The sequence below is a fragment of the Zingiber officinale genome, chromosome 4A (assembly GCF_018446385.1).
Source record: "Zingiber officinale cultivar Zhangliang chromosome 4A, Zo_v1.1, whole genome shotgun sequence".
NCBI classification, from domain to species: Eukaryota; Viridiplantae; Streptophyta; class Magnoliopsida; order Zingiberales; family Zingiberaceae; genus Zingiber; species Zingiber officinale.
In genome coordinates this window covers 23,397,202-23,469,290 of record NC_055992.1, presented here as the reverse complement: position 1 = coordinate 23,469,290, position 72,089 = coordinate 23,397,202, and the positions used below count along the sequence as shown (strand labels likewise).

The 72,089-nt window shown below is 38.4% G+C and overlaps 1 protein-coding gene across 1 annotated transcript; it reads right to left on the bottom strand.

The window, feature by feature from the left end:
• Positions 1–47,525: 47,525 nt before the first annotated feature.
• LOC121973209 (transcription factor bHLH68-like) lies at positions 47,526–49,785 on the bottom strand. The gene is made up of 8 exons (XM_042524774.1): positions 49,453–49,785; positions 48,969–49,289; positions 48,730–48,898; positions 48,441–48,560; positions 48,277–48,348; positions 48,131–48,196; positions 47,998–48,036; positions 47,526–47,875 (listed from the first exon to the last, which is right to left on the bottom strand). Exons 1-8 carry the CDS (start codon positions 49,719–49,721, stop codon positions 47,708–47,710), a joined length of 1,224 nt encoding a protein of 407 aa, XP_042380708.1. The 5' UTR covers positions 49,722–49,785; the 3' UTR covers positions 47,526–47,707.
• Between the last annotated feature and the right edge of the window lie 22,304 nt (positions 49,786–72,089).

The window sequence follows — 72,089 nt, the reverse complement described above, 5'->3', positions numbered from 1 at the left end:
AAAAGTAGCTAAAGGGGGGGGGGGGGTGAATAGATCGTCGCGTGCTAGGTGCTCGTCGTTGCTTGTTTCTTCAAAGATGTGCAGCGGAAATACAAGAAACAAACCACACAACGATGACAAGGTTGGTTTACTTGGTATCCACCTCACAAGAGGTGACTAGTCCAAGGATCCACACCTACTCACACACCCTCCACTAATAAAACCCTCCTTTTCGGTAACTACCGAAGGCGGAGAAGCCCTACAAGTTCACACTACAAGAAGAAGAGGAAAGGATACAAAATACAAGCACAAAACTTACAATGAGTACAAGAAAACCCTAACCCTAGCTTTCTTTCTCTTGCAATAGATCCGCCTCTTGACTTGGAAGAACCTCCAAGAACTTCAAGAACTGGCGTGGAGAGCTCTGTGGAGTCGCTGGTGAAGATCTGAGCTTTGTCGTGGAAGCGATGCCGAAGGAAATGAACGCATGCGGCTTAAATCGACGCTAACGGTCGAATCCTGATCGATTGGAATGCTCCCAATCGATCGGGGAGGCTTTGGATCGATCCACGGATCGATCTAGCGCTTATCGCGCGAAGCAGCAGCGTCCCAATTGATCCACTGATCGATTGGGACCTATGGATCGATCCACTGATCGATCCAGAGGCTTTCTGTGGGCTGGGAAACTGCCTGGATCGATCCACTGATCGATCCACTGATCGATCCACTGATTGATCCAGCTCTTGGTTTTTACCCAAAACCAAGTCCCAAGCCTCCCAAACCAACATTCGGTCAACCTTAACCTGCTGGTACGTCATGCCTAGCATCTAGTCACTTCCTTGACCTGCTAGGACTCCCTCACCAAGTGTCCGGTCAATCCCTTTGACCCACTTGGACTTTTCTCCTCTTGCTAAGTATCCTGTCAATTCCTTTGACCTACTTGGACTTTCCTTCATCATGTCAAGTATCCGGTCACTCTCTTGACCTACTTGGACTTTCACCTGATGTCTGATCAACCTTGACCCATCTGGATTTTTCCCCGTGCCTGGCTTCACTTACCAGGACTTCCATTTTACCTAGCTTCACTCACTAGGACTTCTCTTCTGTCTGACTTCACTCACCAGGTCTTTCACCTAGCTTCACTCACTAGGATTTTCCTCTGCCTGGCTTCACTCACCAGGACTTTCACCTAGCTTCACTCACTAGGATTTTCTCACTGCCTAACTTCACTCGCTAGGTCTTTCACCTGGCTTCACTCACCCGGACTTTCAACCTGCCTAGCTTCACTCACTAGGTCTTTCACCTGACTTCACTCACCAGGATTTCCCTTCTGCCTGGCTTCACTCACCAGGACTTCTCTTCTGCCTGGCTTCACTCACCAGGACTTTCACCTAGCTTCACTCACTAGGATTTCTCTGCTATCTGGCTTCACTCACCAGGACTTTCATTTCGCCTAACTTCCCAGTTAAGTATCCGGTCAATCCTTGACCTACTTGACTCTTGTTCAATCAACCTTGTATTGTCAAACATTGAAACCCAAACCAAGACTCAAGCTTGGTCAACCAGGTCAACCTTGACCTGAGAGATGTTGCACCAACATTAAGTACCAAATAAATAAGATTCCTATGAAATCGTGTTACGGCTAACCCCTGTGACTAGGGTGCCTCGGTAGATCACAAGAACGCAACTTTAATTGATGTCGTTAAGGATAGAAATAAGGAGCTTAATTTGGTCTCTTACTTCCTTGTGGAGAAGTTGTCTCTCATTTTAAGGAAGTACCCTAGATGTCCGTGAATGAGTTACCCCTGTCACCAGGGCCCCTTGGGTATGATCTAGGATACTCTCTCTACGAGGTTAGCAATTCCTACACAATCAATTAATACACAACAAGCATGCATAATAGTTGAAACAAAGCAAGCTAGATCATCCAATAAATAGAGGCATAAATATGAGTCTTACATCAAAACCAATCCACAACTACTCCCTAATCCTAGAACAAGGAGTCTACTCCATAGACGCCAGAGAAAAACCCGAAGACATGATATAATTAAACATACAATTCTCAAACATGAAGAGAAGAAGAGAAAAAATGCTTATCTAACGACGATGAGTGATCTTCGGATCCAATCCTTTGCTTCTGGAATTGATGTGGTGATGAAGGATCACTGGACGGAGGTCCTGGATGACGTGGAACGACACCAAGGTGATTCCCTATCTGACGGCTCACTCTTGGGACATGGCCGTGTAGGGTTGCACAGTCATTCCTTACTTAGATTCGGTTATGGGGGGGGGGGGGGGCACGACCGTGTAGGGTTGCACGACCATGCTCTGATCTGCCTTTGGTTGGCTGCACGACCTTGTAAGAGTTGCACGGCCGTGCACAGCTCCTCTTTTGTTTGGCCACACGGCCGTGCGAGGTTGCACGACTGTGTTCTCTAGCTCGTTCCAGTGCGTCGACAATCGTTATTTTTGCTCTGAAAGTTGCCCCTATCAACACAAAATCAAAAAAAGAGAAGATATCCGAACAAAAGAGTATATATGATGAGTACATGATAAAAGAGGTGATCATGCAAAGAATATATACGTATAAAGCAAGTGAATGTGTGTTAAAACATGCATAAACGATCATAATATTTACGCACATCACCCTCACCGCCAGCTTCGTCAGAAGTCCTCTTCCTTCATCGCCAAGCCGCCTCCACTCCTCCCTTGCCGCCAGCTTTGTCGGAACTCCTCTTCCTCCACCACTAAGTAGCGCCCTTTCTTCTCCTCCATCATTGTTGGCTAGACCACCTTCATAGCCAATCTGGCCTCCGAGCCTCACTGTCCCGTGCCCTTATTGTGATCTACCTCCACAACGGATCAAGCTTCCAAGTTCTTGCTATCGTCCCCCCTTATTGTGCTCCACCTCCACAGTTGATCTGGCCTCCGAACCCTCACTACCACATGCCCCCTACTGTGCTTTGCCTTCACAATCAATATGATCTCTGAGCCCTTGCTACCACATGCCCCCTAGCATGCTTCGCCTCCCGGAGCCTTCAGACCCCAATAATCTCACCGTCATCCTCTTTGATGCATATTCCAACTCCGGTATCTGGGGATCAATTCCTCCACCTCCTGTAGTCGCTTGATTGGATCCAACTCTCCACTTGGCACTGTCGACCGAACACCCAGTTCATCTTCAATGAGCCCTGTCATTCGGACACTCCGACTAACTTGCACTCTGACCCAACACCTCTTCCAAGCTTAAATATCCAGCTGCTCAATAACACATGGACTTGTATAACACATGGAACAACATGGTTAATGTAGCAAGATCCCATGAGATCTTCCATAGTACAATATTATGAGTGATGTGACCCTTTGATGCAATGATAGGTCATTCTCCTTATTGGGATATGACATCCTATCATAAGCACATTATCCCCACTAACAACCATGGATGTGACATCCCACTCCTTCATGATATAAAAAGTCTCATCCCATGAGCCAAGGTACATGTACACTTTCATATATAACTACATACATACACCTACTATTCATCTTCTATTTCTCCCCCACCTGAGAATGACTTGAGCATCAGAGTGGATGAGTCGAGGTACCCTTGGTTATCCATCTAATGTTCTATTTTCCTCATCATTTCTTATAATATCCTTGCGGGTATTGTTGACCAGATACTTTCTTCCACCTTCTACTCCCTTTTCTTGGCTTTTCCTAGAAGTCCAGCAATTCAGTAAACCCAGGACCTATCTCACCGGACCAGCTAGTATCTTCGATGCCCCCCACCATTCTCCAAGTCACAAAGACTTCGTCAACATCAGGGACAACTCACCGATATTTTGTTCTTCAACACTCTCAGGCATGATCAAATTTGACATCGTCTATGGAAATACAAAAGTGTTGAATGAGGTGTTGAGATGGATGACATCGGAAAACTCCCTACCATCAGCATGACCGTGAAGGACTTCGACAAACATGCCATCACCATAGTGCAGGAACAGGAAAACATAATTTCGTGGGCATCATTTTCATTCGAACACTATGCTAGAAGCCCACAGGCCTTCGACCCTACAAGATCCTTACTCTCTAGATCCTTGGTTAGCAAAGGAGGTCCAAGTTGCATCAAATTTCATGCGTCAAATTTTATATACACAACCTGCCAATCAATGCAATTTTTATGGATTGACTCAGTGTTTTCCATCATTGATTGAGCCTAATTTCTTATTATATTCTCTCCCCGACTCCACGGATGCTTGGGAGTTGAGAGATCAAGCTCATATTATTCTTTCCCAAGCTCTGTGAACGCTTGGGAGTTAAGAAATCGAGCTCATCATTTTCTCTCCCTGACTCTACGAATGCTTGGAAGTCACGGACTCAAGCCCATTATTCTCTCCCCAATTCCACAAGGATTCGGGAGTCCAAGGATCAAGATATTCTCTCCTTTAGTGGGATCAAGTTTTATTCTATTCTCTCCCTGACTCTGCGGACACTTTGGTAGTCAACGGATCATGCTCATCATATACTTTCCCTGACTTCGTGGATGCTTGGGAGACATAGGATCAACATAATTATTCTTTCCTCGACTACGCGAGCATTCGGGACTTCAGGGATCGATTTATTCTCTCCCTTAGTTGGATCGAGTTTTATTCTATTATCTCCTTGACTCCGTGGATGCTTGGGAGTCTTGAAATTGAGTTCATTATTCTCTTCCCAACTCCATTGACATTCAAGAGTCGAGGAATCGAGCTATTTTTCATCGGGTTTTCTCCCTTACTTCGCGAGCATTCAGGACTCAAGGAATCGAGTTATTATCTTCCTCAGCGGGATTGAATTTTATTTTATTCTATCCCCAACTCTGGGGATGCTTTGGAGTCATGGGTTCGAGCCCATTATTCTCTCCCTGACTCTGCGGGCATTCGAGAGTCAAGGGATTGAGCTATTCTCTGAGAAGGATCAGGTTATTATTGTTGGAGATCGTATGGCCGGCTAGAAGGGGGGTTGGATAGACAGCGCTCCCAAATCACTTTCCCATGAATTCGTTAACACAGTGGAATACAAACAATACAAATACGAATACGAAAGTTAATCTAAATACAAAGCTAAATATAATAAGGAAGAATGCAAACCGCTAACATGTTTCCTTTAACGTGGTTCGAAGATTAGGGTTCCTACTTCATGGCTGTCCATAAGGTGGACGATCCCTATCCGTTAGTGGATTAGTCCTTGGAAACTTCAGCTAGCACAATCCTCCTTGTCGGTGGAGAAACTTTGTCACAACTCGACCAAGAACACACAGATTGCTACGTAGGCTTGGAGACTCTAATTAGACTTTAACCAAGTCTAATTTCGTCAACCAAGGCCTACCACCCCAAGCTCCATTACATAGAGCTTGGAAAAATAGCCAAGTTGAAACTATCGTTACCAGTCGACTGATGTCAACACCAGTCAACTGGTCCTTTGTGGAATTCGATCGTTACAACTCCAACGGATCTATGTCAGTCAATTAGTGCTAGGACCAGTCGACTACTCCACTTCGATTGAGAGAACAGAAGTGTTTTGTTCTCTCCAGCATGACTGCTAGTCGACTGGTACATACACTAGTCGATTGGTACAACCCTAAACCTAGGAGTCCCCTTCTCGAGTACATTTTGTTGGTTGCTACTCGGAAAGCCTATAGGTTCCACTGTACAAAAATTTTGTACAAAGGTCTGAACCTTTTCCTAGCTACCATGTGTTCTTTTAAATTAAATTTTGGATCTCCTGCGGAACTTAACACATTTGATCCAAAACTTAATCTATTTGTTCTTTTAGGTTTTGACTTGGATCTCCTGCGGAACTTAACACGTTCGACCCAAGTCTCCTTAAGTTATTAATTCCATTAAATATCAATTTCCATAAAAGGTTCCCAGTACTGACGTGGCGAGGCACATGGCCTTCTTGGATATGGGAGCAACCACCACCGACTAGACAAAACCTTTAATAGAAAGCTAATATTTAATTTCCTAAAATAACTTTAGGTTAACCAAAGAGAACAATCAAATCACAAGGAAAAGAAAGAAACAAAAGAACACAACTTCGAAAAACCATATTCGAAATACTAGAACGTAAGCCTCTTGTATTTGGTATTATTTCCATAAATAACTAGCATGATGCGGAAATAGAAATTACTAGTTATACCTTGTAGAAAAACCTCTTGATCTTCTACCGTATTCCTCTTCTAACCTCAGACGTTGTGTGGGCAACGATCTTCCAAGATGAGAAACCACCAACCACCTTCTTCTCCTCCAAGCAAGATTCGGCCACAAAGGGAAACTTCACCAAGGAAGAAAAACAAAATACTAACCAAGCTCCAAGAGATGCTAGCTTTCTCTCCTTCTTCTTCTTCTTCTCCGAGTAGTATCCGGCCACCACAAGAACTCCAAGGGAGAGGGAGAGGTTCGGCCACCACAAGAGGGAGAGGGTAATGGCCGGCCACAACACCAAGCAAAGAGGAGAGAAAACAATAGAGGTTGTGTCTTGTGAAGGCACCCTCACCCCTTCTTTTATATTCCTTGGCCTAGGCAAATTAGGAAATAAATTGTCCTTAATTTCCTTGACATGATTTAATTGAGAGAAATAAAATAAAATTTCCCAATTAATTTGTGATGGCCGGCCACATCATTGGAAGGCAAATAGGACAAGTTTCAATCAACAATTAAAACTTCCTAATTTGTTTCGGAAATTTTAAAAATAAAATTTCTCTTTAAAATCTCTTCATGGTTAATAAAAGGAAATATCTATAATTTTAATTTTATTAACATGTGAATAATTTTAAAGAGAAAATAAAACATCTCTCAATCTACAAATAAGGAAAGAGATCTAATCTCTTTCTTTAATTTTGTAGATCTTTTATAAGAGATATTTTAATTTTAATTCTCTTTAAAATATATCTTCCACATAATAATAAAATTAAAATTAAATTTCTTTTTAATTTTATTTGGCCCCTACTAGCTTGGGTTCAAGCTAGGGCCGAAAATCATACCTAGGCGGCCCTAGCTTGATTCCCAAGCTAGCTTGGCCGCGGTGGGTGTAGAAGGTGGGTATAGGTGGGTATAGTACTCTATAAATAAGAGGCTACGATAGGGACCGAGAGGAGGAATTGGTTTTGGTCTCCCGATAAAATTAAGCATCCCGTGTTCGCCCCGAACACACAACTTAATTTTATCAATGATAATTCATTCCACTAGAGAACTATCATTGAACTACCGCACCAATCCCAAATTACATTTTTGGGCTCCTTCTTATTATGAGTGTGTTAGTCTCCCTGTGTTTAAGATATCGAATGTCCACTAATTAAGTGAGTTACTGACAACTCATTTAATTAATATCTAAGTCCAAGAGTAGTACCACTCAACCTTATTATCATGTCGGACTACTGCGGGGTTTAACATGACAATCTTTATGAGCTCCTCTTGAGGACATTATCAACCTAGTATCACTAGGACACAGTTTCCTTCTATAATCAACAACACACACTATGAGTGATACCATTTCCCAATTTATCGGGATTATTGATTCATCGAACTAAATCTCACCCATTGATAAATTAAAGAAATAAATATCAAACATATATGCTTGTTATTATATTAGGATTAAGAGCACACACTTCCATAATAACTGAGGTCTTTGTTCCTTTATAAAGTCAGTATAAAAGGAACGACCTCAAATGGTCCTACTCAATACACTCTGAGTGTACTAGTGTAATTATATAGTCAAGATAAACTAATACCTAATTACACTACGACTTTTTAATGGTTTGTTCCTTTCCATTCTGGTCGTGAGCTACTGTTTATAATTTATAAGGTACTGATAACATCATCTTCTGTATGTGACACCACATACTATGTTATCTACAATATAAATTAAATGAACAACTACAAACAAATGTAGATAATTAGACCAAATGTGATTCTTTATTCATAATGAATGTTTACAAAGCTTAGGCTTTCAGTATACACTCCAACAATCTCCCACTTATACTAATGACTAAGCTGCCATATCTTCTACCATACATCCGATTCCCATTCCTCCACATGCCGATCAAAAGCTTTCGGAAGGGCCTTAGTGAAAGGATCGCCAGGTTATGCGATCTTGGCGATGACAACTTCTCCTCGCTTCACGATATCTCGTATCGGTGGTACTTGCGCTCTATATGTTTACTCGCCTTATGGGCTCGTGGTTCCTTGAGTTTGCACCAATGTTATCACAATAAATTGTGATGATTTTGGGCAAACCGAATCACATCTAAGTCCATTAGAAAGTTCTGAGCCATCGCTTCTTAGGCCTCGAGGCTGCTACATACTCGACTTCCATGGTTGAGTCCGAAACGTTTCTGCTAACACTCCTCCATGAAATGGCTCCACCTCCTAAAGTAAACACATGGCATGTAGACTTACTGTTATCCCTATCTGATTGGAAATCGAGTGTAACCCAAGGGAGCAAATCATCCGCTTGGTAAACTAGCATATAATCCTAGTCCTTCTCGGTACTTTAATATATGCTTACTGCGGTCCAATGTCCTTGTCGAGGGTTACTCGATATCTGCTGCCCACGACAAAACAGATATCGGGTCTCGTACATAGCATTGCATACATTAGGCTTCCTACACCGAAGCATAAGGACTGCTTTCATGTCCTCTATCTCTTTTGATGTCTTTGGAGACATCTCTTTAGATAGAGCTACTCCATGTCTAAAGGTAAGAAACCTTTCTTGGAGTCTTGCATGCTAAAACGAGCAAGGATTGTATCTATATATGAAGCTTGGGATAGACACAACATTCTTTTCTTGCGATCCCTTATAACTTTGATCCCAAGAATGTGTGCACATTCTCCTAAGTCCTTCATATCAAATTGTTTGGACAACCATACCCTTACGTCGATAATACCTTGACATTGTTGCCAATTAACAAAATATCATTTACATATAGTACAAGAAATACCACCACGTTTCCGTTACACTTCTTATATACACAAGACTCATCCGGACTTTGAATAAATCCATATGCTGGATTACTTCATTAAACCGGATGTTCCAAGACTTGAAGCTTGCTTCGGTCCATAAATGGACCGATTGAGCTTGCATACTAGATGCTCTTTGCCTTTTCAATAAATCCTTCCGGTTGCTTCATATGGATGTTCTCTTCAAGACTTCCATTAAGGAAAGTTGTCTTGACATCCATTTGCCAAATCTCATAATCCATATGAGCAATGGATAAGAGTATCCGGATAGACTTAAGCATGGCTACCGGTGAAAAGGTTTCCTCATAATCGATTCCCTCTTTACGAGTGTACCCTTTCGCAACAAGCCTAGCTTTGAAGGTTTCTACCTTCCGTCTCCCTCTTTTCCTTTGTAGATCCACTTGCATCCAACGGCTTTTACACCATCGGTGGTTCTACAAGCTCCGGACCTTATTAGAGTACATGGACTCTATTTGAATTCATTGCCTTTTGCCAAGATCTTGCATCTATATCTTGAAGTGCTTCGTCATATGGGGGATCGGGTTCATGTTTACCAGGGATCAAGTCCAAGACTCTCCCAAAACATGAATCTTCAGGTTGCCTCACAACCCTCCCACTCGACGAGGCATTGTCCGTGGTTGTGTATCATGTGTGACACGTGTTGCGGTCTCTTGTGGTACTTCATCTTGTCTTTGCTGAAGTAGACATGTCCTCTCTAAGTTCTTCTAAAATAATTTTACTCGGCTTGTGATCCATTATATAGTCCTCTTCTAAAAGCGGGCATTGGTGCTAACAATGACCTTACGGTCTTTAGGACTATAAAATAAACCACCTTCGTTCCTTTGGGATATCCTACAAACACGCAACTTCTGTACGAGATTCTAACTTTTCAGTTTCTGTTGTAGTGTGGACTACCCCATATCCGAATATGTCTTAGGCTGGTTTTCGCCATTCCACAATTCTATGGGAGTAGAAGAAACCGATTTAGAAGGTACTAAGTTCGGAATGGCGCTTCTGTTTCCAGAGCATATCTATTCTCAATAACTCATCATTGATCTAACCATCTCCATAAGAGTCCTATTCCTTCGCTCCCATTCTGTTGGGGTGTTCGGTGCAGATAATTGGGATTGAATCCGCCTCGATAAGTAATTCCTAAACTCTCCTAAGAGGTATTCGCCACCACGATCGGATCGTAGTGTCTTGATACTTTTACCTAGTCGTTTCTCCCATCACCTTGTATTCTTTGAACTTATCAAAGCACTTTCGGCGCATTAGGTAAATGTATCCATATCTTGAATAATCGTCTGAAAGAGACAAAATATTCAAAACCTCCTCTTGCAGATAGACATAGGACCACATAAATCAGTGAACCAACTCTAACACTTCTTTGGCTCTATACCCTTGGCCTTGAGCGGCCTCTTGGTCATTTTACCTTCTAAGCAAGATTCACAAGTTGGAAAATTTTCCAACTCTAATGAACAAAGTCCATCGGCTATAAGCCTCTGAATCCTACTTAAGTTAATATGACCAAGCCTTAGATGCCAAAGATATGCTTGATTCATTTCTGAAGGTTCTTTTCTCTTATTAGAATTAGAAGATGAATTATAAATTTCCATGTTTTGCTTTGTGGAAGAATTTGGATTTAAAATATACAAATTGCCAACTAATGCACCAGAACAGATAATCACTTTATTTCTTTTAATAACTACATCGTTACTGAAAGAAACTGAATATCCATCTAAAAACAGTTTAGAAACTGAAATTAAATTCTTTCTAAAACTGGGTACATAAAGACAATTTCTTAAAACCAAATTTCTATTTCTACTAAAAGATAAGTAGACGTCTCCCACTGCAACAGCTGCCACCTTAGTAGCATTGCCCATGTAGACGGTAATCTCTCCTTCAGATAGTCGTCGGGTTTCCTGGAACCCCTGCAAGGAATTGCAGACATGATCAGTGGCTCCCGTATCTACACACCAGGTGCTGGTAGATAACACCGCTAAACATGTTTCAACAACTAGAGTATGAGATATACCTTTGTTTTGGTTCTTACGAGGACAGTCCGCCTTCCAATGTCCTGCCTGCTTGCAGATGAAGCACTTGCCCTTCGGCTTCTTCATTCCAGCTTTAAATCCCGTACTCTGAGATTTATTCACTTTCTTTGCTGAACCATTTTGTTTCTTCTTCTTCTTACCTTTCGGTTTAGAAGTAGAACCATTTTCAACATAGTGAATTTGAGCATTGTGACGAAATAACCCTTATGCTGCAGTAGTTTCCCTAATGAATAAATCCTTTTATTCATATTATAGTTCAAAACTGCTCAAAACTTCTAGGTAGGGTTTGGAGGATCATATCGATCTGGGTTTCCCATCAATTTCTCCTCCAAGGATCCGTATTTCGTTCAGATAAGCCATCATGTTTAGGATATGATCCCTTACGAGTACCCTCTTGCATGGTGGCTGTCATTATCTTTCTCATAGCTTCTTGTCTAGAAGCCCTATCACGATGACCAAAGAGTTCCTTGAGATTGTTCATAATATCATAAGTCGTTGGTAAATCTTTATGTTGATGTTGCAATACATTTGACATTGAAGCCAAAATGTAACACCGCGCCATCTCATACCTTTTACCCATTTCCTATGATATTCAATCTCCTCTTGGGTAGATTCACCATTGGGCAATGCTCGGTCAGTACAAATTTATAGCTTTCAGTGATAAGAACAATATCCGGTTTCTTTTCCAATCTATGTAATTTGGTCCGATAAGTCTATTTTGTTGAAGTATGATGGACGGTGGGTTGAAAGTCATCCTAAGAATCACAAATAACTTTTGGTGAACTCTAAATTTAGAATAATATTGATTCCTCAAACAATACTATTTTAAATTAACCAACACCTCAAAACACCGTGAATTTTGTATGCCACGTTAGTGTGGACGTATACAAATTCAACATTTGTAAAAGGAGGGTTTTAACCCATTAATTTTATTATCTTGTCAACTTAACTTTTTGACAAATAAAATTAATAGTTGGTATTATTTGGTCACACAAATAATAGCAGTGACTCCGTTGGGGAGGATACTATTAGATGTGTCTAAGTGTACACCATTACTTGACACTAAGTCCATTAATAAGATTATGCCCCTTCCGTTGGGGAAGATCACACGCTCTTAATTAACTTCCTATAGTCATCCAAAAATGGAAGTCTGTTCTAGTGATCCGCAAACAAGCTCATCCGTTATGGAGGAAGGCACTCAGAGCCAACGCGCAAGCTTGTTTGCATCACTTACAAACCAGTAATGGAGACCATGGGATTTACTTAAAAATCCCTCTCCCACTTAGTTATTTATAAATGAGGAATTTTAACTATGCTAGCCTACTAAACTTGTAAACTAACATGCACACACAGCACAATATAAAAGCAATAGAAAATCTAATTTTCAACTATTATGGCTTTTATCTTTAATTGTCCTCCGTGTGTTGTCATCCGAAGCTGCTGCCATATTTGGCCACCGCCACCGGGTTCACTGCGCCTCTGGTCCTTAGAAGGTTCCACGCTTTGCAAGATTCGATCCGCGACATAAATAGAATTTACATTTTGATCCTATATTCCATAAAAGGAATGTACATGTATCTAGATCAAAAATAAAATCCTAATAAAACTAAATACACTGCCGTATTTTAATACAATCATGCACACACATATAAATTGCCCTTGACATGTCCAAGGGTCCAATCACACACATAATTAACTAAAAGCCATAATAGTTGGATCCTGCATCCATAGTTAGCACATCCTACTATTAACTGCCTAAATTATGTATGACATGTGCATAATTAAACTAAATACCAAATACACAGGCAAAACCCTAGCTCGATACCAATTGTTGGTTGCTACTCGGAAAGCCTATAGGTTCCACACAAAAATTTTGTACAAAGGTCGAACCTTTCCTAGCTACCATGTGTTCTTTTAAATTAAATTTTGGATCTCTGCGGAACTTAACACATTTGATCCAAAACTTAATCTATTTGTTCTTTTAGGTTTTGACTTGGATCTCCTGCGGAACTTAACACGTTCGACCCAAGTCTCCTTAAGTTATTAATTCCATTAAATATCAATTTCCATAAAAGGTTCCCAGATCTGACGTGGCGAGGCACATGGCCTTCTTGGATATGGGAGCAACCACCACCGACTAGACAAAACCTTTAATAGAAAGCTAATATTTAATTTCCTAAAATAACTTTAGGTTAACCAAAGAGAACAATCAAATCACAAGGAAAAGAAAGAAACAAAAGAACACAACTTCGAAAACCATATTCGAAATACTAGAACGTAAGCCTCTTGTATTTGGTATTATTTCCATAAATAACTAGCATGATGCGGAAATAGAAATTACTAGTTATACCTTGTAGAAAAACCTCTTGATCTTCTATCGTATTCCTCTTCTAACCTCGGACGTTGTGTGGGCAACGATCTTCCAAGATGAGAAACCACCAACCACCTTCTTCTCCTCCAAGCAAGATTCGGCCACAAAAACTTCACCAAGGAAGAAAAACAAAATACTAACCAAGCTCCAAGAGATGCTAGCTTTCTCTCCTTCTTCTTCTTCTTCAGTACCAACAAGAACAGAGGAGAGGTGTCACCACAAGAGGAAGAGAGGGAGAGGTAATGGTCGGCCACAACACCAAGCAAAGAGGGAGAGAAACAATAGAGGTTGTGTCTTGTGAAGGCACCCTCACCCTTCTTTTATATTCCTTGGCCTAGGCAAATTAGGAAATAAATTTTTCCTTAATTTCCTTGACATGATTTAATTGAGAGAAATAAAATAAAATTTCCCAATTAATTTGTGATGGCCAGCCACATCATTGGAAGGCAAATAGGACAAGTTTCAATCAACAATTAAAACTTCCTAATTTGTTTCGGAAATTTTAAAAATAAAATTTCTCTTTAAAATCTCTTCATGGTTAATAAAAGGAAATATCTATAATTTTAATTTTATTAACATGTGAATAATTTTAAAGAGAAAATAAAACATCTCTCAATCTACAAATAAGGAAAGAGATCTAATCTCTTTCTTTAATTTTGTAGATCTTTTATAAGAGATATTTTAATTTTAATTCTCTTTAAAATATATCTTCCATAATAATAAAAATTAAAATTAAATTTCTTTTTAATTTTATTTGGCGACCCTACTAGCTTGGGTTCAAGCTAGGCCGACCACCTCATATAGGCCGGCCCTAGCTTGATTCTAAGCTAGCTTGGCCGGCCCCTTATGGGGGTGTAGAGGTGGGTATAGGTGGGTATAGTACTCTATAAATAAGAGGCTACGATAGGGACCGAGAGGAGGAATTGGTTTTGGTCTCCCGATAAAATTAAGCATCCGTGTTCGCCGAACACACAATTTTATCAATGATAATTCATTCCACTAGAGAACTATCATTGAACTACCGCACCAATCCCAAATTACATTTTGGGCTCCTTCTTATTATGAGTGTGTTAGTCTCCCATGTTTAAGATATCGAATGTCCACTAATTAAGTGAGTTCTGACAACTCATTTAATTAATATCTAAGTCCAAGAGTAGTACCACTCAACCTTATTATCATGTCGGACTAAGTCCACTGCGAGGGTTTAACATGACAATCTTTATGAGCTCCTCTTGAGGACATTATCAACCTAGTATCACTAGGACACGGTTTCCTTCTATAATCAACAACACACACTATGAGTGATACCATTTCCCAATTTATCGGGATTATTGATTCATCGAACTAAATCTCACCCATTGATAAATTAAAAAATAAATATCAAACATATATGCTTGTTATTATATTAGGATTAAGAGCACACACTTCCATAATAACTGAGGTCTTTGTTCCTTTATAAAGTCAGTATAAAAGGAACGACCTCAAATGGTCCTACTCAATACACTCTGAGTGTACTAGTGTAATTATATAGTCAAGATAAACTAATACCTAATTACACTACGACTTTTTAATGGTTTGTTCCTTTCCATTCTGGTCGTGAGCTACTGTTTATAATTTATAAGGTACTGATAACATCATCTTCTGTATGTGACACCACATACTATGTTATCTACAATATAAATTAAATGAACAACTACAAACAAATGTAGATAATTAGACCAAATGTGATTCTTTATTCATAATGAATGTTTACAAAGCTTAGGCTTTCAGTATACACTCCAACACATTTCTCTCAGCACTTAGATCCTCACGACTCACTTGATTCTTCTTTGCAGCCTTAACCCCTTACCTTCAAGCCTACTTCCTTTGTCCCTCGTCCCTCGGATGTATTAAAGCCCGCAGCTCATCCCCAATGACATCCTTTGCGTATGCCTCAAAGTCGCTTCCCTCAACCCTTATCTTTATTGCCTTGTCCACGGTCCCTCGGATGCTCCATCCTTCACCGGACCATCAAGCTGAGTCATATATATCCTACAAACCTGCACACTCATATACACATATCAAATATAAGGGTGAACCTAACTTAAACCTTTTGCCCAAATATCAAAACACATGGTCGCATGGACCACTAGAATTGCTCCAAGAATCTCTCCCTTTTTAATGTTTGACAATATATTTAAGTTAGGAAAAATATAATAGAAAATAACAATGCTAATAACAAATGGACTTACGTTGCCAAGGCTGCACACTTGGACTTACACCGCTAAATGGACTTACGTTGCCAAGGCTACACAGTTAGACTTACACCACCGAATGGACTTACATTGCTAAGACTACACACTTGGACTTACACCGCCGAATGAACTTACGTTGCGAAGGCTACACACTTGCACTTATACTACTGAATGAACTTACATTGCTAAGGCTACGCACTTGGACTTACACTGCCAAATGAACTTATGTTGCCAAGGCTACACACTTGGACTTTCACCGCCGAATGGACTTACATTGCTAAGGCTACACACTTGGACATACACTGCTAAGTCAAAAATGCAAACATGCATTGGAACCTATCATAAGGCCCCCCCTATATCTGAGCTCCCCATTGAGATAGGAATTTTACCACAGGAATATTTAAGAACCTATCGCAAGGCTCCTCCTACATAAAGACATTTAAAGTTTTCCCAACTAAATCTTACTTCTCCCACTTTGCCTAACATTAAAAAGCTTCTAACAATATCCCAATTATCAAAACTTGATCATCGAAACTGACCCTAAACTCATATATTTATCTCTCATGGATCTCATACATATATACGAGTTGACCTGGTCAAAATTAGTGCTAAAAAATTAGTTTCAGGCTAGTATCAGTCGACTACCCTAAGCACTAGTCAACTGCCCCTATTGAATTCAACACACAGAGGCATTCTATATTCAAAATATACTGTTACCAATCGACTGGTAACCGCGCCAGTCGACTAGTGCCCTGATTTTAGCCCAATCAAAATTTGAATCCGATTTCAGAAATGCATTAATAATTCCATAGACATCTAAAAATCTCTAAATTTTGTAGAGAGGTCTATTTTACCCATGTCTATTTAGAAAAAATATATTTAAAAATGTATCTATCACCAATCCCAAGATTGACACAACCCCCAAAACTAGCTAAATAGTTCAATTAAACCTTGACCTAAAGTCCTAGGTTTGACTTTCTCTTAATGTATTTGCTCATACTAACCCACAATACATCCCTAGCATTGGTTTATATGACTTATATACATCTAAAATTAATTATCATGTAATATGACCCCAATGCCATATTTCTAAGTAAGAAATACAAATCATGTATGTCAATTCCCTAGGTTTGAGACTCAAATCTGTCTCCAAACTACTTGGCACATTCCATGATCCACCTAGAATCCCAAGTAATACCCACTAGAGATCTATTAGCCATGGGTCCCAAATTGACTCTTTGAGCTCCCCTAGAGCTCTTAACCTTAGCCACCTCCCTAGGCGACTCATCTATTGTGGCTAAACTATAATGATACTCCTTAGAAGTTTTCCTTATCTTCTTAACTTTGGACACTTCATCCTTGCCATAATTATATACAACTCTAGCATATTTCTTCTTGTTGGCCTTGGATGACTCTCCCATGCAATGATCATTTGCCACCCTAGCATATGATCTCTTCTTGGTCTTGGTGGAGCTAGATTGGTATCCCAAACCCGATCTATCATTGTTGAGTCTTTGGCTACTTAATCCCTTAGATCTAACATTGAATCTCTTAAGAAATTGTTCTAACTTATCAAGCTTTGCCTTCAAAGCTTGATTTTCCATTTCTAGGTTCCTAAACCTAGAGTCAATATGTCCACCATGGACATTCCTAGACCTTCTAGATTTATCATGCATAGGTCTCCTAGGGTTATGGTCTACATTGACCCTATTTCTATCATGATATTTAAAACCAAAATTATTCATGGGGCAAATAATGAAAGTTATTTCTAGCATGTATGAAGGAGTTTAAATTTGAATTAACCTTCAAGTTAAGATATACCTCCTTTACCCTTGAAGCTCCCCTTTGACTCGAGCTCCTCTTCTTATTCTCCCATTTCTTTAATTGAGTAAGCTTCTTAATCTCCAGTTTCTTAGGGTATTTGGTGTGGTAGTGGCCTTCTCCCCACATGTGAAGCATATGATGCGCAATCTGTTAGAGTGTATACTAAAAGTCTAGATTTTTGTAATCATTTATTTTTGAAATAAAAGAATCACATTGGTCAAATGTCTACATTTATATGCTAAGTGTAGTTGTTTAATTAATTTATATTATAGATAACATGGTGTGTGGTATTATACACAGAAGATCATGTTATCAGTTCCTTATAAATTATAAACAGTAGCTCACGACTAAGATGGATAGGAACAAACCATTGGAATAGTCGTAGTGTAATTTGGTATTAGTTTATCTTGACTATAAAATTACACTAGTACACTATGAGTGTATTGAGCAGGACCATTTGAGGTAGTTTCTTTTTATACTGACTAAATAAAAGAACAAGACCTCTGTTATTATGGAAGTGTGTGCTCTTAATCCTAATATAATAACAAGCATATATACTTAATATTTATTTCTTTAATTTATCAAAGAGTGAGATTTAGTTCGATAAATCAAATAGCCCGATAAGTTGGGAAATAATATTATTTATAGTGTGTGTTGTTGATTATAGAAGGAAACTGTGTCCTAGGAATCTAGGTTGATGATGCCCCCAAGAGGAGCTCATAAGGATTGTCATGTAAACCTTGCAGGTGGACTTAGTCCGACATGACGATAAGGTTGAGTGGTACTACTCTTGGAATTAGATATTAATTAAAGTGAGTTGTCAGTAACTCATTTAATTAGTGGACATTCAATATCTTAAACACAGGAAGACTAACACACTCATGATAAGAAGGAGCCCATATAGTAATATAGGATTGGTGCGGTAGTTCAATAATAACTCTTTAGTGGAATGAGTTATTATTGATGAACTCGAGTTGGGTGTTCGGGGCGAACACGGGAAGCTCGAGTTCATCGGGAGATCCAAACTAATTCCTCCTCTCGGTCCCTGTCATAGCCTCTTATTTATAAAGTCTTATACCCATCTATATCCAACTTCTTACCCACCTTAAGGTGTCCGACCAAGCCTAGCTTGGAGCCCAAGCTAGGGTCGGCCAAACCAAGGTTAGATGGGTCAAGTAGGTAGCCGACCCTAGCTTGAACCCAAGCTTAGGTGGTCGGCCACAATTAAAATAAAAAGGATTTTATTTTTAAAAATCTTTTCTTATGTGGAAGCCATGGTTTTAAAAGAGAGTTTAAAATTTAAATCTTTCCTTTTATAGCTTACTACAAAAGATTAAGAGAAATGTTTGATATCTTTCCTTATTTGTAGTTAAAAAGAAGATTTTAATTTTTGATAAAACTTTCCTTTTTTGTAACCATCCTCATGGTTTTAAAAGAGAGTTTTAAAATTTAAATCTTTCCTTTTATAGCTTTCTACAAAAGATTAAGAGAAAGATTTGATATCTTTCCTTATTTGTAGATTGAAAGGAAGATTTTAATTTTGGAGAAAACTTTCCTTATTGTAATCATCCACATATTTTAATAGAGAGATTTTAATTTATAAAAGTTTCTTTTTATAACCAACCATGAAGGGAATTTTTAAAAGAGAAATTTTTATTTTAAAAATTTCCAGAAACAAATTAGGAAGTTTTAATTTTTGTTTAAAACTTTCCTTGTTTGAAGGACAATAAGGTGGCCGGCCATTAAGAGTTTAAAAGGAAATTTTTAATTAAATTTTCCTTCTTAAACATGGGCAAGGAATATAAGGAAATTTTATTTATTAAACTTTCCTTATTTGCCAAGACCAAGGAATATAAAAGAGAGGGTAGAGGTGCCTCACCTCACAACATATTATCTAGTTTTCCTCTCTTCTCTTCCTTGGTGGTGGCCGACTCTTTCTTCCTCTTCCTCTCCTATTCTTCTTCCTTGTGTGGCCGGTGGCATCTTCATCTCAAGGAGCTTGGTTGGTGGCCGGATCTTGTTAGAGGAAGAAGGAGAGATAGGAGACTTTGTTTCTTAGCATCCCTTGGAGCTTGGTTGGTGGCCGAAAGTTCTTCATCTCTTGAATATTGTTGATGGCTGAAACTTACTTGGAGAAGAAGGAAGCTTGGGTGGATTCTCGTCTTGGTAGATCATCGCCCATACGACGTCCGAGATAAGAAGAGGAATACGATAGAAGATCGTGAGGTCTATAAGCTACAAAAGGTATAACTAGTTATTAGTTTCCGCATCATAACTAGTGCATCCTTTTGTTTAGATCTTAAAATACCAAACACAAGAGGCTAGTGATTCTAGGTTTCGGATTTGTGATTCGAATTTAGGTTTCTTTTGTTTTTCGATCTTGTGATTCAATTATTCTTAATAGTTAAACCTAGGGTTGCTATAAGGAGATTAAATATTGAATTTCTTTGAAAGGCTTTGTCAAGGTAGTGGTGGATGATCCCATACCCAAGAAGGCCTAGTGCCTCACCATGTTTGACCTGGGAGTCAATCTCTGAAATAAATATTTAATCAAATTTGTAACATGGGTGGATTTGGATCAATAATGTTAAGTATCGTTTGAGATCCAAATCTAAACCTCTAAGAACAGATAAGTTAAATTTGGAATTAATAATGTTAAATTCTGTTTGTGATTCCAAATTTAATTTCTAAAGAACACAATAGGTTGTTAGGAAAGGTTCAGGACTTGTACAAAATTTTTGTACAGGGGAACCGGTACGATATTTCGTATAGCAACCAACACAATCTTCTCCTTGGGTTTCTTCATTCTTACAAACCTTTATAATATTTAAATTAACTTGAATGGGTTTAGGAGTTACCTTCTTTTTACCCAATGGATAGCTACTCTTGTAGTGCCCCTTCTCATTGCACCCGAAGCAAGTGATGTGATCCTTTGACTTCACTTCGGTGGAGATGCTCACTAGGTTGACTTCCAAGACTTCTTCTTCTTCTTTACTTATCTTGGATTCTTCTTCAACCTTTGAGGATGTCTCCTCATCCACACTTATGGATGACATTTCCTCATCCTCCTTCTCCTCGAAAGTTGAACACACGTCACCTCCCGGTTACTCCTCCTCTACTTGAGCCACTTTATCCTTTTCTTCAAATTTTTCTTCCTCTTGTGTAAGAAAAGAGTTCTCCGCCCATGATGACCAGTCATGGCCGGTCCCAAGCCCGGATAAAGGAGGAGGGTTATGTTAGGTTGCCAGCCAGCATTAAAACTATGATTAATATTCAATGAATAGATCTATTAAACTATTATGCTAATGATAGGTTGTTCCCTGGAAGGAACACGTTGTAGGGTCTGACTATAACATCTCGGCAAGGATTGCTACATCTCCAGAACTCGGGTGTAGTGCTAAATATGCAAGAGTTCATGTTGCAGGGCCTGACTATAATATCTCAGTAAGGACCGCTATATTTCTATGAGAACTTGGGTGTAGTGTTAAATAGGCAAGAGTTCTCATATCATAGGTTAGATACGAATAAATATGATAGGAAAACTAATAATCTAAGATATGGAACATGGAACATAGAAACTCTCACTGATAAATCAATGGAGGTAATAGATATGATGATTAAGAGAAAAATTAGTATTTTGTGTGTACAAGAGACAAAATGGATAGACAACAAGACAAAGATGATAGAGAACTCGGGTTTTAAGTTATGGTACACTGAAAAGAGTAAAGTGAGAAATGAAGTGAGTATTATTGTAAATAGTTTGTTAAAGGATGAAGTTATAGGAGTAGTTAGAAAAGGTGATAGAATTATAGCCCTTAAGATAATAGTAGTGAAAGAAATAATGAACATAATTAGCATATATGCATCACAAGTAGAATTAGATGAAGCTACTAAATCAAGGTTTTGGGAGAACTTAGATGAAATATTATAAAATATTTCATCAAATAAAATGATTTTAATAGGAGGTAATCTGAATGTGCATGTCAGAGTGAAAAATGAGGAATATGAGAGGGTACATTGGAGTTATGCGTTTGGAACAAGAAATGAGGAAGAAAAAACTATATTAGATTTTGTGATAGTATATGACCTTATATTAGCTAATATACTTTTTAAGAAAAGAGAAGAACACTTAATCACATTCAAAAGTAGGAATAATAAATTACAAATTAACTTTCTTATAGTTAGGAAGAAGGATAGAAAGATTTGTAAAGATTACAAAATTATCCCTGGAGAAAACTTAATTACCCAATATAGGTTAGTAGTGTTAGATATACGTCTCAAACATAGTATCAATAAAAAGGATATATATACAATTCCTAGAATTAAGTGGTGGAAGTGAAAGAATGGGAAGCAAAATATATTTAAGGAGAATGTAGAAGTACAAGCATTAGGTGAAATATACGATGACTCTAATACAACATGGGGTAGGACGATATCAAAGTTGAAAATAGTAGCTAAGAGTGTACTCGGTGAGTCAAAGGGATATGCACCACTAAGTAAGGAATCTTGGTGGTAGAATAAGAAAGTACAAAATAAAGTGAAGGAAAAATGAATAATTTATAAGGAATTATATATTTGTAAGAACGAGGAAAACTTAAAAAAAATATATGATAGTCAAGAAAGAAGCTAAGAAAGTAGTGATTGATGCAAAAAATGAAACTTTTGAATGATTATATAAAAAATTAGCTACAAAAGAAGGAAAAAGAGACATTTATAGAATAGCTAAAGTGAGAGAAAGGAAAATAAGAGATCTTAGCCAAATAAAATGTATTAAAGATGAATGTAATAGAGTATTAGTAAATGATGGAGAAATCAAAGAGCGGTGGAAGAAGTATTTTCATCAACTTTTTAATGAAAGTTTAGGTGACAAACTTAACTTAGGTAATTTAAGTAGGTCAAATGACTATAGAAATTTTAATATCTATCGTAGAATTCAAACTTCAGAAGTAAAAAAAAAAAATTAAATGAAATGTACAATGGAAAAGCCGGTAGACCAGATAATATTCCGATAGAGGTATGGAAGTGCCTAGGGAAACAAGATATTGAATACAACAACAACAACAACAACCAAGCCTTTTCCCACTAGGTGGGGTCGGCTGTATGAATCCTTTTACGCCATTGAGCTCTATCTCCTATTATATCATCATCTATATTTAAATAAATTTTATCTTGTTTTATTGTTGCTAACCAAGTCTTTTTTGGTCTTCCTCTTCCTCGTTTTATATGCATGTTTATCATAGTTTCACATCGCCTAACTGGAGCATTTATTGGTCGTCTAAGTACATGTCCATACCATCTTAAACGTGTCTCTCTGAGTTTTTCCTCAATAGATGCAACTCCTACTTTCTCTCTAATGCTCTCATATCTTATTTTGTCCATCCTCGTATGTCCACACATCCACCTTAACATCCTCATCTCTGCAACTCTCATCTTCTGCTCATGTGCTCGAATCATCCATATAACATAGCAGGTCTAACTGCGGTTTTATAGAACTTACCTTTAAGTTTAAGAGGTACTTTACGGTCACATAAAACACTCGACGCTCCCCTCCATTTCACCCATCCTGCTTGTATTCTATGTAAGACATCTCTCTCAATCCCTCCATCATTTTATAAAAATGATCCTAAATATTTAAATCTCTCAGTTCCAGGCAACTCGTCCTCTCCTATCTTAACAATTGTTTCATTACTTCTAATATTGCTAAACTTAAATTCCATATATTTCGTCTTTAATCTACTAAGTTTAAAACCATTCCCTTCTAGTGTTTCCCTCCAAGATTCTAGCTTAGCATTTACTCCTTCACGTGTCTCATCTACCAAAATAATATCATCTGCAAACAACATGCACCACGGTACTGTGTCTTGAATGTGTGCAGTGAGTTCATCCATAATTAATGTAAAAAGATAGGGACTTAGAGCTGATCCTTGATGTAATCCTATTTTTATTGGAAATGCTTCAATTACTCCACCTGAAGTCTTTACTCTGGTCGTTATATCCTCATACATATCCTTAATTAGTTCAATATATGTTACGCTAATACCTCTCTTTTCTAAAATTCCCCATATAATTTCTCTTGGGACTCTATAATTTTGAATGACTTACAGAATTATTTAACATGATATTGAAAACGAAAAAAATGCCTGATCAATGGAGGATAAGTACTCTAGTTCCCTTATATAAGAATAAGGGAGACGTACAAAATTATGCAAATTATAGGGGTATTAAACTAATGAATCATACTATGAAACTTTAGGAAAAAAGTAATAGAAAAAATATTAAAAAAAGGAGACCACAGTGATCGAAAATCAATGAAGGTTCATGCTTAGAAGGTCGACAATTGAAGTTATACATCTTCTTAGATAATTAATTGAAAAATATCAAGAGCAAAAATAAGATCTACACATGATATTCATTGACTTAGAAAAAACTTATGATAGAGTTCCCAAGAGAAATTATATGGAGAATTCTAGAGAAGAGAGGTGTTAGTGTAACATATATTGAACTAATTAAGGATATTTATGAGGATGTAACAACAAGAGTAAAGACATCAAGCGGAGTAACTGAAGCATTTCCAATAAAGATAGGGTTACATCAAGGATCAGCTCTAAGTCTCTATCTTTTTACACTAATTATGGACGAACTCACTGCGCACATTCAAGACACAGTACCGTGGTGCATGTTGTTTGCAGATGATATTATTTTGGTAGATGAAACACGTAAAGGAGTAAATGCTAAACTAGAATCTTGGAGGGAAACACTAGAAGGGAAAGGTTTTAAGCTTAGTAGATTAAAGACAGAATATATGGAATTTAAGTTTAGCAATATTAGAATAATGAGATGATTGTTAAGATAGGAGAGAAAAAGTTACCCAGAACAAAGAAATTTAAATATTTAGGATCATTTTTGCAAAATGATTAAAGGATTGAGAAAGATGTCTTATATAAAATACAAGAAGGATGGTTGAGATAGAGGGGAGCATCAAATGTTTTATGTGACTGTAAAATACCTCTTAAACTTAAATGTAAGTTCTATAAAATAGCAATTAGACCTGCTATATTATATGGAGCTGAATGTTGTGCTATGACTCGAGCACATGAGCAGAAGATGAGAGTTACAGAGATGAGGATGTTAAGATGAATATGTAGATATACGAGGATGGACAAAATAAGAAATGAGAGCATTAAAGAGAAAGTCGGAGTTACATCTATTGAGGAAAAACATCAAGAGACACGTTTAAGATGATACTTAGATGACTATTAAAAATTCTCCAATTAGGCGATGTAAAACTATAATAAACATGCATATCAAATAAGGAAGAGAAAGACAAAAAAAAAACTTGGTTTGCAAAAATAAAATAGGATAAAAATTATTTAAATATAAATGATGATATAGTAGAAGATAGAGCTCAATGGCATAAAAAGATTCATATAGCCGACCCCACCTAGTGGGAAAATGCTTGGTTGTTGTTGTTGTATTGCGTAGGCAAAGGTTCTTCCCATGGAACCTTCTTTACCTCACTCCATAAGTCGTGGGGTTCTCATATTCACCTACACTACTTATCATATTAGAAGGTAAAATATCTATCAAAATTAATATTACTTTTGAATTTTCCTTTGATAGTGAAGTTTGCTCCTCGATCTAATATCTTGGTCAGAGCCTCTTCCCTTTCTTATCTCTTGGGACTTCGAATGGATCCTTGACCACCATCATGGTGTCCCAATTTGTATAAAAAAAGATCTCCATCTTCATCATCCAATAGGTGATTGATAAGCCCAAAACTAAGTGTCACAAATGAACTCCAAATTAATTTAGTATTTGAAAACCCTCAACTACTCAAAGATATGATATAGCATAGGGCCCAAGTCGATTTTCTCAAGGAAACTAGTAGGTGAATGCTTGATTTAGATTCAAAACTCTTTTTGGGGTTTTCTCAATGGAATTTGGGGGATTGTCGGGTTTCTTTTTGATTTAGGTCTTAAATTACAGAAGAAATTGCAAACTAACAAAGACAATTACAATTAAATGAAATTTAATTAAATGTAGAAATTGAACCTAAGTGAATAACTAAGCACCTTAACAACTCACCACTATCTTAAGCCATTCCCTTACAAGATCTAAGCTAATTGGCACTTAAAATAAAACTGGTTGCTATATAATGAGGCTGAAACTTAACAAAACAATGCTAGATTATAAAATAAACTAATGGAACTTAACACAAATTTGCAGAAACTAAATAAGAACACAAATGCAAAAAATTGCAGAAACAAAAGTGCTGAATTGAAGAGTAGAACAAGAATTCCAAATTTGATTCCTAAACATGAAAGTTACTAAATCAATTTACTGAACTAAAATGCAGAAATTAATAGTGCAGAAATAGAAATTCAATAGCAAAATCTAGAGAAACAACTTGCAAAACCAATAGAATAGAATCGAGTCAATCCATGCTTAGACACAACCAATTCTCAACACCACACTTCTTGGCGTCACGCAAGAGGTCAAAACTGAAATCCTCAGCACCGGAAATCAGAGAAGAAGAGAAAACAACTGCTAACTGGATTCCAAGCTGAGGTTGAAGTCTTAATTGAAGAAACTCTCTCAAACGTTAACTCCAATCGTAAATCTAGACTGTAAATGCAGAGAAAATCTGGGAATCGTAGATCTGAACCCAACAGAGCAATGGGGAGCTGTTGATGGGCAGATGAACGTCGGGAACCACTAGAGAACCCCTTCGGTGATCGTTGATGAAGGATGGATGGAAAGTTTGCTCCCTCCGTCGTTTCCAGCCGCGGCAGCAGGAAGAACTTCAAGCACAAATAACTCGTTGGAGAAACCTCTCAGCAAGATTTTAGATCACCAGAGAGTGCCCAAAAGATGCCTTGAGCTTCCACACCAAGATTGGCGCTTGAGAATTTGATCGGAAGAAGGATGGGGGCTGCGATGGAGAGGAAAACGCGAATGCAGAATTCTGGCACGATGAACAGTAGGCGCATCCACTGTTCATCCATGATTTTCTGCAGCTTTATACCTTGGTTCAATTGAACCGGGTTTAGAGAAGGTTTTGGGACTGGTTCAAGGAAAATTTAGGGATTTGGTGAGGGGTTTGAACTTAGGTCAAAATCAATGTGTTGTCTTAATGAAATTGGTTGGAGTAAAATTGAATGTGACCACCTCCACTTGGTTGAATTCCTCTTGAATTGGTTTGACTTCACTTGAATCATGTATCAATTCCAATATCCTACAAGACCCAATTCAAATGATGAGGATTATATCACGAATTAAGAAAAGAAAAACCATTGAGCTTAAAACAATTCTAAATTTATAAACAATCTAAAGTATGTCAATTAACAACACAATTAGCTCCAAAGTACCCAATATCAACCAAGAGTATGAGCTAAATAAATGAGTTATCAGTGATGTCCCATAAGCCTCCTCCTTCAAACTTCGGAGGTGCTATCAAGTCAGCCATCTTCTTATAGTTGCTCTTCTCTGTGGTTAGTCCGGTGAAGTGTGACCTTAGCTCTGATACCATTTGTTGGAGAATGTATAGCCGGCTAGAAGGGGAGTTGGATAGACGGTGCCCCCAAATCACTTTCCTACGTATTCGTTAGCACAACGGAATACAAGCAATACAAATACGAATATGAAAGATAATCTAAATACAAAGCTAAATACAATAAGGAAGAATGCAAACCGCTAACACATTTCCTTTAATGTAATTTATAGATTAGGGCTTCTACTCCATGGCTGTCCATAAGGTGGACAGTCCCTATCCATTGGTAGATTAGTCCTTGGAAACTCCAACTAGGATAATCCTCCTTGTCAATAGAGAAACCTCTCTACAACTTGACCAAGAACCCACGGATTGCTGCGTAGGCTTGGAGACTCTAATTAGACTTTAACCAAGTCCAATTTTGTCAACCAAGGTCTGCCACCCCAAGCTCCATTATATAGAGTTTGGGAAAACAGCCAAGTTGAAACTATCATTACCAGTCGACTGGTCCTTTGTGGAATTTGACAGTTATAGCTCCAACGGCTCGATACTAGTCAACTAGTGCTAGAACCAGTCGATTGCTCCACTTCGGTTGAGAGAACAAGAGCATTTTGTTCTCTCCAGCTCGACCGCCAGTCGACTGGTACATACACCAGTCAACTGGTACATACACCAGTCAACTGGTACAACCCTAAACCTAGGGTTCCCCTTCCTGAGTGCATTTCTCTCAACACTCAGACTCTTATGACTCACTTGACTCTTCTTTGTAGCCTTGACCTCTTGCCTTCAAGTTTACTTTCTTTGGCTCTCGTCCCTCGGATGCATTCAAGCTGCGGCTCATCCCCAATGTCATCCTTTGTGTATGCCTCAAAGTTGCTTCCCTCGACCCTTGTCCATGCTGCCTTGTCCACGGTCACTCGGATGCTCCATCCTTTACCGGACCATCAAGCTGAGTCATATGTGTATCCTGTAAATCTGCACACTCATATACACATATCAAATTCAAGGGCAAACATAATTTAAACTTTTTGCCCAAACATTAAAACACATGGTCGCATGGACCATTGGGATTGCTCCAACAATTATCTCCCTCAGTGAGATCGAGTTTTATTAATTTCTCTTCCTGACTCCACGGGCATTTGAGAGTCAAGGAATTGAGCATATTATTTTCTCTCCCCAACTTCGCGGATACTTGGGAGTCAAGTAATCGAGCTATTATCTCTCATAACGGGATTATTATTACTCTTTATTCTCTAACTCTACGGGCACTTGGGAGTCAAGTGAGCGAACTATTATTCTAGGACAGTGACAAGGTCACCTCAAAACTGTGGATCAGATTCAAGTACATATAGTTCTATCTTTCAAATATGAATTGTTTTTCTTCTTTGCAACTTTGCTACTACCATTAACCAAGTCACTCGAGCCCCTACACTGAGTTCAAAAAGATCATGTTTCCACGCTGTAAAAGACTGAGTGCATGTCACCATGTCACAAATGATTGTGTGTGTCTTTGTGCTACAAAAGACTGAGTGGGTGTCTCTACACTGTAAAAGACTGAGTGTGTGTTTCCATGCTGTAAACCATTGAGTACGTGTTTCCATGCTGCAAAAGACTAAGTGTGCTCCATATGACCAAAGACTAGATGCTGGTAAGTTTCTCTTGACTCGGATATAGTCGGGGTTGAGCTCCAAAGAATCTTTTGGTCTCAGGCCATCTTCATCAGTAATTGTCAATTTTCAAATCTAATCTCCTTGACTCCGCGGACACTTTGAAATCACGGATCGAGCATGTGATTCTCCCAGGCTTAAATATCCAGCTACTAAAAAGCATGTGGACTAGTATGACACATGGAACAATATGGTTAGTGTAGCATGATCCCATCAGACCTCCCACAGTACCAGATTATGAGTGATGTGACCCTTTGATGTGATGATGTGGCATCCTCCTTACTGAGACATAATATCCTGTCAGAATCACACTATCCCCACTGACAGTCGTGGATGTGACATCCACTCTTTTGTATTATAAAATGTCTCACACTCGTGGGCCAAGATAAGTCTATACCTTTACATACAACAACATACATACATCTACTGTTCATCTTCCATTTCTCCCCCATTGAAAACTAACTTAAGTGTCAGAGTGGATGAGCCAGGGCAACTCGATCGTCCATCTAATGCTCTATTTCCCTCCTCCATTCTTCTAGTAGCCTTGTAGGTATTCTTGATTGGAGACTTTCTTCCACCTTCGTCTCCCTCTTCCTAGCTTTTCCAAGAAGTCTAATGGTTCAATCAACCGAGGAGCCAGCTCACTAGACTGGCTGTAACACCCATAAAGTCTCTAGTAAATTTTATGTAGTTGTTGCATGATTAGAATGGGTTAAGTAGAATGGAATAACCAATAGCCCAAGAGGAAGTATTGTTAGGAAGGAAAGGGAAATTGTAGTTAAGGGTAGGGAGGGTGAAGGGACACCTTCCACTTAGAAGAAAAATTTATCTTTTCTTTCTCCCTCCACTTAGAATGGAAAAATTCATTTTTACTTCTTCCTTTTTAGAAATAAATGGAAATAAAAAAAGGTAAGAGAAAGAAAATTTCATTCTTTCTTCTTCCTTTTCACGTAGAATAAGAAGGAAGAAAAGGGCAAGGGAATTTGGTTTCTCCTTTCTTCTTCTTCTTCTTCTTCCTCCACCGAAACTTCAAGTTCCTCTCCCCCATTACCGAATTCAAGCTAAGGGTTTTCTTCCTAAGGAAACTTCACAAAGGGAAGTTCTTGAAACATACTTCTCATTACAAGCAAAAATAAGGGAAAGGGAATTCTAGAAGTGAAAAGGGTCTTCTTCTTCTTCTCCACCAAGGGTATTCTCTTAGTAGACCAAGCAAGAGGATGTAAGTATCTCCCTCACCTGCGGTACAAGTAGTTTACGAGTGTTTTCCATGTTTGATGTGGCTTAAGAATCTAGAATCATGCCTAGTAGTTTCGGCCAAGAAGAGATAAAGGGCATAGGAAAGTTAAAACTCCATTTAGGTTTGCTTATGTATTTTCTTATGATGCCTAAAAAGTTATGTGATGTTATTAAGATGTTATTCATGATTTATGTTGCTTAAAAAAACCTAGAAATCATGCCTAGTGGTTTCGGCCAAGAAGAGATAAAGGGCCTAGGAAAGTTTAAACTCCATTTAGGTTTGCTTATGTATTTTCTTATGATGCCTAAAAAGTTAGGTGATGTTATTAAGATGTTATTCATGATTTATGTTGCTTAAAAAAACCTAGAAATCATGCCTAGTGGTTTCGGCCAAGAAGAGATAAAGGGCTTAGGAAAGTTTAAACTCCATTTAGGTTTGCTTATGTATTTTCTTATGATGCCTAAAAAGTTAGGTGATGTTATTAAGATGTTATTCATGATTTATGTTGCTTAAAAACCTAGAAATCATGCCTAGTGGTTTTGGCCAAGAAGAGATAAAGGGCCTAGAAAAGTTTAAACTCCATTTAGGTTTGCTTATGTATTTTCTTATGATGCCTAAGAAGTTAGGTGATGTTATTAAGATGTTATTCATGATTTATGTTGCTTAAAAACCTAGAAATCATGCCTAGTAGTTTTGGCCAAGAAGAGATAAAGGGCTTAGGAAAGTTTAAACTCCATTTAGGTTTGCTTATGTATTTTCTTATGATGCCTAATAAGTTAGGTGATGTTATTAAGATGTTATTCATGATTTATGTTGCTTAAAAACCTAGAAATCATGCTTTGAAGTTTCGGCCAAGAAGAGATAAAGGGCCTAGGAAAGTTTAAACTCCATTTAGGTTTACTTATGTATTTCTTATGATGCCAATAAGTTAGGTGATGTTATTAAGATGTTATTCATGATTTATGTTGCTTAAAAACCTAGAAATCATGCTTTGAAGTTTCAGCCAAGAAGAGATAAAGGGCCTAGGAAAGTTTAAACTCCATTTAGGTTTGCTTATGTATTTCTTATGATGCCCAATAAGTTAGGTGATGTTATTAAGATGTTATTCATGATTTATGTTGCTTAAAAACCTAGAAATCATGCTTTGAAGTTTCGGCCAAGAAGAGATAAAGAGCCTAGGAAAGTTTAAATTCCATTTAGGTTTGCTTATGTATTTTCTTATGATGCCTAAATAGTTAGGTGATATGATTAAGATGTTATTCATGATTTATGTTGCTTAAAAACCTAGGAATACGCCTTGTAAGTTTCGGCCAAGAAGAAAATGAAAAGGCCTAAGAAAATTAAGCTCCAATTAGATTTGTTTATGTTTTCTCTCATGATACCTAATAAGTTATGTGATGCTATTAAGATGTTATTCATGATTTATGTTGCTTAAAACCCTAGGAACAAGCCTTGTAAGTTTCTGCCAAGAAGAAAATGAAAAGGCTTAGGGAAGTTGAACTCCAACTAGACTTGCTTAGGTTTTCTTCTATGTCATGCTATGATCATATGATATTAGTTTAAAGTTCATGCTTGAAGTTGCTTAAAAGAAAACCTAGATTCATGCTCTATAGGTTTCGGCCAAGACTTGGAAGTAGGGTTGGAAATTTCATGTATGCTTGCTAAGAGTCTCACTTGTTATGCCATGTATCATGTGATATTAATTTAATGTTTCATGCTTAAAGTTGCTTATAAGAACCCTAGAATCATGCTTATAGGTTTCGGCCAAGACATGGAATTAGGGTTTGTAGAAAGATCAAAACCCCAATTATGCATGATAATTACTCTTCATGATATGTTATGTGATATGTGGACTTTATGCTACCATGTTATGCTTATGTATGAGGAAATGCCTAAGAGTTGCTTCCCTACAAGTTGAGATTAAGAGCACTCTCATGATATGACAAGTAACATAAGACCTAAGAGATGCTTCCCTATAAGTTGGGATTAAGAGCACTCTTCATGATATGACAAGAAACATGATATGCTATTTTACTTTTGTATGACTTGTACCGGACCCTAAGAATGGTCCATGGGATGGGATCCTAAGTTGCCCCTAGGTCGAAGCACGGACCTAGTTCCTAGTAGGTTCGGGATTAGCTACCTCGGATTTATTTAGGATGCACGCAATTCATGTATGTGGTATAATGCCGGGCCCTCATGTTGAGATTTATGTTTAAGTATTTATATAATATATATTTTCAAAAGAACATCTTGCATCTATATGTGATTTCATGTTATGTGATTATTATGCTTTAGAAAGATGCTCTCTTGAGATATGTCTATGATACCTAGAAGAACATGCTACTACTTTATGCTTATGCTCTCTTATACTATGTTATGATTGCCTAAATGAATATGCCACTACCTCGTGCTAACATGAAAGGTGAAATCTAGATGTGGTTAAATGAATATATCACTACTCCATGTTTAATTCATGATTTATGGCTTTTGTGAGTAGGAAAGGATCTTACTAAGCTTATGTGCTTATAGTTTTATTTTTCTTGTACTGCAGAAAAAGGAAAAGCATGGCTAAACTAAAGGGAGCAGCAGGAAGGGCAAAGATGTGTGTGGCAGTGACATGGTGGAAGAGATCTGTTTTGTGTTTCAGGACTTATGCATATTCTAAGTTCTACATGTTAACTTATTTTTCCTATTTGATACTTTTTGATGGTTGCTACTTAATATTATCTTGAACTTGTTTGGATGGTTGAATGCTTAATGTGAACTTATACTCTCTTCTGTTCCATGAAACCTTGAAATGTTAAGTACTTGTTTAATTAGAGAATTGTTAGTTATCATGAACTCTAGAGAATAATATACATGTTAAGTTTTTCCCTTATTTAGTAAGCTTTATGATCTAGTTAAACAAGCATGTATCATGTTTCAAGTAATAGATAGAAAAAAAATCAAATTTTATATGCCTAAATGCTAGCATGTTCACATGTTTTGTTTATATGATTAAATTATTAAAAAAATTTCTTCCGCTGCAATGATTTCATATGCATGTATGTATGTTCTCGTAGCGCTGCCCTTGCTGTGCCAGGGCAAGAGGAAGGGCGGGCGTTACACTGGCTAGCATCTTTGACTACCCCTACCTTTCTCTAGGTCATAACAACTATTGGTGCGGGAAGCATCCGACGATCGAACCTAAGTTTTGATAATGGAAAAGGATTCAAAGTTAAGATGTGTGGTGATCTAACAGTCTGAATGAGATTGCAGGAAAGTCTTAAGTGTACTTAGGCAAAAGCCCTAACTGTGGTTAGGCAAGGTGAAAACCCTAGGGGGTGGTAACCCTAGGTCATAGGAGGTGGTAACCCTATGCGGAAAGTCTTGGTGGGTCGAGTGCTTCAAGAAAAAGTCCTAGGGGGGTAACCCTAGGTGGAAAGTCTTGGTGTCGCGAACTAGGTGAAAGACTGGACCAGCCGGAAAGCGAAAGTCCAGCAGAAAGTCCGGAAGCACCGAGCAAAAGTCCAGTCGATCTGGAGGATCGCACTAGCAACAGGTAAATCTCTTGAGTGGAGTAGGTGAGGACGCGTTCCCCGTAGAGGGAATAGTAGGCGTCGGGTCGACCTAGGATTTCCAGTCGGAAATCTGAAGTCAGACCTGGACAGTCTGGAGACTGTCAAACTTTCATATTCATACTATTATTGTGTACTAACTTTGTGTTGTAGGTATTTTGGGACTAACATGTTTGCAGGTACCAAAAACACAAAGTACACCTCGGATGAACAGTGTCCGAGGCGCCTCCATGGGGCTTGGAGGCGCCTCGGGTGCAAAGCTGGAGCTGGCTGCGAAGCAAGCTTGAAGGCACCTTGGAGGAAGCTCAAGGCGCCTTGGACTGGTGGATGAAGGTGCCTTGGAGAGCACAGAAGGTGCCTTGAAGGGATAAGTCACGACCAGTTTAGGCTTGATCCACACGGACGACTCGGCTAGTTTAAGGTGCCTTGGATGGGCTTTAGGGCACCTTGAGCGCTGTTTAAAAGGGGGTTTTGAGCAGCACCTTCAATCAACAAATTCCAAGCGATCCCTTTGCAACTAGCTGCTAACAAGACGACCCGGAAGTGCTGCGACTTGACACCGACGACCCGGAGCTCCGAATCTTCAGATTACTATAATGTTGTTGATATAACTATCTTTTTCAATTGTACTTAATTGTAATACTTGTACTCTATTCGTTCTTATAGTTGTTGCTCACGGAAAGTGATCAAGGATCGCGGACCTTCGAGTAGGAGTCGTCACAGGCTCCGAACGAAGTAAATTCCTTCGTGCCTGTGTGCTTATTCTAATTTTCCACTGCTTATTACTCTGTTAATTTTTCGTACGATTTATGAATTCGAAAAGTGAAAGCCACGAGCATTATTCACCCCTCCTCTAGCACTTCTCGATCCAACAACAACTTCATCAACATTAGGGACAACTCACTGATGGTTAGTTCTTTGCTGCTCTCAGATAGGATAAAATTTGGTTTCATCTATGGAAACACAAAAGTGCTTAACTGAGGCATTAAGATGGATGACATCGGAAAACTCTTTGTTATCAGCATGACCTTAGAGGATTTTGACCAACATGTTGCCACCGTAGTGCAAGCATAGGAAAATAGAATTTATTGTGCATCATTTTCATTTGAACACTGCAACAAAATCCCATGGGCCTTCGGCCCCATGAGATCCTTACTCTCCAAATCTTTGGTTAGCACAAGAGGTCCAAGTTGCATCAAATTTCATGCATCAGGTTTATATATCTTGACCTACTAATCATTGCCATTTTTGTGGATTGAGTCAGTGTTTGCCATCATTGATTGAGCCTAGTATTTTATTATATTCTCTCCCCTAATCCATGGACGCTTGGGAATCGAGGAATTAAGCTTATATTATTTTCTCCCTGACTCTACAGACTCTTGGGAGTCAAGGGATCGAGCTCATCATATTTTCTCCCTGACTCTGTACATACTTTTGAGTCATGGATCGAACCCATTATTCTCTCCCTTAGTGAGATCAAGTTATTTTCTCCCTTAGCGGGTTCAAGTTTTATGCTATTCTCACCCTGACTTTGCGAGATCTTAAGAGTCGAGGGATCAAACTCATCATGTTGTCTCCCTGATTCTGTGGATGCGTGAGAGTCATGGAATTGAGCCTATTATTTTCTCCTCGACTCTGCGGACATTCGGGAGTTGAGGGATCAAGTTATTCTCTCTCTCAATAGGATCAAATTTTATTCTATTCTCTCCTTGACCCCGCGAATTCTTGGGTGTCACAGGATTGAGCCCATTATTCTCTCCCCGATTCCAAGGGCATTTGGGAGTCAATGGATCAAGCTATTTATTCAGTGGGATTCTCTCCAAGACTTTGCGTGCATTTAGGAGTCGAGGGATAGAATTTTTCTCTCTCAGCAGGGTTAAGTTTTATTTTATTTTCTTTCTGACTCCACGGATGCTTGGGAGTCATGGGATTGAATCCATTTTTCTCTCCCTGACTTTGCGAGCATTTAAGAGTTGAGGGATTGAACTATTTTCTCAACGGGATTCTCTCCTCGACTCAACGAGCATTCAAGAGTTGGGGGATCGAGTTATTCTCTCCCTTAGTAAGATCAAGTTTTATTCTATTCTCTCCCCAACTCCGTGGATGATTGGGAGTCGCGGGATCAAGATCATTATTCTCTCCCTAACTCCGCGGACATTCAAAAGTCAAGGGATCAAGTTTTATTCAATTCTTTCCCTGATTCTGCAAACTCTTGGGAGTCGAGAGATCTAGCTCATCATGTTTTTGCAGATACTTGGGAGTTGCAGGATCAAGCCCACTATTCTCTCCCCATTTATGCGAGCATTCAGGAGTTGAGGGATCAAATTTATTCTATTCTCTCCTTGACCCTATGGATGCTTAGGAGTCAAGGGATCGAGCTTATTATTCTCTTCCCAACTTCGCAAATATTCGGAAGTCGAGAGATCGAGTTATTCTCTTAGTGGGATTCTCTCTCCGGCTCTGTGGGCATTCAAGAATTGAGGGATCGAGTTATTCTCTCCCTCAATGGAATCGAGTTTTATTCTATTCTCTCTTTGATTGTACAGATGCTTGGGAGTCATGGGATCAAACCCATTATTCTCTCCTTGACTCTGTGGGCATTCGAGAGTCGAGGAGTCAAGATATTCTCATAGTAGGATTGGGTTATTCTCTCTCTTAGTAGTATTGAGTCTTACTAAATTCTCTACCCGACTCCACGGGTATTTGAAAGTCGATGGATCAACCATATTATTTTCTCTCCCTAACTCCAAGGATGTTTGAGAGTCGAGGGATAGAGCGATTATCTCCCTTAGTGGAATTGGTATTACTCTTCTCTCCCCTACTCTGTGGGCACTTGGGATTCAAGTGATCGAGCTATTATCTCTAGGATAGTGATGGGGTTGTTGGTTGCTACTCGGAATACTATTCTAGTTCCACTGTACAAAAATTTGTACAAGCATAGAACTATCCTAGCTACCCATGTGTTCTATTGAAGTTCAATTTAGATTGCAAACGATGCTTAATATTATTAATCCAAATTGTCCTTCAGAAGTTAAACTTGGATTGGAAACGATACTTAATATTTTTACTCCAAGTTTAACCGATGTGATCTTCCTAAGTTAAACCATATTACAGAAGTTAATTAAATATCTATTTCAAATATTGGCTTCTAGGTTAAACATGGCGAGGCATTAGGCCTTCTTGGGTATGAGATCATCCACCACTTCCTAGACAAAGCTTTTCAAAGAAATCAGATATTTAACTTATTACAGTAAATTAGGTTTAACTACAGAGACCTCAATAGAAGCACAATATCGAAACATGAAATCAAAACACAAAATCGATAACAAAAACGATAGCATAAAATCGATAGCCTCTTGTGTTTGGTTTTTCAAGATCTATACAAAGAACATGAACTAGTTATGATGTGGAAACAAATAACTAATTATACCTTTATTTGTAGCTGAAGACATCTTGATCTTCTGTTGTATTCCTCTCCTCCTCTTGGACGTTGTGTGGGCAACGATCTACCAAGATGGAATCCACTCGAATCACTTCTTCTCTTCCAAGACTCTCGAGCCACCAAGGGATGCCAAAATAGGAAATTTCCTTCTCTTCTTTTTCTTTACCTCCAAGCCACCGGCCACAACAAGATAAGCTTCCTCTCTTGCCATCAGCCCTAAGGAAGAAAGCCTCCTCTCTTCCCGCCAGCCCTAGGGTGAAAAGCTTCCTCTCTTATACCACCGGTCCTAGCTTGAAGGAGGACAATTGCCACCGGCCTCTAGGGGAGAAACCAAAGGGAGAAGAGAAAGGAAAAGTGGCCGACCACCTAAGGAAAAAAGAAGAGGAAAATAGAATTGTGTTGCTTCATAAGGCATCACCTCCTCTTCTTTTATAATCCTTGGTTATGGTAAAAAAGAAAAGTTTTAAATATAATTAAAATTTCCTAATTTGTGGTCCCCTTTTTAAAAAGGAAATTTTAATAACAATTAAAATCTCTCTCTTTTATATTTCCTATTGTACATGGCAATAAAAGAAAGTTTTAAAATTAATCTCTCTCCTTTAAAACATGTAGACAACTACAAAAGCAAAGATTAATTAAAACTTTTCTTTTTAAATCATGGTTACAAAAAAGAAAGTTTTATCAAAAATTAAAATCTCTCTTTTAAACATTATAGATAACTACAAATAAGAAATTTTTTTAACAAAATTAAAATCTTTCTTTAATCTTTTGTAGACAACTATAAAATGAAAGATTTTAAAATTTTAAAACCATGAGGATGCCTATAAAAGGAAATTTCAAAATTAAAATTTCTCTTTTAAATCCCCTCATGAATGACTACTTAAGGAAAGATTTCAACAAAAATTAAAATCCCTTTTATTCTTCATGTGGTCGACCCTTAGCTTGGGCACCAAGCTTTGGCCGGCCACCTCTTGGCTCCAAATTAAAGCTTGGCCAGCCCCCTTGCTTCAAGTAAGGATGCGTCCGACCCATTACTTGGGTAAGAAGTGGACTTTGTGGATACAAGGATTTATAGAGGGACCGAGAGGAGAAATTGGTTTTGGTCTCCTGATGAGCTTGAGCTTCCTGTGTTCGCCCCGAATACCCAACTCAAGCTCATTAATAATAACTCATACTACTAAAGAGTTATTATTGAACTACCGCACCAATCCCAAATTACATTATGAGCTCCTTCTTATCATGAGTGCATTAATCTCCTTGTATTTAAGATATTGAATGCCCATTAATTAAATGAGTTACTGTCAACTCACTTAATTAATATCTAACTCCAAGAGTAGTACCACTCAACTTTATTGTCATGTCGGACTAAGTCCACCTGCAGGGTTTACATGACAATCCTTATGAGCTCCTCAAGGGGACATCATTAACCTAGATTACTAGGACACAATTTCCTTCTATAATCAACAACACACCATATAAATAATATTAGGTCCCAACTTATCGGGCCTATTGATTTATCAAACTAAATCTCACCCATTGATAAATTAAAGAAATAAATACTAATATACGTGCTTGTTATTATATCGAGATTAATAGCATACACTTCCATAATAACAGAGGTTTTGTCTTTTTTTACAGTCAGTATAAAAGAACAACCTCAAATGGTCCTGCTCAATACACTCATAGTGTACTAGTGTAATTTTACAGTCAAGATAAACTAATACCAAATTACACTATAACCATTCCAATAGTTTATCCCAATCCATCTTGGTTGTGAGCTACTATTTATAATTTATAAGGAACTGATAACATGATCTTCTGTGTGACACCACACACCATGTTATCTACAATATAAATTAAATGGACAACTACATTTAATATAAATGTAGACATTTGACCAATGTGATTCTTATACAAAAAGTTAGGCTTTTAGTATACATCCTAACAGGGGTCACCTCAAAACTGTGCATCATGTTCAAGTGCATATATTTCTATCCTTCAAATGTGAATTGTTTCTCTTCTTCACAGCTTTATCGTGACTATCAGTCAAGTCACTTAGGTGCCTACACCGAGGTTAAAAGTGTGTGTTTCCACGTCGCAAAAGACTGAGTATGTATTTCCATGCCGCAAAAGACTGAGTGTGTGTCTCTATCTCGTAAAAGACTGAGTGCGTGTCTCTGCGTCGCAAAAGACTTAGTGCTTGTTTTCCCGCCATAAAAAGACTAAGTACGTGTCTTCGCACTGCAAAAGACTGAGTGTGTGTCTCAGCGTTGCAAAAGCTTGATTGCGTGTATCCACACTGCAAAAGATTGAGTGTGTGTACCCATGCTGCAATAGACTGAGTGTGTGTCTCCATATCACAAATGACTAAGTGCGTCTCTCTACATAGCAAAAGATATAGTGTGTATTTCCATGTCACAAAAGACTATGTGTGTCTGTTAGATTTTGAGCGATGTCCTAAAGCAATCGTCTTATAATTTTTACTATTTATTTGATAAATATAGATTTACTATTTGAGTACATATTATATGTTTGAATAGTCTTAAACTCATTTACTGAATGTACGCAATACAATTCATAGCATGAAAGAATTTGTGATTATATCACAACTTGTGATTATCTTTACATGTACAATTATAAACGTATTGAAATTTCCCTAGTCGTCGAATTAGTGCATTCAGACATCATCAATTCTGTAAGACTAGCTTGAGTTATACTCCTTGGTTTGGCTAATAAGTTGTTTCTCACTAGCTGAAGACATTGGGATGTCGAGAGTTAAACGCGGATGCTAGTTATGGTAACTAGTTTATTGGAGTGACTTGCTGTAAGACTTCATATTGTTGGTGCAGCGGGGCCGGCAAGAGGGGAGGGGTGAATTGCCTGTAAAATAAAAATACTCTCCTCAAAACTTTCAACTAAAAAATAATAGCAACAATAAAAATTAAAATGAAATAAAAAAAAAAAGAAAAGCAGGAAGACTCAGCGAGTTGACTTGGTTACAACCAAGAAGGTTGTTAATCCAAGGCAATTGGAAAGTGTACTAAGAAAGTCTCCTTCACTGTAGGCAGAGAAACCCTTTTACACACTAAGAAAGCTCACAAGTTACTAGGAATTGATTACAGAGTTGATTAATTAATTTTCTAGCTCCAAGGGCCTTTATATAGCTCCTGGAAATCCTATCTCGAGCCTTGAGAGCGCCTCCAAAGGGGTTGAGGGTACCTCCAGCCGAGTCAGCGGATAGAACTTTATCCGAATTCGAAACAGTCATCTAGATCGGGTTGAAGGCACCTTCAATGGCCTTGAAGGTGCCCTAGACTAGTTGAGGGTGCCTTCAAGGCAATGAAGGTGCCTCCAAGACTGCAAGCAACGCAGGCGCCTTCAACACTTCGTTGAAGGCGCCTCCAGCTAGCTTTTCCAGCTCCTTTTGACTTGTTTTCTTCTTCCGAAGCTCTGATTGCTTAGGTGATTGCGACCAACCGAAATAGGGCTCACCCAGACCCAATTTCCGGCCTTCTCCTCGAACAGGCTTCCGCCCCGTCTTCTCGTCCCTCGAACGTCGCACACGTTCTTCTCGTCCATCGGTGTACTCTTCTGCAGCTCTCTCGTCTTTCGGACGCACCGAGCCTGTTGACTCCCTCCCCGTACCATCCTTCTCGCTAGCTGCGTCTTCCGCTCGACTTCTTGCGCTCCTAAGCTCCTGCACACTTAGACACAGGGATTAAATAACAAACAGGACCTAACCTAACTTGGTTGATCACATCAAAACTACCACGGGGTCCAACAATCTCCCCTTTTTTGATGTGTATCAACTCAAGTTCAAGTTAGGGAAAGAAAATAGACAAGTAATTTAAAGAAATTACGAAACTAGCATAAATTTCTAAACTAGCATTTTAAAAAAGGTTGCAATAAAAGAATTTACAAAAATAAGAAAATTTAAAAAACATTAAAATTTTCAAGCCCTAAAACTCCCCCTAAACTTGTCCTATCTCTCCCCCTTTGATCACATCAAAAACATGGGGTAATAATTATCAAGAATAAATTTTCAAGTTTAAAAACAATTTTCTTAAGTAAATACTCAAGTTTTAAAATAGAGCATTTAAAATCAATTCTAAGTTAAAACAAAGAAAAAAGTTTTTGCAAAAGAAAAAATTTTAAGCAATAAATGTTCTAAGTAAATTTACTAACTTAGGCCAAAAATATTTTGGAGAATTAGTAAAACAAATTGAGCAAGAAAAAGTTTTCTAATTAATTAAAAAAATTCTAACTTAGGCAATTTTGAAAAATATTTTAAAGCATTATTTAGTTTCAATGTTTTATCAATAAGTTAATTAAATATTTTATTTCAATATATTGGCTTCCAGGCAGTGGTGAGGCACTAGGCCTTCTTGGTTATTGGAGCAACAACCACTTTCTTAGACAAAGCCTCAAAAGAAATTAACTGTTCAATTTTTCTTGCTGAAAGCGTTTAACTTAAAAATTATCCTAAAATAGATTTTGAAACCTAGTATAGGTTCCTTCCTACTGGATTAATCAAGAACTTAGGGGGTACATAGCTTTTGGGAACTTTTCGAAGTTGTCCCTAATGTTTTCTAATATACCAATTTAATTTTCCATATATTCTAAGTTTTGATTTTAGAAATTTATTTAAGCATGCATGATCATTTTTCAATTTTTCAATTTCAATTTTCAATCTTTCATTTTCTAAATTTAAATTATAGTACATTTCTAGAGGATATGCTTTTGCTAAATTTAACTTTAACTCACTATTTTCCTTTTCTAATTTAACTAAATCTTTAGTGAGTACTTTAATGAATTGAAAAGACTGCTTGGGAGTTAGTTGACATACCTGACTTACCTCTCTTTCTAATGTTCTCCCTTCATCGTAACTTTCTTCTTCTGATGATCCTCCCCCTTCATCTATGTTTATTTCTGAGCTGGACTCATCTTCTTCTATTTGATGGTTGGCCATCAGTGCTACTCCTGAGAATGCTTCGACTTCTGATTCTGAGGATGACGATTTATCCCATGTAGCCTTCAGACTCTTGCGCTTCGAGGGTGTCGGTCTTTTGTATTTTTCCTTTTCATTGTTCTTTTTCTTCATCTTCGGGCAGTCATCCTTGATGTGTCCTTCCTTGTTGCAGTTGTAGCATCGGACCGTTCTTTTGTTGCATTGATGTTTCCTCGACTGCGATCTAAATTTATTAGTTTTAATAATTAAATTTATTTAACTTCTTTACCAATAGTGCTGCTTCAGTTTCATCGATCTATGCTTCGGAGTCGGGATCGTCCATCTCGGCTTGTAGAGCAGCGTTGAGATTTGTCTTCTCTATTTGTTTCGGCTCTGCAATTCGAGACTCGTGAAGTTCGAAAGTAGAAAATAAGTTTTCTAAAGTACTTACCTCAAAGTCCTTAGAGATATAATAAGCATCTACTAAGGACGCCCACTCTAGAGTTCTTGAGAAGGCGTTGAGTGCATACCTGATAGAATCTCAATTCGTTACCGATTCTCCGAGGTTGGTCAGTTGAATTATCAACTCCTTTATCCTTGCTTAGAGTTGCGCTACCTTTTCGTCGTTGTTCATCCGGAGATTTGTTAGTTGAGTCCAGAGGATGTCGCGCCTTGCTAGTTTTGCTTCTGAGGTGCATTCGTGGAGCTCTAGGAATTTTTCCCAGAGGTCTTTGGCGGAGTCGTAGCTTCCGATCCAACTTACCTCCTGGGGCGGTAGAACGTTGAGCAGGTGAAATTCCACCTTTCCGTTGGCCACGAAATCGGCTTGCTCTTTTTTCGTTCATTGGTACTCTTCTTTATCTCTTGGGACTGTTAAACCATATTTCATTATCAGTAAAATATCGAAATCCATTTTAAAAAATACCTCCATTCTTCGCTTCCATGTAGCGAAGTCTCCGTCGAATTTCGGGGGTTGAATGCATGTTCCGGCCATCGTCTTGATCTTTGTGTTTCAGTCGGCAGTTAGTCCTTCTGAGGTGGGCTGGCTCTGATACCACTTGTTGGTGCAACAGGGCCGACAAGAAGGGAGGGGTGAATTGCCTGTAAAATAAAAATACTCTCCTCAAAACTTTCAACTAAAAATAATAGCAACAATAAAAATTAAAACAAAATAACAGAAAAGAAAAGCAGGAAGACTCAGCGAGTTGACTTGGTTACAACCAAGAAGGTTGTTAATCCAAGGTAGTTGGAAAGCGCACTAAGAAAGTCTCCTTCACTGTAGGCGGAGAAGCCTTTTTACACACTAAGAAAGCTCACAAGTTACTAGGAATTGATTACAGAGTTGATTAATTAATTTCCTAGCTCCAGGGGCCTTTATATAGCTCCTGGAAATCCTATCTCGAGCTTTGAGGGCGCCTCCAAAGGGGTTGAGGGTGCCTCCAGCCGAGTCAGTGGATAAAACTTTATCCGAACTCAAAACAGTTATCTAGACTGGGTCGAAGGTGCCTTCAATGGCCTTGAAGGCACCATGAACTGGTTGAGGGCGCCTTCAAGGCAATGAAGGCACCTCCAAGACTGCAGGCAGCGCAGACGCCTTCATCACTTCGTTGAAGGCGCCTACAGCTAGCGTTTCTAACTCCTTTTGACTTGTTTTCTTCTTCCGAAGCTCCGATTGCTTGGGTGATTGTGGCCAACCGAAATAGGGCTCACCCGAACCCAATTTCCGGCCTTCTCCTCGAGCAGGCTTCCGTCCCGGCTTCTCGTCCCTCGAATGCTGCACATGTTCTTCTCATCCACTGGTGTACTCTTCGGTAGCTCTCTCGTCCTTCGGATGCACCAAGCCTGTCGACTCCCTCCCCGTGCCGTCCTTCTCACTAGCTGTGTCTTCTGCTCGACTTCCTGCGCTCCTAAGCTCCTGCACACTTAGACACAGGGATTAAATAACAAACAGGACCTAACCTAACTTGGTTAATCACATCAAAACCACCACGGGATCCAACACATATGACTCTTAACATATATGAATATGTCTGTGAAGTCTCTACTGTAGCTTGTGTACAAGTTTCCTTAGACTTGAGGTATACAAGTCACCTTGGCCATAGAGGTTTATACTTTGACATCTTAAGTAAGCATCTCCTTAAAGGTGCATACTCAAGATGATTGGGTATAAGTTGAAGTGCCCAAAAGTATTTGGATAGCCCATAGAGGATTCACTGCTCATTGCAAAGAGACATATATCCTATGGCCTCTCGTTAGGATTATTACTTAAAGTCTTTGGCCAAAGCATCATATGTTAACAATATGAGACTCTTGTACACATATACGAGTAATTCAAATCCGCATAATGAGAAAGTATTACTTGGGCTAGGTGTGACGTAGTCAGCTTAGTAGGGGCAAACACATAGACCATGTCTCTAACCGAGTAGGTATAAGACTACTGAAAGGAACGAGGCATGACTCACTGTAGCTGTTGAAGGGTTCAAAATCAGTTATGAGATCAACTGTGATTTTTCGATTAATTGAGGATCATGATGTACTACTACGTGCACTCATGATCATTTCATAATTAAGTAATTAATTATAAATGACCAAGATAAATAGGAAATATATTGGGTCACATGCACTACGAGTCTCTAAAAGACGTAAAACAAGTTAGAGATTATGATTCTTAGATCAAGATATAAATGTTTGGTTAGACTATACATAAGACAAATATGTAAATATTTATCAGAATGAAAGCATAGTTGGGCCACATCTCTTATAAAAGAGTTGGACCTTATTTGGTTTAATCATGAACCAATTTGGTTTAGCCATGAACCAACTTGATTTAGTTGTGAATCAAACCAAGGGGTTAATGGGCTAATTTTTAGTTAAGGTACAATTGGTTGGATTTGGGCTCTTTAATTCAACTCATTAAAGAGGACTATATATTGATATAGTTAAAAGAGAATTAACACAATTCATTGTTGGCTTGTTTAGGTTTTGAAAACCTAAACCCAATATCTCTCTCCCTCTCCCTCTCCTTCTCTCTTGCCTTCGACCACAATAAGAGGGTCTCTTCTTGTTGCCGTGAGCCATCCAAAGGAAGAAGGTCTTCCTTTTGCTTCTTCTTCATCTTTGATCTTTTTCCTTCGCTTGTGGCTAGTACCTTTCAAAGGTGAAGCTTGTTCTCTTAGGGTTGTCTTGAAGAGCTCGGTGTGGATACGAATAGAGGTGAAGTTTGATAATATCGCAAAAGGTTGATGCTCTTCTCATTACAAGTCATCCATAGGTATACCTAAAAAAAATATTATTCAATTTTATTTTGTTTTATGATCTTGTCTACTCAATTGTATCTCACATGCTTGTGGTATGTGTGATGTAATAAATTATTTTATTTATCGTTAAGTCTTCTGCTATGCATATTTACGAAATGTGTTTTTAGCACACACTACATCGGGCATATCCTATCAGTGCCCCATGTGACCATAGACTGGATTTCAGTAAGCCTCTCTCAATGCACATAATTGAGGTCGAGCTCCAAAGAATCTTATAGCCTCAGAACATCTCCATCAGTAATTGTAAGTTTCCCAGTCCAATCTCCTTGACTCCATAGACACTTGGGAGTTGTGGATAGAATATAAAGTTATCTATATTGCCTATAAGCACAATGCCGATAAGCCTCTCCTTGACTCCATGAACACTTGGGAGTTGCTGATCGAGCATGATGAAATGTTGACCTACTTTCTCCTAACTCTGCCTTACGATAGTCTCAGATTATCCTTAAGACAGACTTGGATTGACCTTATGACAAGCTCAGAGTTTACTTTCTCGACTCCTTAGTTGGAAGAGACTCGGCCTTATGATAGGCTTGGAGCCTGTAGACCTGCGCTAGCAATTCGCCTTATGATAGGCTCGGTGGCTATTCTCCAACTCCTTGGTCGGAAGACACTCGGCCTTACGATAGGTTCGGAGTCCCTAGCCCCGCGCTAGTGTTTCATCTTGCCACCTGCCTGGAGTTTCCTTTCCCAACTCCTCAGTCAGAAGACACTCAGCCTTATGATAGCCTTGGCACCCCTAGCCCTACGCTAGTGATTCTCCATACAATAGGCCTATAAACCCATCCTGCCACAACACAACAGCCAAGTTAATCAGATTCATGCTTTCTTCGACTAGACTTGAGTGAGATGTTGGGTAAAGAGAGAGCCACGTGGAGGGGAAAAGTTTTTCCTTTGGGACCCCTTTTTAGGGTTTTTAGATGGGAAAAGGAAGAGATTGACCCCCTCTTTTTTCTCATGCCGCCTTCCTCACTGATCCCCGCTCCATTGCTCATGTCACCACCTTCACCCCTCCCTCGCCGCCTCCGCCGACCTCCGCTACCCCCTTCTCCCTTTGCGCAGCCGACCGTTGGCACCATTCCGTGGTCCATATGAGCCACCGCCAAGTTGCCTCCTCTCCTCCCTCACCGTTAACTCCGCCGGAACTTCTCTTCCTTCGTCGCCAGGCCACCATCTCTCCTTCCTTGCTACTGGCTCCATCGGAACTCTTCTTCCTCCATTAATAAGCAACACCCTTTCTTCTCCTCCCTCACCAATGGACAGGTAGCCTGCACAACCAATCTGACCTTCGATCCCTCACTATCATGCGCCCCCTACTGTGCTCTGCCTCCACAGTCGATCCTCTCTTCGAGCTATCATTGTAGTACGCCCTTTGCTGTGTTCCGGCTCCGCAATCCATTAGTCCTTCCAGCGAGGCCTTCTATGCTTTGCCTCCACAGTCGATCAGGCATTTGAGCCCTCGTTGTCGTATGCTCCCTGTAGTGTTTCACATCTCGGAGACCTCAGACCTCAATGACCTTATCGTCGTCCACTTTAAGGCAGATTCCAACTCTGGTATCATGGTCTCAGTTCCCCTAATTCCTATAGTACGACTGATTTAGATCTAGCTCTCCACTTTCCTGTGTCGATCGGCCACCCAGCTCATCTCTAATCGATCCCACCATTTGAACGCTCCGATTCTCCTCCACTCTTACCTGATGTCTCTCCCAAACTTAAATATCCAGGTGCTCATTATCATGTGGACTAGTATGACACATGGAACAACATGGTTGATGTAGCGTAATCCCACGAGATCTCCCATAGTACCAGATTATGAGTGATGTGACCCTCTGATATAGGGATGTGACATCCACCTTACCAAGATATGACATCCTATTAGAATTACACCATCCTCGCTGACAGCCATAGATGTGACATCGCACCTGTGCCTGTGGGCCAAGATACACGTACACCTTTACATACAACTACATACATGCATCTACTGTTCATCTTCCATTTCTCCCTTGCCTGAGATTGACTTAAGTGTCGAAGTGACGAGTCGAGGCACCCATGGCCATCCATCTAACACTCTGGTTCTCTCCTCCTTTCTTCTAGCAGCCTTGCAGGTATTGTTGACCGGAGACTTTCTCCCACCTTCAACTCTCTTCCTAGCTTTTCCTAGAAGTCCAGCGATTCAGTCGACTCAGGAGCTAGCTCACCAGATCGGCCAACATCTTCGATGACCCCCACCTTTCTCCGAGTCACAACGACTTCATCAACATCAGGGGCAACTCACCAATGGTTCATTTTTCGCAACTCTAAGGCTCCATCATTGGTCTTTCAACAAATAGAACCATTGCAAAATAACTTAAATGCTAGAATTTAGTAACTATTATTCTAGACTCATCTCATATCCCATCAATTCAAATATTTCTCAACAACCAAAACTGATCACAATACATCACATTATAGCCATAAATTGGATGCACACGCACAAACCAACATTGTACCAAAAAACCAACTCAAAGTATCCACATAGTTAGTAAATTAATGCGTGGAAATTAAGATCCAATTTATTGATTCTAAATTGCAGTCTCTTGAATAAACATCTACAAGAAACAACCTCTCAATGTTGGCATCCAGTAATCAGGTCTAATACTCTCTCTATGCACTTGAGGAATGGAAGCAACAGGAACCAAGCATAGACCTTTACTCCTCAAATCATATTTTGCCTCTGCTTTCTCCTTCCTCTCAGTTTCTCCCCATGAATTGCGTTCCTGAAATACATGAACCAATACCATAAGCAAAATTCATGTTGAACAAATTATCTCCTCTATTTTATGTTTATTTTTATTTTTATTTATTTTGAAGAAGTGAGAATGATCTCTTCAATACATACCTTGCTGACAGTAGATTTCAGATATGGGTCACTAAGCAACTGCATGGAAAAAAGCATGGGTACACGATAAGTTGCATGCAGTTCAATTCCTAAAGCAATCAGCATAAATAGATAAAGAAGTTGATGCTGTTACCTGTACTTGCTTTTGTAAAATTGTGATACAATTTATGGTTTCCATCAGCACAGATGCTTGATCAGTCTTAGAAATTCAAGAGAAAAAAAATGAACAACTAATTCATTTAATCTTAATTCTTATTAAGAAGAATTGAGATAAATTACCTTTCCAAATGGCGACACAAGTTGTTGGAGAGCACTTATCTTTTCTGCCATTTTCGCCTTGGGCACTAGCAACTGTACTCATCAGGATAAAAAAAACTGTATATATATTACTTTTTTGTTCTGGTAAAAAAGATGAAGTTTTATGAACATTAACTTTGCCAAACCTTGTTAGATGATATCATCTGGCTATCATTCTTGGTCTTCTTGAAGTGCATCTCTGAGCTGTCTTCATATCTTTTCCTCTTCCCTTGGTTTGTTCCAGCACACCTTCCATTTCCTCTCATCTACATGCAATAAGTATTTTAGATTTTGTGTTTGTTCTTGTTATCATCAACTTTTAAGAAACCGGAAACAGATAGCAGTCCGGATGCAAGTTCAACACCAAAAAATTACATGCTTTCTTTACAACTGGTTTAACTTGTAGATCATGTAAAGAGAATAAAGGGGACTTACAGATAAATTCTGATATCCTTGCTTAGTTTCAGCACCCAAATCTGAGCCTTTAAAAAAAGGCTCTGAAGTTCTCAACTCCATCGCATCTAGCTTGTTCAGGCATCCACCAAATGACATTTGATCCGACAAATTTCTTTGGCTGAAGCAGGGATGATCCAACACCGATTCACTACAACAAAAATGTTTATTGTACGCATTAATTTTTCACAAAAATAATTGTCAGACATATAAGCAAATACCTTGTAGTGCTTTCTCCTAGAAGCAGATTGCTAGGAAACAATTGTGAAACTGGATAATTGAGCTTATGTTTGACATGAGAAGTATCAGATTGCATGTAACTATTAGTCATGGAAGGAGCGAGATGATGTTCTTGGATATGATTGCTAATGTTGTTATTCTTATAGCTGTTGAGTTGTATCTCCAAGAAGTTGAACTGTGAGGAAGGATGCATCAAGGTATGGCATGTAGTAGGCTCAAATTGATCAGCTGAGAACTTTTTGGAGCTCAGTACTTCCATGAAGCTTTCTGCATCATCTTGGCTATTGGGTGCCTCTCCATTTCTGAAATTCATCAATATCCAAATGAATATTCAAGCAAATATGAGATCTGAATGGAAGAATTTTGGGCAACTAATAAGTAATGGGTTACACCTTCAACCTTCAAGTTTTCTAAAGGAAACGCAAAGCATCGCTAGCTTATGTTCTGAATTGAAGGTGCACTTACAGTAGAAGGTGGCTCCACATGTGGTGGTTGTCTTCCGGCTCGTCGCCGGAGCAGGAGTCCAAGCTGAGGACCGTGCAGCGGCTGGCGGTGGGGTTGGAGATGGACGTCTCGTCGTAGGAGGACGACGGGAGGTGGTGGATGGGTGGTGGCGATTGAGGCGGCCACGGGAAGGGGTTTGGGCGCATATTCTCCCACCAATTGGTCGTCGGCGCTCTGGTGGACGGCGAGAGTAAGGGAGCTCCATGAGCCATAATAATATTAGCGTGCATGGGCAAAGCAGTAATACTCTAAGGCTTCTGAGCATTTCCTCCTGGCATAGATCGGCATTTGTTGAGGCTTCATTTCATGGTTAATAAGGGACGACCAGCAATGCCTACATCTGTATGACGCCATTGACCACTCAAAAAATTTGGTTATGAAAAAATTTTGATTTATGTGTGGGCGTCAAGAATGAATGTTTAAGGGAGGAAAGGCCGGAAATATTAAAGAAAAATAAGATAGAGAAGAAACTTTTGTGTGTGCGAGATGACTCGGAGATTAGGTGATTAATTAATCAGTAAGGTTTACAAATCAGACATTGCATTGGCCATGCACACAGTCGGATGCAAACGTAGGATTATTTTGTGCATTGCAGACCAAAGGGACAACAATATGCCTGACAATAATATAGATTGCCAATTTGCAGGCCAGCGATCTTGATAATAACAGAGACGAAACCAACCTTTGTACGTAGCAGCAATGACCCCCAGCAATATGTTGGTGATCTCAGTGTCAAGAGAGGATCGAGGGTGGACATCAAGTCATTGATGCATGTAACCCAACCAACAAACCATGAAGAAGGCATCACCAAAGGGTGAGAAGAGGGATGCATTAGCATAAACTTTCGCAGAGCCACTCCACATTGGAAGGAATTCTTTAATTTGGGATGTTATAAGATGATCCTTTCAATCATTTAAGGACCCTGTAAATTAAGAAGGTTTGGAAGTATTCAAGTTTGGTATTATTTGGCAAATATTTCAACATTCAATGGCAAAAATTTAGCGCCGTTCGATATTTGTAATAGCGATATTGAGTGACTGTTTAAGTTCTTGATCCAACAGTAGTGTCCATGGAGTGGAGTTGAAGAAGTCATCCGAGGCCCTAGAACCATGGTGCAGCAGAAGAGCACATTCTTAATTTTCCAAGCATCTAAGAATAAAATCTCAACTTTAGTGAATGAATGAATTTCTTTTAATGAGTGGCTTACCTAAAAATGTTAGGCTGATGAGTCATCTGCTATAAGCATTTTCCGATTTATTTTAGTAGTTGATGAGAAATTTTTGTGGGGTTGAACCGGTCACCTCCCCGTGAGAAGAAGAAGAAATCATTGGAATTCAAAATAAGAGAACTGGTTGTAATTTGACCAAATGGTATAAAGCCTATTTCTTAATTGGTTCCAAATGTTAAGAGGAGATTATTGAAATTTTCAATGCCCAAGTGGTTCGGTGCAACTATAATTTTTGACAATTGGATGAAGAATTTAAGTTATGTTTTATTTTGTGTTTAATTTTTGTGTCTAAGTGTGCAAAGTTTTTAGATATGCACTCATTTAGAATTTGATGGCTCATGGTCGATGTTAAATTGGAGAAGATAGGTATGATACACCCGAGGAACCGTAGAACAAAGAGCATCACAAGTGGATTAAGAGGATGACATAAGAAAGGAGTTAGAGGGCTCAGATAGATAAAAAATTTGGTATAAGAATGTTGGAGAAGCACTATGTAAACGAAATGAAAAGGATGACAGATGAAAAAAATTAGAGGATTCAGTGCTTCCAAGGGACAAAAAGGTTAATGTGAGAATGTCTCGTATGAGAGTTCAATTGTTGGTAAGCTAAGAACTGAAAGAAATTACACTCAAGCGGGATAGAACTCGATTTAAGGTCAGAGTCAAATTATCAATCGACTAATTAGTCCATTGAGGGTTAGTTGATTAGAGCAGTTGACTAAGAAACTTACTATCTATAATTCAAATGGTGCAATTGGTTGATAACCTATGATCAGTCTGCTGATGGTTTGTTATTAGTCAACTGATGTAGGTGTTATTCAAGAAATTGCAAGAGTCAGTCGTAAGCAACAAGACTCAATCGAGACAAATAGATTGATAGTTGAAGACCAGTCGATTTATGACCCCTAGATGAAGTAATCGTCACAAGAATCAATAGCGAGGTCAAGAATGATCGTATCAATTGACTGATAATGATGTTTCAGTTAATTAATATTTGTCACGTCAACAAAACCATGCTAAGAAATCGCTATGTGGAGGAGGCTTTAAAAGAGGGTTCAAAGGCTATGAAGACAACAACAACAAAGAGATTGATTCATTGTTTTGACTGTTAACTTTGTTGAGCCTTTTTTCTAAACCCAAAAACTTTGTTGTGTGCCTCCAGAGATTTCCTTGACAATTCTATGTGAGGTTTTTCCACATCTGACGTTTTATTGGAGTGGAAAAATATAGAGGATTGTAGGAGTGACCCACCTAAAAATCATAGGTGCTGAATTAATTAAGAGCCTGGGAGTTGTGTCACTTATGGTATGTTATTGTCTTATTTCTATTATTTCCACTATTAATGTGTTTTTGTGACTTGTTGAGATGACAACAATAAAAAGATAACCTTTATTTATAGGCACACTATTTACTCTACCCCTCTAATGTTCACGTTCACCTCATGATCATTGTTTGAACTAACAAGTTATATCAAAGTAAAGACCACCAAAGACTGAGTAATCAAATATGCGGGAGGTTAAGGAAATCCATAACACCATCGCCAAAACAAGCATATTCCCGTCAAAATTTAAGAGAGAATTCTCTATATGAAAAAAAATGATGGAGGTATTTTTAAAAAAAATAGATTTTGAAATTATGCTTATTATAAAATATGATTTTGAGATGCCTAAAGACATGAATGAAGAAAAATTAATTAGAAGAACATCGATGAACAAGAAGCAAAGGGATGAGCTCACAACAAACAATAAGGCAAAGTAGTATTTATTAACTTTCCTTCCTATGTAGGAAATTAACATGATAGAAGCATATCAATCTTCAAAAAAATTATCAGAAAAACCGATAGAACTTCACAAAGTCAAACAAGATTATAGTGGCTAAACTTCATGTAGAACTCAAGGAGTTAATCATAGGTTTGGATAGCCTTAATGAGACAATATATATATAATCGAGATACATTGAGGAGTGTAGTAATTATCTGGCCAAGAACACCTCGATGGGTTTCCATGGTCAATTCATTTTATATTTCAAAAGATTTTGAGATAAGTAATTGATACGGGATTGATCCAAGAAGACCTCTCAAATTTTAAAGAGTGATAACTTTTAACTCAGGTACCGGAACGAGACATTGTTTGACTTGAAATAAAGTTAGTTTAGAGATCTAGATTTATTATAGGGTAGAATCTCTAACTGCCAACTTTCGGATCCTAAAAATATCATTTAGGAAATTTTTGAAGATTTCAAGCATCAATTTTACTATTTTTGATCATTTTTATTTTTTTATTTAAGATATTTTTGACAATTTTGCCTATATAAGTGACTATTTAGTTATTTGAAATATTATCCTCTATTATTAAATATTTTTTTTGATAAAATCTAAAGAACGACGAATTTCTCTTTGTTTTCTTCAATTTCTCTTCTTGTTCTCTCCACAAATCCACCTTTTCAGTCCACAGAATAATTGCTATCTAGCCCGATGTAAGTAATTTATAAGATTTTTCTCAGCTGTGGAATTATATGAATATAGAATTATAGGACTAACAAATAGAGAAGAAATTTATGGGAGAGATAACCTAGCCTTGTGTTGTGTACAAACCACAAGTGTCATGCTCCAAGGGTATGCTTGTCCGTTAAACTAGATGGTACTCTCTAGTGACAATATAAGAAATAACTAATATCAAGCTAATAAAAGTCAACACCAACATTGATGCAATATAAAATCACGGTTCATAACAACTAGTGTGTATATGTGAACATACTCTTGAACAAGGTAAAAATCATACTATTCTAACAAACTCAAACTGATACAGAAAGAAAACTGTAAACACAAATAATGGAAAAATAAACCAAGCAACTCAATAGAAATCCAAACTCAAGTGGAACCGACAATTAGGACCTCTAAGCGGCACAACACATCCTCTATTTGCTAACCTAAAAGTTAAAGAAAAAGTTAGGGGTAGTAAGTACAATAGTTCAGTGGGTATAAGGAGATAGTACATGATACTATATATAAGGAGATCAAAGGAAGATGTCTAAGATAAAATATTTATTACAAAAGTAAAAGCACCTTATAATCATCTCTAACCAAAAACATAACCTACATGACATCCACTAATATGCTCAACCAGGTATAATCAATAAATCGGGAGTACATACGGTTTTTGACAAAATCGTTGTCTTTGATGCAATAGTTACCCCAAAAGATAATTTTAACAATAGTTGGGACAACGGTGAAATGAACCGTTGTCAATGAGAATATTTACAATGCTTGTAACAACAGTGCATAAACCGTTGTCATTGTGATAATAAGACAATGATTATAAACCGTTGTCAATGAAATTACAAGCGTTGTATTTTCCGGCCACAAAACTTGCGCTATAAATTAGGACAAATGTCCGACTTTCATTAGTAATCACAAAACAAAAATGAAAATTTTTACCCTATATATAAAAGAAAAGACCCAAAATCACAAGTCACACACTTCTTCGTTTCGCTTTGAGGCCCCTCTAAGTTTCCCTTCCTGTTGCCGTCGAAGGCGAAGATGAAGACGAGAAACGCCAACACATAATTTCTTCCTCCTTTTGGATCTTCATTTGTTACTCCTCCTTTTGGATCTTCATCTATTACTCATCCTCTTCCTCCTCCTCAGTAATCACACTGCAAGGCCATGGATTTGAAAGACAAGCTTGCGTTGCCTGGCAGCGACCACGCGAAGAAGAAGAAGGGTGTACTTCAAGAGCTGGTTTGGGTGCTCGACATCGGCTCGCCCAAGGCGAAGGAGGTGGCACTATGGGAGATCGCGAACCTCTACGCCGTGTCGCTGACCGTGGCAATAGTCGACCACTTGGTGGTCTCCATCTTCCTCGACCACGCTCTGTGCTTGCAAAGTGTGCATCTAGGAGGATGTGCTAAAGGCGGTGTCGCACCTCGGGGGTGTGTCGGAAGCCATGAAGAAGATAATGGGGGACTCGGGGTTCATCCCTGAGCAGGTGCGACTCCTCGAAGTGCGGTCACTCCAAGTGTGTTAGATGACGGCAGAGGTGCTCACAGGTGTGATATCGGCCCACAATAACCAGAAATGGTTCGTGAAAGAGGAAGAGAACTTGAACCGGCTTCTCAAGCTGCTGAACCCGGAGGAGAAGTCGATGACAAAGAAATTTCTAGTGGCGGTGCTCCTGACCTTAACGGACAACACGAGCATGCGGCGAAGGATTGCGTCATCGGGCTGCGTCAACCACTTGGAGAAGCTGGCGGAGACGGACGTGATGAACGTGAAGAAGGTCATCAAGAAGTTGTCGTTGGCCAATAGATTAAGGAGCATGCTCATAGGAATTTGGAGCTCATGATGCCTTCGATTCACTATTACATCAATTGATTCTTGAGTTCTAACTCCTCTCGATCTTGCTAACTCGCTTCAATAGGAACCTGGTACAATCAACAATGGCTTTCTTTGTGTAGATATTTTTTTTTCATCTTCTAGTTAATAAAGTTGCTTTTAGAGATCTTTCATAAATCTTTTTTCTGATCTATCAAGTGACTTTTACTTAAAATTCTACACAATGTGTTTAGGGACTTATGGATAGAGTGGCATGTGGGATAAGGTTATGTTAATTCTGTTTTATTTTATTTCTCAGTTTAAAAGGCCCTAATTATTTGTCTGTCATCCTATAGTGGGGAGGAGAGGAATTTTCTTGTTCTGTTTACTTTATTTGGATGAGATCAAGAGGGAGTAATATAAGAAGATGAAAGGATAAAAAGACAGTGATGTGTGTTGATTATATATACTTTTATGCATGTTTTGATGCACATCTACTTGTATTTCATTAGCATAATCTATGTTTATTGCACCCTATTTCATTATAATGTCATACTTCCATTATATTCTGTTCGGAGATCTGCTATTTGTATATTTTGATTGACAGGATGCGTATTAGAGTGAAAATGGAGTAAAAACGTACACAGGAGCAACTCTGGAAGAAATCAAGCTTGGGCCATGTAGGCCACACAGTTGTGTGGCCACCCTGAAGTAAATCATGCCACGGTCGTGTAACCCACACGACCGTGCCAATCTCCTCATGGCCAGGCAACACACGGTCGTGCCAAATGGCATGACCGTGCCAATAATCCAGAGGCAAAGAAGGCCATGGTCGTGTGAATCCACACGGTCGTGTGACTTTGGCAGAGAAGAAGAAGGTCATGACTGTGTGAGCCACACGACCGTGTGACTTAACCCGAGAGGAAGTCGGGTAAGGTTGTGTGAATCCACACGGCCATGTGACGGGTTGTGTGGTGCCCATGCCCTACTCTATAAAAGGGGGTTTTCTCCCCTTTTCACTCATCTTTGGCTTGAGCTGAGACTCACCCCCATTCCTTGGAGAAGGGTTCTCCCCCTTGGAAGAACCCTAGAAGTCTCATCTTCACCGATCCATCCACCTCCGGAGCATGGGAACACTTTCAAAGACACCACGCTTCAAGGATAAGCATTCTCCTCTCTCTATTTCTACGTATTGAGTTGTAGTTTGCTATTTTCATTGCCTTTTGGATTGTAACCCTTGCTATGAAGTAGATCTTTATGTAACGACCACCCTTCTTACTACTACTACACTCTAAGGATGACCGTTACTTGACTACTAACTCTACTTAACTGGTATGCTACTTAACTACGAGGAATCCCTACCGAAAAATTTCGGCAGAGTCTCCCCTGTACCGGTGACCAAATCAATAATACAAACAAACTATACTCAGCCACAGGCGGCTGGAACATATATTTCACAACCAAAAGGAATAACATCACCACGCAGTTTAATGAAATCAAAGCATGCAAGTAATAAATAGCGGAAACAAAATAAAAACATACAGTTAACTAACAGCGGAAGGCTAAATGACTCATCTAATACATTCTTAATAAATTCTTAAACTAAGTCCCAAGGCTTCCATAGTCCTGGCATCACACATCCCTCGAACACCTCCTTGTCGCCTTCCTTTCTACATCTTTTTCTTTACTGTATCTGCAGTAAGAGGAAGTGTAGTCTATAAGCAAAATTTGCTTAGTAAGCGCTATCTAACTCACAAAAACTCGATATGCATGTATATAAATAGAAACATGCTAAAACTGAATGCTAACATGCAAAGCTACTCATGCTCATTAATAGCAAATAACAGTAAGCTAACTCATGCTCTCCTAATAGTAAAGAAACATACTGAAAGGCTAAACATGTAAGACAAGTCTATACTATCATGCTAGCATAAAGAATTTAACTTACTGAATTCTAAACACTTTCTGATTCTTATTAAACTTACTTAATAACTTATTCTTTTATTTTACTTATTTAAAACTTATTCTTTAATACTTGTAAACTTTTGTAAACACCTTGTTTCATTAGTTCAAAAGCTTATACTTATAATACTTCAAAATAATAATCAACTTCTTCTTGGGCCCAGGCGTAGTACCATCTTATGCGCGTTCCCTAATAGGTTGGGGTAGCGAGCCACCAATCCTAAAAGAGCAGACCTCGGTCTACCAGGGCCAAGACCTCGGAATTGAAAACCTGGATTTGTTTAACGACAACCTCGGAAGTCGGGTACTAGCCTCTTCTTAAAAGTAAAATACTTATAATCTTAATTACTTCTTCTTTAAATGCCTTGGCATTTTAATAGGCACCTTGTGTGCCAAAAATCCCTCAAGTCTTGACTTTGGGATCTACTTAAGGCCTCGGCCTTTTCTTTCTTTTCTTTATCTTTCTTATACTTTTCTTTATCTTTCTTATACTTTTCTTCATCTTTCTTATACTTTTCTTATAAAAGAATGTCTCTTACAAAACTGAAATGTTTAAACAAATTCTAACACTGAAATGCTTAAACAAAAATCTGTATACATAACATAAATCTGCATGCAAAGCTTAACAAAAATCTGCATATTAAGCTTATCTAAAATTTGCATACTAAGCTTAACAAATCTGCATACTAAGCTTATCTAAAATCTGCAAGCAATACTTGCGAAAGTCTGCATATCATACAAGCTTAAACTAAATCTCAAACTTGTTAGAACTAAAAACCTTAAATCTTGCTACAACAGAACTAAAAGAAAGAGAGCAAGGAATGCATGCTACTCAATAATCTCTAGCTATTCCAAAGCTGTACAGTGTAATCCGGAAGCAAAGAAAACAAAGCACACTAATTACTCTTAAACTTCTAGCCGTTCTAATGCTGTACAGAAAATCTAAAGCAAGGAAAACATTATAATTCAATACTACTCATGCTATTCTAGTAGTAAGGAAGCTACACATGCTTAACTAATAACACATAGGGAAAGTCTAACAACGTGCTAGAATAAAGAGAGATTATAACCTGCTGAACTGGAAATAAGAAACTTGAAAACTGAAGCTATAAAAACTAATCACCAACTAAAAGCTAGGGTTCGGATGGAAGCAAGCCTAAGCACAATCTGATGACTAGAATTCGGATCATAGCCATTGAAACAACCAAGGTACAAACTGAAATCTAGCTTGCTAAACTACAAACTGAAAATTTGGCACAGCTGAAACTTTAAAAGAAACAATCGAATCCCTTTTAGAAATGCTACAACAGGACACTCAAATTGCAACTACTCAGCAATACATGATCCGAAAACACAAGAAAAACGATTTGCGACAGCAACCCTAATCTATCCTTCTTCACAGGACAAGTTCGGAACACAAAAGAAATAGAAATCCGAAGCTATCTTACTGTAGGTGAGTAAGCGACTTACCTTGCTGTTCTTGAGCTTACTACCGAAGGAGAAAGGTAGCTCTAGGGTTTCGGAGGAGCTCACAATCTCGGCCTCTTCCCTTCGTGTCCGCGCTCACGGGCTTCTTCTTCACTGTCGCTCGAGAGGAGAAGGCGCACGGGAGGAGGAGATAGAGGTGAAGCCCTTAGCCCTCTTCTTCGTTTCTGCCCGAGAGAAGCCGACGCCGTCGCTCGCGATCGGGAGAGGAAAGGAGAGGAAAAGGGTTTTCGATTTTCGAATTTACCATCTCAACTTATCCCTCTTTATAATCTTCATATTCTGTTAACTTGTTAAATAATTTTCCTACATTTTCTAAACAGAAAATTCCGTTTGCCCACCTGGTCAGCCGACTTTTACGCGAGTTAAAGGTCGCGTGTTCGAACTCTGCTCGACTCCCTTTTATTTTGGTATTTCTATTCCCAAAAAACTGCTTATATAGATTTTATTCCATACTATATTAACAAAACTTTCGCAGACCAGCTGGTTGGCTGAGTCCGGTTAACATCTGGTTCGGGTCTGAGGTCTTGGGTTCAAAACTCAGCTTTAACACTTTTATTTCTTCTTCTTTTTTTTTTTTTAACTTCTTCCTCTTGGTAAAAATACCAAACGAACTCCAAAAATTGCATAAAAATACTCTATAAATTCCTAAAAATATCTAGAATTTTTCTAAAATATTTATAGATTTTAATAAGGACTTTTAGGACTCCAAATCATGAAATTTGTGGTGTTACACTTTAGATCTAGGATGTAGGAAGTAGTTGTGATGTGTTATGATGTATGAACTATGTATTTGGATATTTTCCTATGTAATGAATTGTTTATATCATCATCTATGGGTATTGTGTCTTGTATGTGTTTGACAAAATATGTGTGAGGTAAATCCATGTAGATGCAAGGTTTAGATCACTGAGTAGAGGAAGAGCCTTGGATCGTAAGACTATAGGACCTTGTGACAGAAGGTATCCCTTACTTTCTACGACATTTCCTTGAAACGGGAATCAATTCTTATTAGGAAGATTAATTAGAGTTTAGAAGGTTCTCCCAAATTAATGTTAGGAAGTGATCTGTGTAATCTAGGAATGTGGATCGTGAGCCCTTGCGTGAGAAGGATGTTCCTTATAATCGGACTTTCTAAATTACGTCTTCTACTTAATTTTATTAATCTACCGTTAGGAAGTGATTTGTATAATCTAAGAATGTGGACCGTGGGCCCTGGTGATAGAAGGATGTTCCCTATAACCGGACTTCCTAAATTACCTCTTCTACTTAATGACGTTAGAACTTGGTTAAACTCTTTTGTGCGATCTTCGCAGGATTGTACCAGACTCTAGTTAGAACTCCTACACGAGTGTAAGCATGGACTTAGGGAGATGAACAATGCATAGGAACATTAACTAGTATCGCAACGAAATTCAAATCCTAGTATCTATTTCACCTTCATTCACTTAGGCTCTTTACTCTCTCTCCTCTTTTCTCTTTCTCGCTAACGTTTGTGAACCATTTTAGATTGTCTAGATAATTCACTGTTTAAAGTTAATTAGTTCTTAATCAATAGTCCCTGTGGAATAGATAATCTTTTGTATTATTGACGACGTAACCGTGCACTTGCGGTTTGTAACATATTTTTGGAGCTGTTGCCGAGGACTGTTTTCAATTGACATTAGTTGATTAGCATTTGAGTTATTCTAGACATTTTTCTGTTTGAATTTTTCTTTTTCTTATTTTTAATTCTATATTTTTGTTTTTGTTTACTTCTACATGTTCATCCTATTTTGACTATTATCTTTTAGATGGATATGCCTTCCTTGAATGAAATGATGCATGCTTCAATTCAAAGGTCTCTATAAATGACTGCTGTGAATCCTACTAATGTCTATTGTCATAGTTGTGATACAACAGGTCATTTGAAGAAGAATTATCCTTTACAATATGACCGTTCGCATAAAAAATGGGATTATCTTCCTACTTACAATTATTGGGCTGAACAACACTGTGAAGGTTGTAAGGAGATAGACCATACAATCAAGAATTTCATTAAGCTACACAAGTTGGAAGCATCAATAGATGAACTCGATAGAAAGCTTGATGTAATGGCCTCATCACATTCTCGCACATATAGCCCTAGTGGGAGGTACCCTCAAAATTTTTTCAGAAATAATCAAGAGGAGAACAACTATGAACCACCATCTCAGCTGGGAAGAATAGAGAAGATATTAGAGGACATTCTAAGCTTACAAGTTGAATTGCGTAGGGAAATCTAGAGTATGATGCTAAGCGCAATGACATAGATTCATCAAGTGTTAGGATGTCAACTCAACTTTCAACTTGGGAGGAGTCTCAAATGAGCGAATATATGAGGGTGAAGGCATTGAGGCATCAATTGAAGAAGAAGATTTAATTATGTCTTCCATTATTACTGATACTCTTGATGCTAATGTTGATTGTGATATAATATGCCCCACTTATGATTATTTGGTTGATGAAAGTGTAGGGACTTGTACTATTAAAGCAAGGATCCAAGAATTACTTCCTTCAGTCACCCAACCACTTGATATTGATGAAAGTGTAGGGACTTGTATAGTTGAGGCAAAGCTGCAAGAATCACCTCTTTTAGTAAGACCACCATTTGAGCCACTCCTACCCACATCAGAGAACATGTTCAATAATTTAGTCTCTTTGGTAATTGGCAGTGGTAAGATTTTATTCAATATTTATAAAGCTAATAACCAATATTTTTTCGAGCATGTTGGTGGTAGGACATCTTTTGAACAACATTCAATTAAGGAGTGACTTCATTATGAGCCTTTGAAGGAGAGCATTATTTTTGAGGAACTAAGTACTCATTGCAAAAGGGTTTTAAAATTTTTAACACCTCCGAGGTCATGATTTAAGTGAACCAAATAAGGGGTCGAGCTTATAACCTTAAACAAGCACTTCTTGGGAGGCAACCCAAGTTCAATTTTATTTTTATTCATGTTTTTAGTTCCTTCCTAGTTTCATTTCTTTCCTCATAATAAGATTGTATCCTCTACTTAATTTTTCTTGTCTATTTTTTTTTGTAGAATTCAAAGTTGTGGAGGACTGTGAGCACTAGATAGAGGAGTATCTTCAAAACATGAATGCCAACCATTTGGAGCTCATCACTTGGTAACTTCTCTAAACTTCATAAATCTCCTCCATATATATCATTTCTAGTTTTCATTGGGATAATGAAAAGTTTAAGTCTGGAGTGATGCATTAGATGCATTTGGTTTAGTTTAGTTTTTGTTTATTTCTTTTTGCATAATAATTTTTTTTCTAGTTGCATCCTTCATCATGTCATGATTGTTTGTTCCTTATTGCAAAATACTAGCACGTTTATTCTAGATTTTATGTGTTTTATGTGTTACTTATGGTGCTAATATGTTTAGTGATATATTTTTTTCTATCTATGATAGCATGAAGTGAGCAATATTTTTACTGTAAGAGTTTAAGTATTGACTTTGTTTTAGGACCTCTATACACTTTGCCTAGTTTTGATAGTAGAAAACTTTAAAAATAGTCATGATTCATAGAACTTGATTAGTACTAGTATTTTCATGGTGATTTCTTAAACTACATTTTGGTTACTGAATGATGCTCGAATCATGTCAGCTCATTTGGAAGAATCAAAATATCCCAACATTTGTATTTATGTGCATCTGTGTTCAAGTATTGCATCTTGCAATCACTTAAAAAAATGATGAAAAAAAAATGAATAAGGGATATAAAAAAACATTTATCGTGGGTGGAAACTAGTGAGTTACCCCTTTGAGAGCGAGTTAGGTTACTGGGGAAATAACTGTTATGTTTCTCTTGATATCGAGCATACCTTTGAGACCTTGGGTAGATTGAGAAGGATGAACCAAGCGTGTGGCAGGTAAATGTCTATCGCTGGGAGCATAAGGAATACAGTTCTATGACGACTTGACTAGGCTTAGGGGATTGAAACTTGATAAACATAGGCCACTATCGCACTTAGCACGGAGGACTACTACTTAGGTCATACTCATACTATTTTTGTATCTTGCTCATTAATGAAATCATTTGATAGGATTAGATTGACTTGCGTAGATTATATACATTTTATGCATATTTTGACGCACATCTACTTGTATTTCATTAGCATAATCTATGTTTATTGTACCATATTTCATTATAATATCATACTTCCATTATATTCTGTTTGGAGATATGCTCTTTATATATTTTGATTGACAAGACGTATATTGGAGCGAAAATGGAGTAAAAACACACACGAGAGCAACTAAGGAAGAAATCAAGCTTGGGCCATATAGGCCACATGGTCGTGTGGCCATCCTAAAGTAAATCATGCCACGACTGTGTGACCCACACGACCGTGCCAATCTCCCCATGGCCAGGTAGCACACAGCCATACCAAATGGCACGACCGTGCCAATAATCCAAAGGTAAAGAAGGTCATGGCCGTGTGAATCCACACGGTCGTGTAACTGTAGAAGAGAAGAAGAAGGCCACAGTCGTGTGAGCACACAACCCTGTGACTCAACCCAAGAGGAAGTCGGGTAAGGCCGTGTGAATCCACATGGCCATGTCACGGTCCGTGTGGTTCCCATGCCCTACTCTATAAAAGGAGGTTTTCTCCCTTTTTCACTCATCTTTGCCTTAGGGCTCGCTCCTATTCCTTGGAGAAAGGGTCTCCCCCTTGGGAGAACCCTAGAAGGCTCATCTTCACCGATCTGTCCACCTACGGAGCAAGGGAGCGCTTCTAAAGACACCACGCTTCAAGGATAAGCATTTTCCTCTCTCTATTTCTATGTATTGAGTTGTAGTTTGCTATTTCCATTGCCTTTCGGATTGTAATCCCTTACTATGGAGTAGGTCTCTAGATCTAGGATGTAGAAAGTAGTTGTGATATATTGTGATATATGAACTATGTATTTGGACATTTTCCTATGCAGTAAAGTGTTTATATCGTCATCTATATGTGTTGTGTCTTGTATGTGTTTGACGAAATATGTGTGAGATCAATCCATGTAGATGCAGGGTTTAGATCACTGAGTAGAGGAAGAGCCTTGGATCATATGATCATATGACCTTGTGATAGAAGGTATCCCTTACTTTTTACGACATTTCCTTGAAATGGGAATCAATCCCCTTGTTAGGAAGATTAATTAGAGTCTAGAGGGTTCTCCCAAATTAATGTTAGGAAGTGATCTGTGTAATCTAGGAACGTAGACCGTGGGCCCTTGTGTGAGAAGGATGTTCCCTATAATCGGACTTCCTAAATTACCTCTTCTACTTAATTTCATTAATCTACCGTTAGGAAGTGATCTGTGTAATCTAGGAATGTGGACCGTGCGCCCTAGTGATAGAAGGATGTTCCCTATAATCGAACTTCCTAAATTACCTCTTCTACTCAATGGCGTTAGAACTTGGTTAAACTCTTCTGTGCGATCTTTGCGAGATTGTACCGAACTCTAGTTAGAACTTCTACACTAGTGTAAGCATAGAATTAGGGAGATGAACAATACATAGGAACATTAACTAGCATCGCAACGAAATCCAAATCCTAGTATCTACTCCCCCTTCATTCACTTATGCTCTTTACTCTCTCTCCTTTTTTTCTCTTTCTCGCTAACGTTTGTGAACCATTTTAGATTGTCTAGATAATTCGCTGTGTGAATTTAACTAGTGCTTAATCAACAGTCCCTGTGAGATCGATAATCTTTTGTATTACTGACGACGTAATCATACACTTACGGTTCATAACAGACAGTCATCTTCTTTGAGCGTGGTGGCCTCCTACCTTCTTCATGAGCTTGGTCATCAAGCTATGTGGCGAGCCCAATTGGCAGGCTTTGTCATGTGCAAAAACTTACCCTTTTAGCTTAAATTATAGGATGTGGACAATTTAACTCTCAGAAGGTTTCTTCGTGAATGATCGGTGAGTATAAAGTTCCTCTCTTTTGCATCTTTGCCTTTTCTCTCTCTCTCTCTCTCTCATTTATTTTATTAGATTTGGTTTTGATACATATGTGTTGGTTTTCCTTGTTCTATGCTCTTGTTCTCAATTTCGTGCTTGTGATGCTTTGTGTTGAAGAACCACTTAATTTGAGGGAGAGACTTCTCGGTTGGGTGAAACACAAGACATAAGGGTTGATATGGATACCATTGGGAGCAATAGGAAGCGATCTAAAGAGGAATCTCCTGTGAAGCAACAGTGAGTTATACTTCCCCTCTTTTTGTTATATTTGTCTCTTCCTTTTTCTCCTACTTAGGTATTGACTGTCAATTTTTTAGTGGGTCATTTGTGAAATAGAATCAAACTTAACTGTATCTGGGATGCAGAATTAAAGTCAGAATTTGTAGATTTCGTTTGGTACGTGATGATTCTGCAACGCAATTTGAATGTTAACAAGTACAAGGAATTCCTCTAGATTATGAATGGTTTATGCCAAAGAAGGTTAATTCTTGTGAATTGACATCATCATTATGCCTAGTTCGATCTTAATTTTCCATTGTGTATAGTTTGATGTTAATTTTCCATCTATGCTCTTACCTTTGCTGTTGATCGCAGGATCTCTCGGGTTGTGGCTATTCCTTGGCATTTTCATTGATTCCTCGTCTCTATTCCTTGGCATTTCCTCTCTCCTTAAGGAGATTCAAGTATCAATTTTTGTCATTGTGGATGGGAGACAAGAGTTTCGTTGATTGCTTTCTAGTAGTAGTAGAGGTTTTTTTATGTTTCTGGATACATATGTGCAATTTTTGTTGTTATAGATGGAAAAAATGGTTTTGGTTGCTTGTTTGAAGAGGATTTTGTGTATATATTTTTTTACTGTGGAAGAGAGGATTTTGTAGGGATTATTTTTGGATGTTTGGTTGAAGAAGCAATTATATCACAAAATGCTAAACAAATGCTACAATGGAAGTCAAGTAGGCGCATTTATTTCATTTTCTAATGAATATTCACTTTATTTTACAGGAAATAAGGTGAAAATATTATTGTACGCTATCAATTAGAATGGGAAATTTCTTTGAAAGGGTTAGTGATTTTCTCCATATTGAAGCTTATATTCTGTACTATTTCCAATGTATTCCATGTATTTCTTTTTGTAATGAAAAAGTTGCAAGACTCCTTTATTTTTATTGTTGCAATTTTAATATCCTTTGGTAGGTAGTTTTTTTTTTGTGAAGCTTACTAATTTTATTACTTAAAACTTTCTACAATTAGAAACTGTGATTGCTTTTATTTTTGAAGATGATTCATGGCTAGGCTTTGTGAGCCCCCTCAACTTTGAGATTTCTAGAAGGTAACTTTAGTTTTAGATGAGAATGTTAATTTTGATTTATATAGATTTTAGTTATTTTTCTTAGAACTATTAAAGACTAATTTTACTTTTCCTACCAGTTATCAAATCAGAAAATATTCAAAATGTTCATTTGATTGCCAATTAATAAATTTTCTATATAGGTGAATTGCCTTTATCAGTGTGTAAAGGATATTATCGAGCATTCCACATCAAGTGAAAAGACTTTACTGTGGGCTATAGTAATTAAAACCAATTGATGAACCTAATTGTTGTTATTTCTTTTAATTGTTGTTTTCTTATTGAATCTTGTTGATGAACTTATTTGTACAAGTAACATTTTCACTTATTTATTCTCATGAGTTCGCAAAATTAGTGATTGGTGTTGGTGCGGGATGCATCCGACGATTGAACCCAAGTTTTGATAATGGCAAAGAGATTCAAAATTAAGTTGTTTTGTTATTTGACATGTGTGAATGAGCTTTTTCAGGAAAGTCCTAATTGCGGTTAGGCAGGTGAAAAATCCTAAGGGCCGGTAACCTTAAGTCCTAGGGGGTGGTAACCCTAGGTGAAGGAAAACCCTAAGGGGTGGTAACCTTAGGTCCTAGGGGGTGGTCACCCTAGGTGGAGAAAATCCTAAGGGGGGGGGGGGGTAACGTTAGGTCCTAGGGGGAGGTAACCCTAGGTGGCGAAAAATCCTATGGGATGGTAACCCTAGGCAGAAAGTCAAGTAGGTCTGGAGGATCGGATTGGCATCAGGAATGCTCTCCTGAGTGGAGTAGGTGAAGGCGCATTCCCCAGAAGAGGGAACAGTAGGCGTCAATTCGACCTACGGTTTTTTGTCAGAAATCTAAAGTCAGAACCGGACACTCCGTGATTGCCAAACTTTCATATTCATATATTTATTGTGTGTGCTAACTTTGTTTTGCAGGATATATGGTTGGTTTGTGGACTAAAATGTTTTGCAGGGACAAAGGAGTGAGATTAGCCTCGGATGAACAGTACCCGAGGCACCCTCATGGAGCTTGAGGCACCTTGGGTGCAAAGGAGAAGAGTTTGCATGCAGCGGAGCTGGAGGCGCCCTCACAGTGGCTTGAGGCACCTCAGACAGCATTGGAGGTGCCTTCAAGGCTTATGGAGGCGCCTTCAAGAGGATAGACGAAGACTTCTTCTCAGCTTATCCATACGCGGCAGACTCGGCGGTTAGAGGCGCCCTCAAGGGGGTTTGAGGCGCCTCCAACATCCCTTATAAGGGGTCTCAACCAGCAGCCTTGGATCAACTATTCTCAGGTGTTCTGACTCTTGTGTGCTACTATCAAGGCGACCCAGAAGTGTTGTTACAAGTTCTCAATGACCCAGAGCTTCAATTTCTTAATTCGGTTGTCGGTATCATTTAATTTTCAGTTGTACTTATTTCATAATTGTACTCTTTTGCGATATTATAGTGATTGCCCAAAGTAAACGCTCAACGAGCGTGACCCTTGGAGTAGGAGTCGCCCAAGTCTCCGAACCAAGTAAAAACACTTGGGTCCTTCCGTGTGTGTGCATTGTATTTTATTCCGTTGCGTTACTCGTCGAGTTTTCGATTACATCAAGTGAAAGCCACGAGCGCTATTCACCCCCCCCTCCCCCCCACCCCTAGCGCTTTTCGATCTAACAATTGGTATCAGAGTGAGGTAGCTTCGATTTGGTGCAACCCCCAATCAAGCATTCTTTCGTGGTAATTTCAGTTTTTTGGAGTCGATCAGAATTGGTATTCTTGTCGTCTTCCGATCTAGTTTTTTTTCGTAATCAGATGTTTTCTCGAAGTTTGTGCAACACCACTCGAGATCGCATAATATTCTTCTTTTAAACTGCACTGCTAATCTAGGCTCAAGTCCTGAGACACGTTTTCTTTTTCATCCTTTCATGCTAGATCTTCAATGGCTCTCCAAGAAGGTTATAGCATCGCTCGCCCACCGCTCTTCACTGGAGACGACTTCGGTTACTGGAAGGGCCAGATGGAGGCATATCTCCAGACTCATTTTGAAATCTGGATGATCGTCAAAACCGGATTCAAACTTCCAACTGACGGTGATGACAAATCGATACCTTGCGAGAACTGGGATGCAACCCTAATCAAGAAGGTAGAAGCAAATGCCAAAGCGACCTGCACCCTCCAGTGTGGCCTGACAAAGGAGGAACTTAACAGAGTAGGACCTTTCTCAAGTGCAAAGGAGCTGTGGCAAAAGCTGATCGAACTACACGAGGGTATATCAGACACAAAGGTAAGCAAGAGAGACCTTATTTTAAATAAACTATATAACATTAAATTGTAGGAAAATGAAATGGCAAGCCAACTGCACGTCTGCATACAAGACTTATTGAACGGACTCCACACAATCGGCCAGAGAGTGGAGAACAGGGGCATTATAAGGTATGCACTCAATGCCTTTCCTAGGAATACATTGTGGGCATCCTGTTGGTGCGGGAAGCATCTAACGATCGAACCTGAGTTTTGATAATGACAAAGGATTCAAAGTTAAGGTGTGTTGTGAACTAACATGTTGAATGAGTATTTCAGGAAAAGTCCTAACTGCGGTTAGGCAGGTGAAAAATCCTAGGGGGTGGTAACCCTAGGTCCTAGGGGGTGGTAACCCTAGGTGGAGAAAAGTCCTAACTGCGGTTAGGCAGGTGAAAAACCCTAGGGGGTGGTAACCCTAGGTGGAGAAAAGTCCTAGCTGCGGTTAGGCAAAGGGAAAAACCCTAGGGGGTGGTAACCCTAGGTCATAGGGGGTGGTAACCCTATGCGGAAAGTCTTGGCAGGTCGATGGCTTCAGGCAAAAGTCCTAGGGGGTGGTAACCCTAGGTGGAAAGTCCTGGTGTCGCGAACCAGGTGAAAGACTGGACTAGCCGGGAAGCGGATGTCCAGCAGAAAGTCCGGAAGTATCGAGTGCTGAGCAAAAGTCCAGTCGATCTGGAGGATCGCACTGGCAGCAAGTAAATCTCCTGAGTGGAGTAGGTGAGGACGCGTTCCCCATAGAGGGAACCTAGGGTTTCCGGTCGGAAATCCGAAGTCAGGCCCGGACAGTCCGGAGACTGTCATAATTTCATATTCACACTATTATTTTGTGTTAACTTTGTGTTGCAGGTATTTTTGGATTAACATACTTGCAGGTACCAAAAACACAAAGAAGAACTCGGATGAACAGTGTCCGAGGCGCCTCCATGAGGCTTGGAGGCGTTGGCTGCGAAGTGGAGCTGGAGGCGCCTTCATAGGGATTGAAGGCGCCTTGGACCATTGAAGGCGCCTTGGAGCTTGATGAAGGCGCCTTCAGGTTGGGATAAGCAACAGTCAGCGGAGGTTATCACAGCGCAGGAACAGGGATAAGTTTTGGGGTTCAAGGCGCCTTGACTGGCACTGGAGGCGCCTTGAACACCCAATAAAAGGACATCTCGACCAGCAGCTTGAATATTCATCTTCCAAGTGAACTGTCTGCTACAAGCTGCCTACAAGACGATCCCGAAGTGCTGTAACGACACCCCGACAACCCGGAGCTTCAGATTTAGTCTCTTGTTGTCGGTATAATCTTTTTACTGCTTTGAATTGTAATTAGTTTGTAATAGTTTTTACGAGCTTATAGTTGTTGCCCACCGGAAGCGATCAAGGATCGCGGGCCTTCGAGTAGGAGTCGCCTTAGGCTCCGAACGAAGTAAAATCGACTTGTGTCTTTGTGTTGTTTGTTATTATTCCGCTGCGTTTTAATTACTCGAGTGTTTTACGAATCGAACGATTTAGCCACGAGTGCTATTCACCCCCCCTCTAGCACGTCTCGATCCAACAAATCCATGGTAGATGCTTACAAGGTATCCAAGGATCTCTCATCAATAAAGCTAGATGAACTTTTTTCTGAATTTGAATTGCATGAGCAGACTAATGCAAGCACAGCTGAGAAGGGTATAGCTTTGGTTGCAGTTACAAGCAGAAGGCGCAGAACCGAACCGGAGTCAGAAGAAGAATCGGATTCGGACGACGACGACGATGAGCTCACGACCGAACTTGTCAACCTGGTGAGGAAACTCTACAGAAAGAAGAGGGGCTTCAACAAGAAGGATGTCAAAAAGGTAATCCAATCCAAGGAGGCCCAACCAAAGGTGAAGTTCGAGGTGACGTACTACAGATGCAACCAAAAGGGGCACACATCAAGGACAACTGCCCGAACTAGAAAGATGTGAAGAAACCAAGAAGGAAGAAGGCCCTGAAAGAAACCTGGGACGAGTCTTCTTCGGAAGAGTCCGACGGTGAAGAACTTGAACAGACGAGTTTCCTAGTAATGACGACTCGGGACCAAATCAACGAATTCGGAAGTGAGGACGAATCGAAAGCTGAGTCTGAGAGAAGCCATGAATCTGTATCCGTTTCCGAAGGGTCGAACTCCTCTGTAAGTAAATTTCGTTTTGTATAATTTAATAAATTACTTAATGCGTAAACTAACTAAGTCTAATGTTCGGATCAAGTCGCTTCTAAAGGAAGTAACAACCCTTAAAGAAGTGACTAATACCAAATCCTTGGTTCACCCTGTTCAGTCTGGAACCTCAACTCAAGTCCACAACTTGAGGAAGAGAATTCCAGCCTGAAAAATTCAAGTCAAGGATTTGAAGATTACATTGGAACAGTTTACACTAGGTTCCAAGAATCTTGACTTGATTATTGGAAATCAGAAAACCGTATACAATCGATCCGGAGTAGGATTTAAAGCTAAAAAGAAGTATCGGTCTTATTTATCACTTGTTAATAGACCAAATAGAAAGATAGTTCAAGCATGGGTACCTAAGTCCAACTTGGTCAATCAAGTTGGACTTGGTCAATATTAGGTCCCCAAGGATCAAGTACATTACCTTGATAGAACATATCAAGGCTATGATCCAGGGGGAGCCAATAGAAAAATTATCTTTATAAATAGATAAAAATTGCTTGATGCTTGTTTATTTTTTTCTTGTAATAAGCATGTTTAGACTATGATAGATTAAGGACCTAGGAGCAATTTACACTTGTTTAGTTAAACCTAGGAGTTTCAAAAGGAAAATTAAATATATATTTTCTTTGAAAGGCTCTGTTTAGACGTGGTGGATGATCTCATACCCGAGAAGAACTAGTGTCTCGCCACAACCTGTGAGCTAATCTTCGAAATGTATATTTAATTAACCAATTGGAAAACCTAAGTTTAACCCAAATGTAAATTAATCCTTAGAAATAATCTAAATTAAAGATAACCATCTCACAAAATTACTTAAGGTTCCCTGATTGATAACTTAAAAACGGGTGAAATGGATCTAGGATGGATTTAGTCAAATCAATCAACTAAATTAAATTAACTTAATCAAATTTATTTAACTAAATTAAATAATTTAATCTAATGCAATCTTTTAAACTTAACTAAGTCAAATATTTGATTAACTAAAACTTATTTAAAAAATATTTTAAAAACCTATTTGAAAATCTTTTAAAAAAACTTATTTAAAAAATATTTAAAAAAAACTTATTTAAAAATCTTTTAAAAAAACTTATTTAAAAATCTTTTAAAAACTTATTTAAAAACCTTTTAAAAAATTATTTAAAAGATCTTTTAAAAGCTTATTTAAAAATCTTTTAAAAACTTATTTAAAAAATCTTTTAAAAACTATTTAAAAATATTTTAAAAAAAACTTATTTAAAAAATATTTTAAAAACTTATTTAAAAATCTTTTAAAAACTTATTTAAAAATCGTTTAAAAAAACTTATTTAAAAAATCTTTTAAAACTTATTTAAAAATCTTTTAAAAAAACTTATTTAAAAAATATTTGAAAAACTTATTTAAAAATCTTTTAAAAAACTTATTTAAAAATCTTTTTAAAAACTTATTTAAAAATCTTTTAAAAACTTATTTAAAAAATCTTTTAAAAATATATTTAAAAAATATATTTAAAAAATATTTTTAAAACATTTAAAAAAAATCTTTTAAAAACTTATTCGAAAATCTTTTAAAAACTTATTCAAAAATCTTTTAAAAACTTATTTAAAAAATATTTTTAAAAAAACTTATTTAAAAATCTTTTTAAAAACTTATTTAAAAACCTTTTTAAAACTTATTTTAAAAATCTTTTAAAAACTTATTTAAAATCCTTTTAAAAACTTATTTAAAAAAATCTTTTAACAACTTATTTAAAAAATCTTTTAAAAACTCATTTAAAAAATCTATTAAAAACTTATTTAAAAAAATCTTTTAAAAAAATCTTTTCCCTCGAGAAGCAGCAGGAAAAGTCCCAACAACTTGTCTTA

Coding starts and splice junctions, on each gene's coding strand:
- LOC121973209 (XM_042524774.1), bottom strand. CDS start 49,721: ATGCACGCTAATATTATTATGGCTCATGGAGCTCCCTTACTCTCGCCG. Junction 48,349..48,440: donor AGATGATATCATCTAACAAG/GTTTGGCAAAGT, acceptor TGATGAGTACAG/TTGCTAGTGCCCAAGGCGAA. Junction 48,197..48,276: donor TTGTGTCGCCATTTGGAAAG/GTAATTTATCTC, acceptor TGAATTTCTAAG/ACTGATCAAGCATCTGTGCT.